Here is a 72,089-nt window from a genome sequence, read left to right as displayed (position 1 = left end):
TAGATATAATAGACCTCTGGAGAAAGTTAAATAGAGACAGAAGGGAATAAGCTTTTTCTCAGCAGTTCATGACATCTACACAAAAATTGGTCATGTATTGAGACATAAAAACCTTACCATCAAATGAAGAAAGGAAAAAATAGTAAGTGCTTCCTTTTCAGATCATCATGCAATAAAAATTATGTTTAATAAAGGGCCAATGAAAGACCAAAAACCAATTAGAAATTAAATATTCTAATTCTAAAAAATGAGTGGGTCAAACAACAAATCACAGAAAAATTTTTCATCCAAGAGAATGACAATAATGAGACAAGATACAAAAATCTAAGGGACATAGCCAATGCAATTCTTAGGGGAAATTTTATTTCTCTAAATAGCTACATGAATAAAATAGAGAAAGAGGAGATCAATTAATTGAACATGCAACTAAAAAAGCTACAAAAATAATAAATTAAAAAACCCCAATTAAATACCAAACTAGAAATTCTGAAACTCAAAGAAGAGTTAATAAAATTGAAACTAAGAAAACTATTGAACTAGTCAAAAAAACCTAAAAGTTGGTTTTATGAAAAAAACAATAAAATGGACAAACCTTTGGTTAATTTGATTAGAAAAAGGAAAGAAAAAACAAAAAACAAATCACCAGCCTCAAAAATGAAAAAGATGAACTTAACACTAATGAAATAGAAATTAAAGTAATAATTAGGATATATTTTGTCCAACTGTATGGCAGGAAACCAACAATCTAACCAAAGTGGATGAATGTTTACCGAAATATAAATTGCCCAGATTAACAGAAAAGGAAATAAATTACTTAAAGATTCCCATTTTAGAAAAAAAAATTAAACGTCATCAATGAACTTCTAAAAAAATATCTCCATGGCCAGCTGGATTCACAAATGAATTCTACCAAACATATGAAGAACCTAAATAATAAGAGGAACATAAGATCTATAGAAGAACCATATTAATAGCAAATATAGGAAAACATTAATAGCAAAAGTATGAAATCACATTCTTATATCAACAAATGAGAAATATATTAGAGGCTTTTCTAATGAAATCTGATTATGTAAATGAATGAAAAAAGTATTAAATACCTTTTCAATTTTAAAAAATGAAACACTGAAAATACCAAAACAAAGTAAATCAATCCTCATCTCAAGTATCTCACCTCCTAATAAGGAGAGACAAAACATAGAGGAGGTTTCTGCTGTGAATCAGTTGGAAAGATCCAATGGCTGTTAGGCTACAGTGACATTGGAAATATTAATGCCTCTACTTTAATGCCATTTCTATTGATTAAATCATATCTATTACTAATGTTGAGTTATTTGCCAGTATAAAAGAACGTTACTAGGGTTGAAAAATGTCATTTCTAGTTCTTCCATAGCTAGAAGAAATAGAGACCTGAGAACCTGCAAAAATATTGGTTGTCTGGTCGTATCTCCACAAAAAAGGATTCCTCTCATTTGGTATCAATATAATAAAAATAATAACATAGAGGTTTAATGTTTGCAATGTTATAAATCTCATTTGATTTGTACTACATCTCCAGTAGGTAGGTGCTATTATATTTAAATTCCTAAAGGCCAGTATGGAAAGGGTTGGAGTTGGTAATATAAGGAGTCTAAAGGTCTAATGAAGATCTAAGAGACCTTGATATACAAAGAGAAAGCAAGGGTGTGTTGACTTTTTAATTTTCTATATAAGAACCTGTGTTTTCATTGATTTCCCAAAATGATAGAGATTGTCAGGTTTATAATTTAGCATCTTAGAGAGCAATCTGATAATGTGACTCACCCACATTGAAAGAGCTAATTTTTGTCAGGACATAGGACTCAAACTCAGGTCTTTTCTCTATTCACTCTGCCACACTGTATCATGCCTATTGATTAGCAGTAAGGGATGGAACTGTGATTTCTTTGGTTTAATAGAATTACTATAAGGAAAATTCCTTTTATCAATTCAGTTCAGTATATTTGCTGCAATTGATAGTTTCAAAAAATTGCTCAGAACACAAAGTGACCAGGATCACTCAGTTTATATATGTCAGAGCTAAGACTTGAACCAAGATTCTACTGGCCTTGAGACAGTCTGTCTACCCACTGAACAGCGTATCCTCTTATCTACTGATTATTAATTTTTTTAAATGTCAAGCAGGGAAAAATGATTGTACCAAAAACCTCACCTCATTTGTAAAAGCTACTACAGAGAGGTTGTAGGCTATCTTCCAGGTTCTCCATTTAGCTGCTCCCTGTACACTCCATTGGTCATATTCTCCAGTCCAATAGCTTCTACTCTGGTGCTAAACCCACACCTATAATAGTCCTGCATTGGACAAGGAAACACCCTTGACAATACAAGGATGGAAAATGGTGACTTTGATCCTTTGACATTTCAAACAGTCTGCCTGGTGGGTGATTCCCCCAACCTTGGATGTAGAGGTAAAGTGGAAATTAGTCTTCATGAAAAGGATTTCTGAATCTGAGACAAATCAGGAAAGTTGAAAAAAAAAAAAACCCTCAGGGAGTGGGCAAAGAAATCACTAGCAGGATGTAGCAAAATGTTTACCTTTCAAGCCACCAAGTGTACAAATCAGCCAGTCCTAGTAGGGGCTGGCGCTATGCATTTCCCCCCTTGTGCCTCTGCCAAGCCACCTTAATCCTGACCTGCAGCATGCTTACTCCTTTTGAATGAGGCCCCTCTGGGGCTTGGGTTGTTAGTCAGTTATGCTTTCTTTCCAAGCCAGGCTGTTCAAGCAATGTCCATCTGGGCTCCTGTCAAGTCTGTCAGGCTCCTTCCCACTCTAAGTCAACAGGGTTCAGAGTAACGTATGAAAAAACATCAGTAGCTGCTTGGTTTTCCTGCAAATATGAGTCTAGGGGAGGGGAGAAAGGAGACTGGAGGAAGAAGGCCTTAGGCTAAATTATTTTTAGCTTGAGAAGCAATGTGGCCTAATGGAAAGAACACAGTGCTAGAAATCAGGAGATTTAGCTTCTATTTCTAGCTCTCCTTTTGAATCTGAGGCCTTCAATAAGTAAATGAAATTAATAATATAATGAAATGTTTTAGAAATTAAAAATAATGTGTTTCTTACATTTATATCACAGTCATTTATGGACCTCTACCATCTACCATTATAAGTCCTTCTTTGTATCAAGGAAATAAATTAAGTATAAACACTCAATAAAGTAATTGCATCTGTAATACAATTTGTTCACCTAAAACCCTCATTATATTTCATTATTTGTTCTGTTTAGGACCTTCATCCTGTTTTGGTTGTGCAGAATTCAACTTTTTTTAAAACTATATTTTCATTAATATTGTCATTTGACATATTGTTCTTGTGGTTCTTTATATTTCAGTCTTTATCAGTTCATACAAATCATCCCATGTTTTTCCATGTTCCTTAAAATCTATCATTTCTTATCTTAAAATAATTTTTCAGTGCATTCATGTACCATGGTCTTTTTCATTAACCATATGCCAATCCATTGTTTCTACCTCTTTAATACCACAGAGTTGCTAGTAATGTTTCAAAGTTTTGTTGGGGTTATATACTCGAATGTGGGAACACAGGCTCAAAGAGTATGGAAAATTTAATCAGTTTTCTTGTGAAACTCAAAGTTGATAGCCAGAAACTTTGAATTGACTCAGAGCTTTATCAATCATGTATTAGTGTTCCTGTCGTCACACAACTCTTCCAATATTGATTATTCTCATGCTTATCTTTTTTGAAAATATTCAAGTTTTGATGTATAACTTTAGCTGTTTTGATTTCCACTTCTTTCACTATTGATATTGTAGAATATATTTTCCTTTGGTTATTTGTAAATTGTAATCCTTTTGAAAACTGCTCATATCTTTCAGTCACTTATCTAAGAAGCATTGGTGTCTATTTTATGTCTATTTCTTACATAGCTTAGATATGACTTTTTAAAATGATATTTGGTATGACTTTTCTCACTCTCTGTCTTTTTATCCTATCTTCATTGATTTATTCATGAAAAACTTTTACTTGTACATAAATGGTCTAATTTTGAATCAAAAGAGTTTCTTCTCTCTTGAATTTTTTCTCTGTTTGGCTTTTTGAACCTTTCTGCAATTAATCTAGAAAAAAATCTTCAAAATAAAGTCCCAAAATTAGTTTCTGCATATATGAGTAATAGGGTCCCCATCTTTTATCAAGAAAAAATATTGGGTATGGGATAATTTTTGTTCATTCTTCATAGAAAATATTTAATGATTAACTGCAGAAAAGTTCAAAAAGCCAAAGAGAGAAGAAACTCTTTTGATTCAAAATTAGACCCCCAGTACTGTGCTTAGTCTATGAGATCTCTGTGCCTTAGAGGACCCTGAATCATGTTTTTTATATGGGGAAGATAGTGTGGAACAGTCACTAAAAATTACACTTGGAGGTTTGTTTGTTTTTAACATATGTGTCTTGAAACATTATAGCAATCTGGTGAAGCATATAGACCTCTTCGAGGAATGATGTCTTTTTAAATGATCAAGGGGAAATAATTATGTTTAAATGTAGTCATCAAAATATTTTCTAAGGTAAGAATCCATACTTTAAAGTATAATAATTTTGTACATACTTCACTGATACTTTTCTGATTATTTCCTTTAAGATCCAAGATCTTTTGTTTCTCCCTCCCCCCCAAAAATAATTGCTATTACTTTATCTACAGCTATAAAGTTTTCCATTGATGATTTGTTTAGTATAGCACTCAATCTGTATATTAATTTAAGTAATTTCACTTTTATTATGCTTCTACTACCCTTCCATGAACCATCAGGCTCCATAGTAAAATATTTAACTCTAGCTCTTCCAATTCATAAGTTGTCAAAAAAAAAAAAAAAAGGCAAGGGCAATAAAGAGGTACCGAGGGTACAGAACCAGGCATCTCACATTTAAAGACACATTTCAGAGCAAAAAACAGCTTTTTAAATACAAATAAGATATACTATGCTTGATTTGAATACTAGTTTTAGTATTTTTAATTCCTCTAGTTAAATTAAATTTAACCCACAAACATTTGTTAAAAGTATAACAATAAGTTTGCAAGGTACTTGGGATTTAAAAAATGCCAAAAACAAAAACACTCATTTAGGGGAATATAGTGTGTACATAAAAAAATAATTTAAATGTTCAACAGTATGAGAGGGAAAAGTACTTAGAGAATCAGAATGTACAAATTGAATTTTGAAAAAAGTTAGGAATTCCAAAAAAAAAAAAAAAAAAAAAAAAAAAACAGAGATAAAGGAGAACATTCCAATCACAAGGTGTGGGGAATGGGGAAGGAAGTAGGAGGGTGGAAAATTTGCTCAAAATCTTGATTGAAGAGATGAAGTATAATGTATAGATAACATGACGTGTGGCTTATAGGCTATAAAGAAGTTAACGAACCACCATTGAATACTATTTTTCAATTTGATGTACATACAAGAGGAAAGAAAAATAAGTATTTATATAATAGCATCTTCTTCCATGATTTCAGGCATCGTGAAAGGGGTTTTGTGTTTGTTCCTTTTTGTTTGTTTATTTGATTGTTTTGAATTAACAAGTATCTCATTTGCTGCTTAGAATCCTGGGATTTGGGAGTATTATTATCAGTAGTTTACAATTTGAACACTAAGGTTTTAGTATTATTAATCAACACATGTTAAGTGACTTTTCCAGGGTCTTACAGTTAATCTGTAGTTTGATTTGAATTCAGGACTTCCTGACTAGCACTCTCTCTATTACTCTATCAGCTGCTTCTAAAGATATGGAGAAAGATCTAATCTCCAATATAGTATATTTGGAAGTTGTACCAGCTTCAGCCTCAACCCATACTTTCCATAAAGTCATTCCATTCTTTCCACTACTGTCTATTCACTATCATATGTATCCTTCTTTTATCCAGATAACACCAGTTCATTTCTCACACTTTGGTTTCATTGAATATCTTATTTTACTCAGTACAAATGGCTGCCTTTCCATGTGTTGTGGAAGAAAGAGCCATCCCCATTTTGAGTCAGAAGTCTCAAAAAAAATTCATATCATGGCTTTTCTATATATTTTGCACCCTTGGGTGAAACATTTTAATTATCTTTGATTTAGTTTCCACAATTATAAAATGGAGGAATTGAACTATGTAGTTTTTATTGCTATTTTATTACTAGAACTATTCTTCTTTTTTGTTAGTTTTCAAACGATATACAAAGATAGTTTTCAGCATTTACCCTTGCAAAACCTTGTGTTCCAAATTTTTCTCCCTATCTCCCTCCCTTCCCTCTCCCCTAGACAGCAAATAATTCAATATAAGTTAAACATGTGCAGTTCTTCTAACCATATTTCCACATTTATCATGGTGCACAAGAAAAATCACATCAAAAAGGAAAAAAAAAACAACAGCAACAAAAAAAGGTGAAAATACTGTGTTGTAACCCATATTTAGTCCCCACAATCCTCTTTCTGGATGCAGATGGCTCTCTATATCACAAGTCTATTGGAATGGGGTAGCTAGATGGTGTAGTGGATACAGCACCAGCCCTGAAGTGAGAAGGACCTGAGTTCAAATCTGGCCTCAGACATTTAACACTTCCTAGCTGTGTGACCCTGGACAAGTCACTTAATCCAAATCGTCTCAGCAAAAAAATAAAAAGCAAGTCTATTGGAATTGGTGTGAACCAAAAGAGCCACTTCCATCAGAACAGATTGTCATGATCTTGTTGTTGCTGTATACAATGTTCTTTTGGTTCTATTCACTTTATTAAGCATCAGTCCATGTAAGTCTCTCTGGGCCTTTCTGAAATCATCCTGCTGATTTTTTCTTATAGAAAAATGAGACTCCATAACATTCATATACCATAACTTATTCAGCCATTCTCCAACTAATGGGCATCCACTCAGTTTCCAGATTGTTGCCACTACAAAAAGGGCTGCTACAAAAATTTTTGCACACATTGGTCCTTTCCCCTTTTTTATGATCTCTTTGAGATTCAGGCCCAGGAAAGACACTACTGGATCAAAAGGTACATACAGTTTGATAACCCTTTGGACATAGTTGAAAATTTCTCTTCAGAATGGTTGGATCAGTTCACAACTCTAGGAACAATGTATTAGTAGGACAATGTAATTTTTAAAGTCCTTTCCAACTCAGAACATATGATGATGTCTTTAGAATTATTGAAGGAGAAGGCAAAATAGGAACAGATTTGATTGTGTAACCTTTCAAAATTAATTTTTGTTTACATTGTGTTATTCATGTAAGTTGTTCTTACTGGTTGTACTAAATCATTGGCATCTTTTAGTTGTAATTTTCTAAGTTACAAAAGGAAGTATACTAATGTTCTTAATTATTATAGTTTCACTATCTATTTCTCTTATCAGTTCAGTTATTTTATTCCTTTCAATTATTTTTATGACATGCTATTTGATGTATATATGGACATTATTTTATTTATATTGATGCCTTTATGGATAAGCACATTTCCCTCTTCAGTTATGCCTTTTTAACTTTTGACTTTTCTTAGATCATTCTCCAATTGATGGTCTTTGCCTTAATACCCAAAATTCTTTTATCATGAAAAGGGCTGCTCTAAATATTTTTTGCACACATAGGTCCTTTTCCCTTACTTTGTGATCTCATTGGGAAATAGACCTAGTAGTGGTATTGCTGGATCAAAGAGTAGGCACAATTTTATAGATTTTGAGCCATAATTCCAAATTGCTTTCCAAAATCGCTGGATCAGTTCACAACTTGAATAGCAGTGTATTAGTTATCATAATTTTCCTACATTCTCTCCAGCATGTATCACTTTCATTTTGTGTCATATTGGCTAATCTAATAAGTATAAAGATGTATCTCAGAATTGTTCTATGTTGCATTTTTCTAATCAAAAGAGAATTTCTGATAGCTTTGATTTCTTCACCTGAAGATTGCCTATTTATATCCTTTGACTATTGATCTATTGGAGAATGGCTTATATTCTTATAAATTTGGCTCGTTTCTGTATATATTTGAGAAATGATACCTTAATCAGAGATATTTGCTATAAAGATTGTTTCCAGTTTTCTATATCCCTTCTAATCTTTTCCCCTTTTTAATAAATGTTTTAAGACCCAGTCTTCAAAGTTGAAGTTTGTTTTGCTTATGATTATTCCTCTTCCAAACCTTTGCTCCCTCTTAAAATTTTTATTGCCTTTGTTATTTCATTTATTTCATTATTATTTCAATTGTTTAATGTGCTTCTATTAAAAACAATAGCCACCTGTTTTTCTGTGTGTTTATATATGTGTTCAACCTTCCTTTAAGTAGTTCAACCTGATAAAAATAAGTCACATTATTACTCCACCTTCTACCCCTTTCTCCATATTTTTCATTTTTCTTATGCACTCCTATTATGAGTAAACTCATTCTGTTCTTCATTTCTTCCCATTGCATCCTTTTTTCTTCTTCTCTTTCATTTATAGAAATATGAACCAAAACATTTTTTAAAAATTCCTTTGAATCCTTGATAATATCTGTATATAGTCCATAGCATTTATCTCCTTAAATTGTTCAAATAATCCTTACTTTTCTAGGTTTCTCTTGACTATACTGTTTGCATTTCAAAGTGCCTATTCATCTTTGGTTTTATTATAATGAATGCTTTAAAATCCCTCATTTCACTAAAAAATAATTTTCATATTATAATATATAACAGCGCAGGAGGATGGCATAAATGATAAAGTACTGTAAGGAAGACTCATCTTTGAAGGTTCAAATCTAGCCTTAAATAGTTGACTCTGGGCAAGTAATTTACTCTGTTTGCCTCAGTTTCCTCACCTGTAAAAATGATCTGAAGAAGGAAATTGCAAACCATTATGATTTGGAGAAAACTTTAAAGAGAACATGAAGAGTTAGACATAACTGAAAAATAAAAAATTATTTTCAGATTTACAGGGTAAGTTATTCTGTGAGCCTTTATTCTTTGTTGGTTTAAATATAATATTCCAAGATTTTTCTCCTTCAAAGATTTACTGCTTCCCTCATACATGAACTCTTTCTTTTAGAATACCAGTTATATTCTTTGATTGGAAACTCTGGATTTTGTATATTTTGTTTCTGAGAATTTTAATTTTGGAGTCTTGAAATTGATGAATAGTGAGTTCTCATTGTTTTCACTTTGCTTTTTTGGTTCTAATAATAAGTTTGAGCAGTTATAAATGATTTTATAACATTATACCTAGATTATTTTTTGTTCATGATTTCTAATAAGACTGATAGTCCTAAAGTTTTTGCCTGTTTTCCAGGCAAGTTTTTTTTTTTTAAATAGTAGATATGCTCTCTTATTTTTTTCAGTTTTTAACATTTTTTTGAATACTTCTTGTTTTCCTTTGCAGTCTTTGAAATAAATGCCTTAGTTGGTTTCTTAATGGATTTAGAGGTTATATTTTTAATTTCAAAGTCTGTTACTAAAGTTTATTACTTTTTGAATTTATTCTTTTATTTTTTTTCCTTCAGAAAACTTATTACACTTATAATTTCATTATACAAAACTCTTGCTTTATTTCACTCAGGTATTCATATATATTTAAGATTTTTTTTCCCATTGAAAATATACTCTTAGGGACAGTTACGTGGCACAGTGGATAAAGCACCAGCTCTGAAGTCAGATCAACCTGAGTTCAAATCTGGTCTCAGACACTTAATACTTCCCAGCTGTGTGACCCTGGGAAAGTCATTTAATTTCAATTGCCTCAGGAAAAAAAAAAAGAAATAAAGAAAATATGCTCTAAAGTTGTGGAGTTTCTTTCTTCTTCTAGGTTAATATTTGTTTGACTTGGCGCATAATGTTTATTTATAATGCTCAGAATCTTATTTTATCTACTCACACTTCAATCTTCAATTCATAATTTTGGATTTTGTTCCAGGGTTTTTTTCTTTTTCTCACACTGTTGGATGATATTGCTGGGTCATGTTTAGTCTTAACAAAGTTAGAACTTTGATTTCCTAGGCTTCAGACTGCAGCTTCCACTTAATGAGATATGTCTACATTTAGAGCTCTCAGATGTTTTAGCAGGTCCCTTCCTCCCATGCATCATCCAGAATCCTAGAATTGTGCTCTCCAGGATACTCTGGATAATCTCTAGTCAAATTGCTATGAAGTCCCAGCTTGCAGGGGTCAGGATGGGTCCAGAATCCTGATCAGTGGCCTTCTGTCTTCTGGTTCTATATCTATTGCCAGAGCAGTAAGAGTATTGAGGTTTTTTGAGGTTTTTTTTTTTAACTTTTGTAAGAATTCCCCTTTTGAGCATCCCAGTCTCCCAATTCTTTATTTACACAACAGATGATCCCTTGCCCTATAGAAAACCATAAGTCAGATTGATGGGGATTTTCAACTTCCTTAGATGTTGCTGTCACAACCATGCTGGCTCCATCTCTCTACATATATGGACAAAGGGGTCATAGGACTATAGATTTTCAAGATCCCTGGAGCACTGTGAACTCTGGACTTTTTGACCTCTATACCCAGATACCGACCTTTGAAGTTGATGGGCACTCCAGGGCATCTCTTATCCAGCTGCTAATAGGCTTCAACTTATTTATCTGTTTACTCTTGCTTTTCTAATGGGCCCCCTCTTCCTATGATTGATATTTTCTGTTTGGGGTGGGAGAAGGCTCCAATTGCAGCTAATCTTTAAATTTCTTAAATGGTGTCTGGTTAGGAGTCGATTTTAGATGTTTGTTAGGGTCTATGTGGTAAAGCATGACTTTTCTGTGGCCTTTTACCTCACCATATTAATCAGAAGTCTAGCTAATCTAGATATTGGTACAAGAAAACATGTTGGTACCATCCTGACTGTTTCAGTTTGGTTTATAATTTCCCTTTTTCCTTAGCAGAGACCTAACTGGCAACCACGTGAGGACTATAGAAATGATTGAAAGTATTACCACTTTCATCCTGGACCCAGAGGTCTTTGTTGAATAAACAATAAATGTTGCCATATAAGATAACTGTGTTTTTCAAGAGTTAGCATGTAGCCTGTGCCCTGCCCGCAAACCTTTGTTTTCATGTTACATGATCACGATGGCCTTGTAACATGTTACATCATTGACACATTGAAAGTGTCATAGGGCCAACCTTAAAAGCATGGCTACAACTGGTACTCAGCCAATTTAGCCTTTCCCCAATATCCAAAGAACATTGTATTTGTAAATGTTTTCATGTTTAAAATTTACATTTAGAAGGAAAAGAAAGAAATGGGTAACATTTTGTCCCAAATGCCTACAATATGTAAGTAGATGTCAGCTTATAGGGTCACTTGAATGATGTTTTATAACTGCAGACAAATGATTCAGTTTGTTGAAGACTGAATGAACACATGTCAGTGCCATTATTCTTTGCCATTGGACATATGGCATTATGTCATTAGTCCAGGAGATCTACAGGAGTACAAAAGTGGAACCATATGTGTCATAATAAGAGTAAATATATATTTTCTAATCCTATCATATGGTAAATGTAGAGGTGTTTGCTCTCCACCAATGGTTATTTTATGGGTTGCATATTGTATTCTTCTGTTATAAAATACATCCTTTGAATGCAGGGGTGTTCAGTGGAGTGCTCTTTGGCTAGAGATTAGAGATTTCAGAAATGAATCTTTGGGAGAGAAGGACAAAAAAAGCCATGCATCTTTATTTCATCATCATGTTGAATTAAAGAATATATGGCTGTGAAAGAAAAACAGTTGATTTTTTTCATTATAGCAGTCCTTTATACTAGAACATTGATACAATTAAGAATTAACTACCAAAGAGTATTGGATGTTTCCTTGGCTATATATATATATATATATATATATATATATATATATAATATATATATATATATATATATATATATTTTTTTTTTTTTTTTGGCTGAGGCAATTGGGGTTAAGTGACTTACCCAGGGCCATAGAGGAAGTGTTAAGTGTCTGAGGCCAGATTTGAACTCAGGTCCTCCTGACTTCAGGGTTGGTATTCTATCCACTGCACCACCTAGCTGTCCCTCCTTGGCAGTATTTAGGGGTGCCAGAAGCTGCTTCTCTGACTTCCTCCTAACCTAAATGAATTCACTTGTCCCAGTGCTGGTGATATGGCAAAAATGACCTGAATGAAACTAACAAAGTGCTTTATAGTCTTTAAAGGAAAAAAAAATCTACTATTTAGGAAAAGACAATGGGAAACTTTGAAAAAACTAGCAGTATATTTCACTGACTGCATAACGGCATAGCTCCGTAGTCCATACTTGTTGTCCATGTTTTCTCCTGATTTCCTAAAAGTATGTCAATTGAACTCTTATGATGTAAAAATAAATATGTGAAGATACTAGTTATTTTTCATTGTATTCAGAGATAAGAAGTCATAACAGCTTTGTCCAAACAGCTTTGTTTGTAGTCTCTGACAACATAAATTTTCATTGGAAATTTTCTTCATGTACTTTTAAAATATTGGGTTCAAATCTCATCTCTGACATTAATTGAGTGACATTAGCTAAGTTATTTAACAGCTCTTCATCCCAATTTCACTGTCTTTAAGATAATAGTCAGATAGATAAATAGATGCATAATAGATAAAAAATAGTAGATAAAATATATATTGAATAATAATAATAATAGGGACAGCTAGGTAGTGCAGTAGATAGAGCATCAGCCCTGAAGTTAGGAGGACCTCGGTTCAAATTTGGCCTCAGATACTTAACACTTCCTAACTGTGTGAACCTGAGCAAGTCACTTAAGCCCAATTGCCTCAGCAATAATAATAATAATAATAATAATAATACCTCTATGATGTGTGTATATCTTTATTCATTATACCCTCCTGTTATGTGCCTCTTCTTTATTCTTGATACCAAAAAAGAACCGATAATTATATTTATAATTGTCTTCAAAGAAGTCATGATAAACAAGTGAGGGCAAAGTGATTTTGTTCTGCTCTGCTTATGTTATCTTCTGCAAGCCACTTCTCTCCCATAATAGAGCCGGACCTCTATCTTAATATTCTTTGATTTCTTTGAACTTTTTGTTGTTGTTGTTGCACATCAAATGCCAGACAGTCCAGCGAATTTTGGGGCTGAATCACATCCTTTGAATCTTTTTTTTTTTTAATTTATTTATTTAAATAGTTCCCTAGTTTGTAAATAAGCCAGGAGAAGATAAGAATATTATCTTCCCAATGACCTCTAAAATGCATATCTTCTCTCTTCTTTGTAAAAAGACAAACCATCTACATTATCTTTATGGTCCTTTACTTCCTAAACTTAAAATTCATTGCTGTACCTGAAGTCCATTAATGACATTGTAAAAAGTAATTTAATTGATAATTTTGGTTTTATATTTGTTTTTTTCCAGAAATATCCCTTCAACATATATAGCTACTCAGTCTCACTTTGAAGTCAAGCATTCCTTTGTTAAAGAAGAAGAAGAAGAAGAAGAAGAAGAAGAAGAAGAAGAAGAAGAAGAAGAAGAAGAAGAAGAAGAAGAAGAAGAAGAAGAAGAAGAAGAAGAAGAAGAAGAAGAAGAAGAAGAAGAAGAAAGAAAGAAAGAAAGAAAAAGTTAAACAGGATTATAAATGCAATAATATCTGATAATTTATGCATTTTGCTATAGTAATTCCTTCATTCTCTGCTGAGAGCAGAGTATGGTTTCATTATTTGTTCTATAGGAGCATTGATGCTGTTATTGTTTTTCTAATTACTCATTGGCTGCCTTCTTTTTAGTGTCATTTTTTCCCATTTACTCCAAAAGGTGTCAAATTTGTTACCTACAGAATTCTAGCTGTACTCAAAACTTGAGACTCACTCAAACCAGATTAAAACATTTTATTTAATTATAATTAAGTAACTAATTGTAATTAATTGACTGATTATTGATGATTGTTATTAATAATTAAATTTTAAGTAATGATGTAGCATAGTCGATGTTAGTTTGTGTTTTTTTAAGTCAATAAGCAGCCTGGAGGGATCCATTTCTATTCAAGGTCTGTACAACAGATTTAACCTCTTGTAGTCATTCTGCATATTTTCTTATTTCTGCTCATTTCACTTTGCATCTGTTCGTACTATACTTCCCATGTGTCACTGAATTGTGGAGACTTTAGTTTAAAGTTCCTTTTGAAAGCCTTGTTTAGAAACAGGTGATTTGTTTAGGTTGTTCTCATACCCATTATCTTTTCTCTAGTCCCACTGCTAACATTTTCAGCAGTATATTCTATACTCTCCATACTCCATACTCTACTCATATTTTGCTGCCTATGTACTCTCACACCTCCAATCCATTCTGCATACAAACATCTAACCAACCTTCCATGTCATTAATCTTCAAATCAGTGTCTGGGGTAGTTGATAAAGAGCTGAATTTGGAGCTGGAAACATCTGGGTTCAGATTTGACCTCTGGCGTTTGCAAGTTACCTGAACTTGGCCAAATCATTGACTTTTCTCCTTCTGTATACAAATACAAATTGAGTAAATGCATAGCTATACTATTTACTTCACAGAGCTATGATGGGTTTCAAGTTAGACAATATAAATGTAATGTAAAAGACTTTATAAATCTTAAGCTTTCATATGCATGTAAATGATTATGTTTATTCCTTACTTATTGTCCTGGTCATGTCACTACTATGCTTAAAAGCCTTCAGAAGTTTCCCTATTTAAAATGTTTGAACTCTTTTTGCCTGCTATTCAATATTACATCCTACATTTTAGTCAAAGAATTTCTCAAACTTCTACTTGGCATTTTGTATTCATATGTGAACCGTTGGACAATCCCATAGTACTCTTGATTCTTTATGGCAAAGAATAATGATGTTCTCTGAGGGTTTTTTTTTTTAACTTAGAACTGCAGGTTCTCAAAAGTTACCCTTAGGATAAGAAAATATTATGATCAATTACTATCTCTGACACATTGGACAATAGGTTTGTCTTTAAAGTTCTTTGTGACTCCAGAAAATTCTCTAAAGCTATACATTGCAGACAAGTGTCTAGTCTACAATGGTGGAGATGTTTCTTACATCAGGAGTTTCCAACACTGATAAAATCAGAGTTTGGTATCAAAAAGTGAAGCAAAAGTCATTTGGGGAATATGTCACATTCAGGGTTATTCCAGAATCAACTCATGTTGGCTGAAGCTAATCGTTAATTTTTCAGTGTGAATATTTAAAATTTGAAAATCACAAATGTTACATATCAGGGTTATATGTATTATTTTATTGATTGTCTAAATTTAAGAAAGTGATAGAGAAAATGTCAATAATTCTGATTAAACATAAATAGCTGCAGGTGTTTTGTTTGTTTACAGAGTACTAGTTGTTAAATATTTACCCAGCACACTTCTGATCAAATCCCTTGCTTAGACTGTGATTTTTATAGTAACATTCTATTCATCTTTTTATTCCTAGCACTGAGTTTCCCATACCTAATGGGAGCAAAATAAACAAAAAATAATCTGAATGGATAAAACACAGTAAATTCAAATCTGGTCTCAGTTATTTACTAGCTATGTGATCCTGAGCAAGTCACTTTAACTTGTTTGCCTTAGTTTCTTCATCTGTAAAGTGAGCTGAGAAGGAAATGACAAACCATTCCAGGATCTTTGCCAAGAAAATCCCCAAAAAAGTGTTACAAAGAGCTTGGATGATGGAAATGACTGAACAACAACAAAATGAGGATAATTATATCCACTCCCTTCTCAAAATTGTTATGAGATTCAAATAATATGTTATTTGTCAGATGTTTTACAAATCTTAAAGTGCTATATATGATGATGGTGATGATGATTGTGATGGTAATGATGTTGATGATAAAAAAAGAGTAGAATGAGAATGATCATTTCTGTCCCAAGAGACTACTATTTCCTGCTTATTCATACTCTGTCACTCACCAGGATTTATTGTTTCTATATATATTCTTGTAGGTTTTCAAGATACAGGAAATTTTAGTCCAAATGTTATTGATAGTCTGTTTCATGTTGGTGGGGATAATGCAGAAAGAGGCTACAAGATAAGGTTGCAAATATAATTTTTTTTTCTCTATCCTCTGTCATGTGTTTTGTTGGTGGTGGTAATCTTTCGTTTGTTTCATGTTCCCCCCTCCCCAACCCACCCCATTCATAATAAAGCTGAAGATGTGTAGGGATAGAGATTTGGGCAATTGGTTTGTGAAGCAAATTGTTAGTGATATGGATTAAGTCATTGTCCTGGAATCTTAATTTGATTGAAATCACATGCTCCTAGCTACCCAGCAGTTGCTAAGGAAGCTAATCTGCTGCTCAATATATAACTTAGTTGAGACCAAAATGAAAAAAAAAAAAAAAAAAAAAAAAAGAAGAAGAATCGCAACTATTTTCAATGCTTCTCTGACGGTGTGTTGCAAGTAATTTGTAAGTCAATCTGTCTATTTATGGGTCACTTAGACTTGCTCAAAAGAAAAAAATATATTTGAAGCCATGTAAAATAAATAAAATTATTGATATGTTAGCAGGATAAACAAAATCCTTTCCAAGTGGAACCTAGATTTGCTATCTCTTTGTCTGCTATTCTATTTATAAAATCATATATTTAGAAGTAGAAAAGGCTCTCAGAAACCATCTAGTCCAAAATTCTTTTTAATAGATGAGAAAACTCAAACCTATTTTTTGGATAATGGAGTTTAAGTGACTTGTTCAAGGTCACAGAAGTAGTATATATCAGAAGAAATCAATCAATCAATAAAAAAATTAAATATCACCCATACGTCAGGCACTATCATAAAGCACTAGGGATACCACTAAAAACAAAAATTGTCCCTGTCTTCAAATAAGCTACATTGGAGGAAGAGAACACATGAATATAATTTTAAAAGATACGCAAAAGTCACATAAAGAGAAGGAAGGAAACCTTTGCAGGGGTCCTCAAACTACAGCCCGCAGGCCAGATGCAGCAACTGAGGTCGTTTATCCCCCTCATTCATCACAGGGCGATGAAGTTTCTTTATTTAAAGACCCACAAAACAAAATTTTTGTTTTTACTATAGTCCTGCCCTCCAACAGTCTGAGGGACAGTGAACTGGCCCCCTATTTAAAAAGTGTGAGGACTCAGGCATTGACTCATAAAGGTTTATTATAGAAGATAACATTTTCATTTAGATTTAAAGGAAGCTAAGAATCTAGGAGATAGAAATCAGAAGGTAGGGCATTCAAGAAATGGTTGCCAATATAAAGGGACAGAGATAAGAGATGGAGCATTGTGTGTGAGAAGCAGCAATTAGACCTGGTTAAATTATACATACACATGTGTATATGTATGTATAATCCAAATATATATATATATATATATATATATATATATATATATATATATATAATGTCTGTGTGTGTCTGTGTGTGTATATACACAAATGTGTGTATATATATACATATGTGTCCATGTGTTTCAGGTGCAATCTTCTTTTTTCTATTCCACTTTGCTATGAAAATACTTTATTTCTTAAGTTCAGAGTTTTAAATAAGGGAAAAAAAGAAGAAACAGAACCTTAGAGTATGACAGGTCAAATATCAATCTTTATGGAATCTTTGAGGATATGAGTTTAAATATAATTTTGAAGAAAATCTAAATTATAATGACAAAAATAATTGTAGTGGAATTATTTTATATCAATCTGATATAGATAGACTAGATGGCTACTGAGGTCTTTTGCCAATCTAAAATTAACTGATTTTGTGATTTTTTAAATTGGAAAAACTGTGAAGTCTATAGGTAAGAGAAAGTAGAAGGTAGCAAGTATTTATTAAGCTCCTATTATCAGCCAGACACTGTGCTAAGTACTTTATAGATACCTCAGTTGATCTCACAACAATCCTGTGAGGTAAATGCTGTTATTACTTCCATTTTACAATAGAGGAAATGGAGGCAATCTTGAATTCAGGCTTTTTTGACTTCAAGACCAGTACTCTATGGAGGTGCCACCTAGCTGCTTAGATCAAAAAGTCACATAAGTAAAAAAGTCTATGTTCCCTGCCTTCCCATTATGGTTGAAAGAGCAAAGGGATAGAGAGTCCAGACAGAGCTAGACATGCCATCCCCACAAGGCACTGTCCCCATAAAACACCCCATGTCTCTGACACTTGCATTGGGAATAGATTTTAGGGGGTTAGATTGATTGAGGTGACTGATAAAATTATAAAATTATAGCACCTTTCTTGAATTCTTGGTCCAGAGGGTAATGGGAAAATGAATCATAGCTACATTCCATTTTAAAGACAGTTAACTTAGAAATGTGCAAGATATTGAATAGGCACAGAACCAAATCAAATATTTGACATTTCTGAAATTTCCATAAGCTGTACACTGTAGAAAATGTTATTTGCTTGCATCACTATTTAATAGGGGGCAGTTCTACAAATAAATCTAATGCTTCCATGACAGATTCCCTCTTCCACACCTATTCTGGCACTAGTTTCTTCTAATGGTAATGTTGTTGGCCATACACGTTGTACCCTAATAGTCCCCAGACACCAAGTCTCCAGTGCTTGTATTCAGTTTAAAAAAGCATAAAAGAACAAACAGTTCCTCCACTGTTGAGGGACCAGTGGAATAGGAAGTATCAATGTATCAGTCAACTAATCAAGATTTTATTAATTGACAACTATGTGCCAAGTTCATGTGTCATGACACAAAGAATTGGCATAATACCTTTAAAATTACATTTTATTCAGGGAGATAATAGATATGTACAGGAAAATATACAAAATACATATAAAATAAATAAATACTGATTTCTCTGAGAGATGGAACTAGCAGTTAGGGGAATAAGGAAAGGCTTCCTTTAAGAGATGGAAATTAAATTGAACTCAACAAAAGCTAAGGAGTCTTTGAGGAGGCAAAAAGGAATATATAGGACAACCTGTATAGGATATATAGGATACAAATATAGGATCCTATCTGTATGTATATACATACATACATATACATATGTGTGTGTGTGTGTGTGTGTGTGTGTGTGTGTGTATAATAGCATAATGGCTAGATGTATTTGGATGGAGATGGAAGTTGGAATGTTCTGCATGAGGAACAGCAAGAAGTTCAATTTGGCTTGGCCATAGAATGAATGAAAGGGAAATTTATATATAATAAACCCACAATAATGAACTAAAGCCGGGCTGTAATGGGTTTTAAATACTATACAAAAGAGTTTTTGTTTGATCCTTAATGTAATAGGGAGCCATTGTAGTTTATTGAACAAGCAATTGACTCTGTCAGCCATGTGCTTTAGGAATATCTTTGGCAACTATGCAGCCTGAACTGAAGAATGGAGAGACTTTATGGCGACCAATAAACACTTCCTTCCACAGAGGAGCTATTTATTTTACAATTGTTCAATCAAGGAAACCATTTGGATCCTTGGAATCAGTGATACAGGAACTTTAATTGGGTGCTTCAATGAAATCTTGGGGCAGGAGGTGAGCCAAGATGGCAGAGTAAAGGCAGGAACTCGCCCAACCTCTCCTCTAAATTACTCTAAATTCCTTTAAGTAATGACTTTAAATAAATTTTAGAGAATCAGAACATCCACAAAGAAGGAGTAGGACATTTTCCAACTGAAGACAACTTAGAAGATCAGCAGAAAAAAGTATGTGACACCAAGATGGGAAACCAGCATGCAGAACTGGTGCAGGATAGATCAGCATAGCCCCAGACTCACGCTGACCTCTGAATCAGTGGCAGTACTGGTGTCTTCTAGACCTCTCATCCCAGAGACACCAAAAAGGGTCTGGAAGGTCAGCAGAAAAGGTCTGTGAAACCAGCGTGGGACTCCATCACACAATCCCAATACAAGCCATAACCAGCACAACACTGATCCAGTCCCAGCCCTAACCCTGGCCCAGACCTCAGCATCAATGAGATGGAACCTTTGAATCAGCAGCAGTGTAAAAGATTTCTGGATCCCTCTGCCTGGGGATACCAGAGATAACTTGGAAGGTCAGTGGAGAAGGTCTATGGCAAAGGGATGGGAGTCCAGTGTAAAGTAATAGAACAGGTTGAACCAGCACAGCCCCAGCCCCAGCAACTTTAGTACACTTTATCTTGCAGCTACAATGAGTTTGGGAGACTCCTAATAACTCCAGGGCAGAAAAGAGTGCTTATCTTCAAGGTTCCTAAAAGGATCTCTGAAAATGGCAGCATAAAACCTCTGAAGCTTGGGACAGGGCGTCCTCCACAGAGCTGCTTTAAGAAAGAGTTAAAAGCCAAGTAATAGCCTAAGAAAATAAGCAGATAACAACAACAACCAAAAAAAAAAAAAAAAGGTTTCTAATCATTAAAAGTTATTATGGTGACAAGAAAGATCAAAACACACACTTAGATAAAGATGAATACAAAGTCAAAACTCTTACATGCAAGCCTCTAAGAAAAATAAGAATTAGGCTAAGAAGATCTCAAAAGGGACTCTGAAAATCAAGTAAGAGAAATAGATAAAAAAAAATAGGAAAAGAATTGAAAGAGGTACAAAAGGAAATACAGAAAGCTAATGAGGAGAAGAAAGCCTTTAAAAAGCAAAATTGGTCACTTGGGAAAGGAGATATAAAAGCTCACTAAAGGAAATAATTCCATAAAAAATAGAACTGAACAAATGTGGGCTAATGTCTTTATGAGAAATCAAGATACAATAAAGCAAAACCAAAAAGAAGAAAAAATAGGAAAATGTGAAATATCTCATTGGAAAAACAACTAACCTGGAAGATAGATCCAAGAGAGATAATTTTAAAATTATTAGTCTATCTAAAAGTCATGGTAAGAAAAAAAAAAAAAAAGGCCTGGACATCATCTTTCAAGAAATTGTCAAGAAAAACTATCCTGATAATAATTACCAATCCCTTCCTGAAAGAAATCCCAACATAAAACCTCCCAGGGATATTATAGCCAAATTTCAGAACTTCCAGGTCAAGGAGAAAATACTGCAAGCATCAAGAAAGAAACAATTCAAGTATAGTGGAGCCATAGACAGAATAACATTAGATTAAGTAGTATCTATATAAAAGGACCAGAAGGCTTGGAATATGTTATTCTGGGAAGCAATGAACCTAGGATTACAATCAAGTGTCAACTATTTAGCAAAACTGAGTATAACCCTTCAGAGAAAAAAAGTGGTCATTCAATGAAATAGAAGATTTTCAAACATTTATGATGAAAACATCAGACCTGAAATTTTGATTTTCAAATACAGGACTCTATAATAGCATAAGGAGATAATCAGGGAATCTTGATATCATAAAGAACTTAATAAAATGTGTCTGTTTACATTCCTACATGGGAAGATGATACTTGTAACTCATTAGAACTTTCTTATTATTATGGCAGTTAGAAAATATATATATATATATATGCATATATATATATATATATATATATATTTAGACAGACAGAGATGAAGAGAGACAGAGAGACAGAGATAGAGACAGAGACAGAGACAAAGGGTACAAGTATGAGTTTAATATGAAGGGATCATATCTTTTAAAAAAATGATGAAATTAAGGGGTGAGAGAGGAATGTACTAGGAGAAAGAAAAAGGGAGAAATGCAATGGTGCAAATTATCTACCATAAAAAAAGACAAGAAATAGCATTTACAGTGGTGTAGGCAATAGAGGGGGAATGAGTGGATCTCACTCTGATCAGAAATGGCTCAAAGAGGAAATAATATACACACTCAATAGGGATATATAAATATATCTTACTCTGCAGGAAAATAAGAGGGGAATGAGATAAGGGAAGGAAGAGTAGGGTGATAAAAGGGAGGAATTTTGGGGGTGGGAGTAGTCAGAACCAAACACTCTTGAGGAGGGACAGGATGAAAGAAGAAAAAGAATAAATCAAGAGTGGGGGTTGGAAGGGGAATACACATAGCAATAGTAATTTTTAAAATTTTTTCAAAACAACTTTCTCTGATAAGGCCTCATCTCTTAGACATAGAGGGAATTGATTCAAATGTATAAAAATAATAGCCATGCCTCAATTGATGAATGATCAAAAAATATGATCTATTGCCAAAGAATGTATAAATTCATGCATATCCTTTGATCTAACAACACCATTAATAGGCATGCATACCAAAAGAAATTTGGGGGGAAAAAAGAAAATGACCTATATGTACAAAAAATATTTATAGCAGTTATCTTCTCAGGGCAAAAAGTTGGAAATTGAGAGGATATCCATCAATTGAGAAATGCCACAATAAACTGTGATGAAATAATGAACAGGATGCTCTCAGAAAAAAAAACAAAACAAAATAATACAAAACTTGGAAGTCCTCCATGAACTCCAGCTGTACTATATAGAAAATAATAACAATGTTCTGAGATGACCAATTGTAAATGACTTTGCTATTCTCAGTAGTACATTCATCCACAACTGCTCTGAAGAACTTATGATGAAAAATCCTATACATATCCCAGAAAAGGAACTGATTGTGCTGAATGACAACTGAAGCATTCCCTCTTTCTCACTCTTTCTTTTTAGCTTAATTTTTCTTGAGGGTTTTTATTTTGAGGATGGGAAATCTATGTTTTCTTTTATATCTTGTCTTTTATGGCAATCTTTTGCATAATTTCACATGTGATTTCTTAATTTTGGGTGGCAATAAGGAAGAGAACATAATACTCAAAAATAAAAAAAAAATATTGGGGCAGCTAGGTAGTATAGTGGTGCCACTAGTAAGTGGTACAGGAGCAGTGTACCAGTACCAGTAGTGCAGCACTAAACCTGGAGTAAGGAAGACCTGCATTAAAATGTGCCATGAGATATTTACTAACTGTATAATCCTGGACAAGTCACTTAACTTTGCCTCCATTTCTTCAGCTGTAAAATGAGCTGGAAAAAGAATTAGCAAACTACTCCAATATCTTTGCCAAGAAAAATCCAAATAGACCATGAAGAATTGGATAGGACTAAAAATAGCAACAATAAATAGTCTGTCCCCTTATGATCCCTGTCATTGCTCTATCTCCTTGTCCTTTTATTGACTTGACAGAAATAATTTTTGATGCCAATTTAGCCAACAAATGAAACTCTTCCCACCCCTCTACTACACACTTTTATCCCTAACTGCCTTGACTTCTATTTCTGCTCAAAAGTTCCAGGGTTTGAAGTCCAGGTTCCACAAATAGGGCCGTCCTAAGCAACATGATTTATCTTTATTTTAATAGTTCCCTTCTTTTATGATCCCCTCTTCTCTGACTTCTTGCACATTTGTGATCTTGCCTCCTAGACTCTGAACCATTGTGTTACCTACCAATGGATACTCAAATACTCAATAAGCTTTAATTAATATTATGTATCCAACATCATAAGATAAGAGTTCTCAGAAGGAATCCTATGCTTCTTCAGGTGCCTCTAGACAATCAAGACAGCTTTATATGTTTTCACTTTCCTTTTTTTCCTTCTCCTCTGTCACCCCACTTCCTTCTCTTCTGAGTTAAATTCTTTTTGGCTTCCAAGTTCAAAGCAGTAGGGATCATCAAAAATTTCATCCTAGATGGATTTATTACATATGTGACTGGGTAAGTTATTTGACCTTCCTGGGCCTATTGTCTGTTCAGTAAATTAAAATTGAGAATAAACAATTTTTAATACTTACTATACTTGATCTGGCACTTCAGAATATACTTTTACAATCATTTATTTCCATCAATGTGTCAGACACAAGACTTCAACTCAAATATTCCTGACTGAATCCAGGTCACTATTGACTATATGAAAGCTATTTTTGCAATTTGCTTCTATTCTGGTAAATTAATCCAGCTAACATAAGAAGAGGAGGGGAATAAATCTACAAGTCTTTTTACTGATTATCTCGATGGAATATGTACATTACAAGGATGGCCTAAATTATGCATAATCTTGGATTTAGCAATTCTTTTTAGTTATATACCTCAAATAGATCAATAAAGAATGAAAAAGAGAAATGTGTACAAACAATTCATAACCGCATTTTTGTTGTAGCGAATTGCTAGAAACAAAAGGGAATACTCATCAGTTGGGGAATGGCTGAACAAATCATGGCATATGGATGTAATGAAATATTGTGCTTTAAGAGATGATGAAAGAGATTGTTTCAGAGAAATCTGAGAAGATTTGTATGAATTAGTGTAGAGTAAAGTGAGCAAAAACCAATGGAACAATCATATAATAAAAACATTGTTTTTTTAAGTGTTAAAAGACTTTTAGAACTCTAATCAATGCAGTTGCTACAGAAGATGCTGATGAAGGATGCCATCCATCTCCTGAGATGGGGGATAGACATACAATACCGAATGGGTATTTTTGGACATAGCAAATATGTAGAAGTAGCAATTATATAAGTACAAAGAGAACCAGGAGAGAGTAATTCAGTAGGGAGTAATCAAAATTCAAACGATAAAATGCTAAAAGTTCAAGGAAAATGAGAACTGAGAAAATACACTTTGATTTAGTGATTAAAATGTTATTAATAAATTGAGGAGAGAAAAATTTCTAGAAATATTGGAATCCAAAAACAAAATGCATGGAGTTGATAAGTAAGTATGTTAACAGAATAGAGGCAACAAAGATCAATTTTTATTTCAAATAACTTTATTAGTAGAGAACTAGAGATAGAAAAAAATTAATTGAGGGGGAAATAGAATCAAAATTGTTGTTCCTGCCTTGAAACTGAAGATTGGTCTCAAGCATTTGTCCTCAGTGCTTTCTCTCTATATATATTTTTGCTTGTGGAGCTCTCTTTTGTTTAAATAGCTTCAATTATAGCTCTATGAATATGAATCCCAAAGCTAAAATCTGAGATCTAGACAAACCATTCCAACTTTTCTTTACTTGAATTTAATTGAAATTTTCTCTTATATATTCCATTAACACCAAAAACTTAATATATACAAAACTGAACTCATCATCTCCCCCTTCCTTTTCCTCCTTCCACCTTGCAAATTTCTTTTGATGAAAGTACTATCACATTAGTTAATCAATCTCAAGATTGAAGAAGAAAAGAAAATGAAAATTAGAAAAAGAAAATGAAAGGAAGGAAAAAGGAAAGGAAAAGATAGAGAAAGGGAAGGGAAGGAAGGGAAGGGAGAAGGGGAAGATAAAGTGAAAAAGAAAAGAAGAGAATTAGGAGAAAGGAAGGAAAAAGAAAGAAAAAGAAAGAGAAAGGAAGAGAAGGAAACAGAAGAAAAGGGAAGGGAAGAGAAGAAAAGGCAACGGAAGGGAAGGGAAGGGAAAGGGGAAAGGGGAAAATTTTTTCTTTTAGAAAATTGCTTTACAGTCTGGAAGAATCTGGTTTATTTAAGTTTTTTTTTTTCATGCATTAGTTATGACTATGGAAAACTTTCAGTCATCCTTAATATTCTTCCTGGGGAAAAGACTTTTTTTTTTCCCTTTGGATGCTAACTTGTTTTCTCTAAATCCAGACATGCCATTGAATTTCAACCGCAACAACACACCTCTTACAAAATATGACCTTGTAATTATAGAAGTAGGGACAAATTAGATCCTATAAAAGTACCCTGTCATTTTGTCCCATTATCTCAATAATGTCTGCATTCAGTAGATGCTAAATGAAAATTTGTTGCTATTTTTCTGTTGTTGTTTTCTGGAACAGGAATCATAGTGTGAAAGTTTTGGGGGGTTTTCTGGACCTATGAGAAGTGAAGCATGCCAAAAAAAAAAAAAAAAAAAAGTAGTGATTCCAAAGAATCAAGTGCCAGTCTCTTCAAGACAACAACAGTAATAGAAGTTGGAACTGTGTTATAGTATACTATTTTGGAATGTCACTTATCTCACATACCAAGATACAAAAAGGCAATTGGTACTACTCAATGCATTTAGCTTTATGGCCATGAAAGTTTTTTCAAGACAATTTTATATACACTAGGCAATAATATATGTGTCAAGAAAAGATTTTTAGAGCTAGCAAGAAATATTTTAATAGATTGACATAACTTCAGATACCTCTGAGACAATTAAGATTTGTGCTCATGGTGTATTAAAAAAAAAGCATCATAAACTCATGCTGTTTATTTGGATAATATGAATATCAACACATTTTGGAAATACTAGAAGAAGATATTAAGGATATAAGCAGTATATTAATAATAAGAAATAATTAACCACTTTACAAGGTATGGACAAGCATACCTAACCAGAAATACAATCTTTCCAGGTCTCTTTTCCTTATAGTAACTTCTCCATAGAATAAGAATTAAATCTTCTTTTCTCAAAATATCTCTAAATTTTTTTCAAAATTCCTTTGTAAGCAATTTACATTCTTTTTTGAAGCCTCTTGGCACATAGTAAGTCCTTAATAAATGCTTGTTGATGGACAGACTGCAGTCTTATTCACAAAATGACAACTAATTCTATCAGTCCTCAAGAATCCATTCTTTCTGTCTTAAAGGAACAATAACTATATCCAGACTTCATGAGAAGGGTTATTTCAACTGGAGCTATATTATATATTCTTTAGATGCTAGATAGCTTGCAAATTATGATCTTGTGAAACATAATCTCTATTATTTCCTTCTGTAATATACATTAATCACTAATTCAAGGTTTCTTAAGAATAAATTATATATAATTTCTATAATTCCCTGAAGGCCAAAGCAACTGTCCATTTCTTTTTATGTTTTGATGAAAAAAATTTTTTTTAATCTCACAAACTTTAAATCAAATATTATTTCATCTTCATGGCATCATTTCAAATCATTTTTGTGCAAGATGTATATTATTTATAATTATTCATATAGTTGAACATAATAATTGTATATTTATATGTGTGTATATATATAAACATATATAATTAAATTTACATGTATTGGTACCATATTTAAAATACTTGATGATAGGAATATAATTTTTTTTTAAATTGAGACTTTACACATCTCATAAGTTTCCCTACATCTGTTCTTGGAATGTGCTTTTTGCTGGTGTGTACATATATTTGCATATGCATATTTTGGACTGCCTTTTTCTGAAATACATGAGTTCTGTATTACTGGAATGAAAAAGTTATAAAATATATGTGGGAATTGAGAAGCCACTACCCCCTTACATACTTTCATATACTTACCTGTAGTTTCTGTTTCTAATACCTGGCATATATACTAGTTGATACTTAAAAAGTTCTTGTTGATTGATTTCTAATATCAATTGTCTATCAGATTATAAAATGAAGTCAAATAAAATCATTGCGTTCTGCCTTTTTATTATTATTGTTATTATTCTGAATCTGAATGGATTATTCACAGAATGAATGTTCTTCTGAGAGTAATCTAAGTGTTATATTTACATTTGACTTGGAATTATTTTCAGGAAGGAATTTCAAATGCAAATATTTTAGTAGCTTAACATGAAGGGAGAGAAAGAAACACTGTGGACACTTCTGTTTTCCTTTTAAAAAATAGTTTTCTTTATTTTTTTATTGGAATCTTAATGAGGTCTTAATTATGACAGCAAAAGGGGAAATTTTAGATGTTAAAGATTTGCTGTTACTGTATGTATGATAGGCTCTGAACTAATATTATACATATACATATACACATATATATCACATTCACATTTGTATATGCATGCATGTAATTTATGAGTGACCAGTATATTTGCATGTATCTCTACAAGTGTTCATACATTCAGATAATTTTATCATATATACATACATATGCCATGTATTATATCTAAAATATATATATATATATATATTCATAATATATATTATATGTGCATACACACAAATAGATGTGTGTGTATGAATTTTCCCCTAAAAGTGGTGTGAGAGTGGAGAGAAGCAGAGTTGATTTGACTAAGTTATAGTGGGAAGAACTGAACTTTCTTTTTTTTTTTTTTACTTCACTTTTCTCTCCTCTCCTTTTCTCACCTTTTCTTTCCTTGCTTTCCATTTCTTTTCTTTTTTTTTCCCTTTCCTTTCTTTTCTTTTCTTCTTTTCCTCCTTTTCACTATATCCACAAAGATATCATACACTTACCTGCAGGTGCTCTACCCACAAGAAAGTGAATTTTGATCACTGAAATATTGAAAGATATCTTGTGGTTTATGAGCTAGCACCTTGCCTTAAACCCAAATCACTCAAACTCTCATTGATTGACTTATAGGAGATCCTAGGCCAAGCCCTCTTTGGTCATTATTTGGTCCTTGGTTGACCTGAGTAAATGTAAATAGCAGTTGTTTCTGTTTTAGCCAGAAACCCTAAGAGTCTTCCCTCCTAGATTGATTTTTTTTTTTTTTTTAGATAGAAGAGGCCATTCTCTACTTCATTTCTATTCTAGTCCTCCTCAGTGATTGGGTTTTCTCAGCAAACCAAGACCTATTCAGGCTTAAAACGGCCAAGGTCTCCTACTGTAATCAGGACCATCTGTAGCCATTGTAATCTATAACTTGCTACTGGATCCAGAAGGCTCCAGAACAGGAAGTGAGGCTGGTGACATTGCACAGCACTCCCTTATTCCAATTCACTTACATGTCATGGTATAACCTCCCTGATGATATATGGTCCTCGAATCAAAAAAATGACTCTTTGTGATCCCATTGGAGGGTTTTTTTGGGGGGAGGGGGGAGCACAAAGATTTTGGACTGATTTACCATTTCTTCAACTCATTTTACAGATGAGGAAACTGAGGCAAACAGGGTTAAGTGACTTGCCCCAGATCATATGCTAAGTATCTAAAGCCACATTTGAACTCAGGTTTTCCTGACTCTAGGTCTGGTACTCTATCTACTGCACCACCCAGCTGCCCTAGTTAGATAACAGGGTTGAATAGATTAGAGGTTTAAACTTGTGTCCAGAATTTTAAATTTTCCCAAAACTGGGAACCTTCTCAACAAAAAAAAAAAAAAAAAAGAAAAAAAGATCCTCAATGTTTTCTTTTTCATTGAAATTAACTATTATAAGCGTGATAAAAAAGAAATAGATGAACCACATGAATCTCAAAAGAGTTGTTTGTAAAGCAAAGTTGCTTCTGAGACTCTGTCTTTTGAAGTGAGACATAAATCAAGAAAAGGTCAAACCTCCTGGAATGCTCAAAGAGAGCAAGATATGTCTTATAAAGAATCTCTTCTGTTAGCACTTCTTTGTAGAAAAGGAGCTAAAAGAGACTATGTTTCTACATTTTCTTCTCTCTACACTTCCAAACTTTCCCAATAGCAGTATTTGTTGATTACATATGTAGCTATAAATAGGGATTCAGAGATATGGACATAAATATAGACATAGAGCTAGAAATAGAAAATTGTCAGTAATAGAAATTTATTGTAGCACTAACTGATTTTCAAACTTGAGTTCACTCTCTGCGAGTAAGATATACAGAGAGTAGCTACTACTAATCATACTCCCAGAGTTCTAGGAACAACCTCCTAATCCTCTACCAATATGTAAAAGTAACCAACCAAGTAGTTAACTTCATTAGTTTCTAGCCAAGACATTTATTAAGGTAGGGAAAACATTGCCTCAATAACTAAGAATATAATATATTTAAAAAATAACTATGGTTTGGTGGAACAAATAGATTCAAACTTAGAAAAGTATTTTGGTGACACACATATGTAGGATACAAGTATAACAAAGGGTTAATACATAGACCTCAGTACCTTATAGATTCAAGTCCCTCTTTGCATTCATAATCATCTTTCTTTTCCAGGACAAGAGATTATGCTCCATCACATAATGCTGTCCTTGAGGGATTATCATTTTGTGTCCATTTGTTCTTAGTTTGACTCAATTGCCTCTTAAAAAAAAATCCCATCAATGATGGCAATAATAACTTTGTTGTCACTACTCCTTTCACCATTCACCTACAAACATTGATAGAATCTTCAATAAAACTTTGGGATTTTCTAAATTCATAAGGCTGCCTCTAGATAGATCTACCCCAAAGTTGATTCTGGATAATCAATTTAAAACATAAAAACTAGGAGACAGTTTATTTCAGGCATAAACTTGCCCAGTTCAGGGCACATATTTGAGACAAACTTGGATCCACATGAGACATCAAAAAAAAAATTTGTTCCTATACCTTGCTCTCCATAGTCACGGCAAAGAGGAAGATAAACCCAATCTCTTCAAATTCAGGAGGGGATGGCTGGAGCTAATGAAGAAGAAAAAATAATGGTATACAAAAAGACACAGAGATTAAATGACAAGGTGATCAACACAGAAAATTGGGCTATTATTATATACACCCTTGTTTTATTAATAACTTGGATTAAGGGACAGAGAGCAGGCTCACCAAATTTGTAGATCACAACAAACTCAGAAGGATAACAAACAATGGCTAGATGGTACAGTGAACACAGTGCCAGGATTGGTTGACAATATTCCTGAATTCAAATCTAACCTCAGACACTTATTACCTATATGATCCTTGGCAAATAAGTTAACCCTGTTTTCCTTTATTTCCTCATCTATAAAAGGAGCTGAAGAAGGAAATAGCAAGCAACTCCAGAATCTTTGTCAAGAAAACTCCAAATGGGGTCATGAAGAGTCAGACATGACTGAAAACAACTGAACCATACTAACAAACACTGAAGAGTGCAAAGTCAAAAATAAATTTCTAGATTCACAGAACTGACTTTCATTTTCCTTTTATAAAGCATATCAGATGTATCTTACTTTTCTGAATTCTATGAACATGAATAAAATAAATTTGAAGTTCCCAGAATGCTACTCCTAATTGTCACACAGGGAAATAATTCTGAGAAGGGTTAAGAGGATGATTGTCACATACAATTTTGCACTTTAAAAAAAAAATAATGGATTTAACTAAAGTCAGGAGCTCTAGGTCTGGGACTGCATTCTGCATATGATCTTGCATCAAATTGCTTCTTATCTCCACACCTAAGAACCCTTAACAATAAAATATTATATCACAGGATCAGTATGAGAAAATTGGCTAAATTAAAAGCAATAAGAGAAGAATAATTTTTGCAGTGATCACAATGATATAAAGGAAAACAACATTGGAAAAAATTAACATGAATATAGTGATCAGTTCAAACTTCACATTTTTGGTGATCAAGCATGATCTCAGGTCTGTTAGAACAATTATGGGATATTACAGGTGTGATTAAGATAGGCATATTGAAAGATTTGATCAATATATTGGCTTTGTTAAACTATACTAATTTTTTTAGAAAGAAGAGTAAGTATTTTAGTGTGGTTAATCATTGGGAAATAAGAGCAAAATAAAGCATAAATAAAATATGCATTGTTTTTAAGTCATTAAATAAATGAACCTTTAGTAATTGGTTGATGAATCCAATGCTGATCAAATGTGATCCTAAACCAAAATGCAAATAAGATAACTAACCCCCTACTAACCTCTAACTTAGTTTATACACTGCCCCTTCCAAATAAGGGATCCTGAAACAAAATAAAAAAAGATATTAATGCATGGTATTTCAGGCACAGTTGCAGATCAATGAAGTGAAAGGATGGGGAGATTATTTGGGAGAAAGAGGTTTTCATCACCCTTCACATCACACCTCAAAGGCAATTGCTTTCTCTGCCTGCTGCTGATGGTCCAAATGATAATCAGTATTGATTCCTGGGCTTTTGATTCCCCCTTTCCACCAACTGTTCACAGCCTTTGCTTTTTATATGAAATTTATGCACTGAGTAGTTTGATTTATAGGGTTACATTATGTGTAAAACATATGTGAGAAGGGCCCTTGTCCAGGTTGGTGTTACCAAACTTCACTTAAGAATTTATCTGGGTGTCTCTGCCCTGGTGCCAGATTTCATGAACACAGAAATTCATATACAAAAAGGTATATTGTCAACACTTTTTAAAAAAATTATATTTTCCATCTTTCCACTGGTCCACATTCTTGGCTACAAGGCCAAGGTAGGGTGGGAAACAGAAAGTATTAGAGTGAGTACAAAGTGCAATGGATTTTTCCAATGCCTTTTCCTCACTCCTTATCCTTTTTGACACATGAGACTTTATCTCTGAACTCCAGGCATTTTTACTGGCTATCCCTCATGCCACCTGGTTTCTCTAGCTTCCTTGAAGTCTCAATTAGAAGCTTTTCAATTTCTTTTCCCTCCTTAATATTAGTGCCTTCACTCATAATTATCTCTAACTTATTCTGTATATTATTTGTTTGTACATGATTGTTCATATGCTGTGCTCTGTGATCTCCTTGAAACCCAGGCCTTTTTTCCTTTGAGTTCCAAGCAAAAAAATTAATACAATTAATACAAGATATATGCTAAGCATTCAAAAAGTACTTGTTGATTTGACTTGATGTTTCTGAAGCATTTGGCAATGGATTCTGGGAACTCTCTCACGTCTGCTTGTTCATTGTCAATTCTATTTTGTTAAATTATCATTGATATCTGAATATTCCTCAAGGCCCTTTCATGAGTCCTATCATTTTTTGGCCTCAGACTCTCAGTAACCTCATCAGCACTCTAAAATTCAATGATCATCTCCATGCAAATGGTTCCCTGATTTATATATCCAGGCTCATGTCGCCAAATGCCTATTGAACATGTTGACCAGAGTTTCCTTTAAACATCTCAAAACCAACAGATCCAAAATATAGTTCAATATCTTTCAATCCCAGACCCACTCTTCCTCTGAACTTCCATATTTTGATCAAGAACATCACTTTCCTTCCAGTTGCCCAGATTCATAAACACAGAGTCATCTCACCTCCTCACATAATCTCATTCTTAATATGTTTATTCCACCTTCACAATAATTTAATCTTTGTGCATGTTGTTTTTTTCTGGCTCTGACTATAAGGTTTTAAACTTTCAATGACAAAAAAGAATGATAATGATAATGATGATGATGAGAGAATTTAACAAAAAATCAGATTCTATTCATATTGGTGAGATGATTTGAATTGCTTCCTATGTAACATGAACTAATGCTTGTCCGTTGCATAAATTCTCAAAAGATGGAGGAAAAGTTCCTCTAAACATTTCTAGAGAATTTTCATACTATTTGATTGGTTTTGCTCTTAAGCCACTCCATTCTCCTGTATTTTAACCTTCTTCTGTGTTGAAGCCTTTAGGAAATTATAAATGACAAAAATTCTAATACTCTCTTTCTGTCTCATTGTACCTTAAGGGGAGAGGGAATACCTATTATCTCTAATGTGAGACATGTGTGGCTCAAATCTCTTTGCTGTCATCTCCCTCCCCACAGTATAACTGAACAATCCTTTCCTGCTTCGTAGTAATTTCAGTTGAAATTGCAGAGAGAGACAGCTCTTGAGGAGTAAATAATTGCTTTTATTTCCCAAATTTACAAAATCTTGTAAAATGATATGTGCCCTTGGTATAGCATCTATTTTAGCCTCAATTAAGGACTGAAATACATGTAAAATGATTTATATGGACAGTTAGTTATAGGGTCACAATTAATATAAGAGAAATATCTTATAAATTAACTGATGTTATGACAACTAGAGGAAAAGAGGACTGAATGTTTAGAATAAGGCTTTTTCCCTTTTATGTGTTACTAATTGCAGGCTAGCTTCTATCTGTACTCCCTTTCTAACCTTTTCAAGTTACTTAGTGGGTTTTATAGTTATTATTATTATTTTAATAGATAATTATCTTTCCCCCCTTCTCTGCTTATTTCCAAAATGTAATTTGAGTGAATCCATATGATTATATGCTTTTTCATTAAGGAATGCTGCTTTTTATATGACAGAATAAAATTATTGTGAAGAAGTACTGAGTATCATTGTAAAAATAATAATAATAAAATAAACAACCTTTTCCCCTAATTCTTCTTCATTTTCTTATGACTTGATGAAAATAAGTCACAGCATGAAGGAGGGGAGTGATTAACACCACATTCTACTCCCTCCCCACTCTTGCCAAACCTAATCTTGCAAATGTGAGAAAACATAACTCACGATATTTTCATAGAGTTGCTGAAAATGATTTTTTTAATTATCTGTGATATCATTAGTCTACCTCAGTCTTAGAGAGCTGACTGAGAGACTGAGAGACTTGACCATAAGAAACAAGATTTGAACCTTGGCTTTTTTCCTTTAAGGAACTATACTGTCTATCATGTTCCAACTTAAAATCTCATCAAAAATCCTTCTACCTTTGACCTATTCAAACTCTGTTATCTCAGACCAGACTCACCATGAGTTAGGCAACACACATGAATATACATACATACATACATATATATATGCATATATATATGCTTACATACATGTTAATACCTATTATTATAATTCCACCTTACTCATAATTCTTCCCCCTTCATCATCCCCATCCACCCAAGATTCTAAAATAGCAGTAACTTACAGAAGTTTGTATAACAAAATGAAAATAATATACCTATTTTTGTGTTTTGTTTTATTTTCTTCACTCTGAGGAAGATATAAAAGTATAGTTATGATTCAGATTGTTGATTCCAAATCAAGCACAAAATATCTTACTGAGAAAATTTTAGTCTTGCCCTCAAACGCATACATATACATATACAAGGAAAGAAAATAAACAATAAATACTATATTTCCCTTACCTATTCATAATATACAGAGAAAAAAAATAAATCTGTAGTTCATAATAAGCACTATATCAGACACTGACTTGTGTCATATGTTTAATGCACATAAGATTATATGTTAGTTGTATAGTCTTACATGAAAGCATGATATTGGCTAAAAGGAGCACCCTAAAGTTATTATATGGAAGAGAATGTCAGTTTCTTCTATTTATCACCAACTAATTTTCAGAAACTTTGTGTATACCTATTGGTATATTTAGGTGTATACCTACCTAACAATTTAGTGAGGGTGATGAAATCATTTTTTTGAGATAATACTCTTTTTGGTATGAGATTTTATATTTATACTTATTACTAGCTAACTCTTAGCAACTAAAATCTTTCTGTATTCCCATTTATTTGAAGAATTTCTTTATAGTCCACTGATTTTTTTCTATGTATAGTTAACATTTGTAGGCCCTGGGAAGGTCTTTATCTGGCAGCTAATATAAAACAAAAGAGAGAACAAATTACTGCTGTTTCCTTTCTCTAAACTCCACCCTAATATCAGAACTTAGCCTATTGCCTAGAATTGTTTTCGTGTTCTTTATCTTGTCTTTCTATCTAGATTTCTGACACCTTCCTCTGAAAACTCTATTCTTTAGCAGTGTTTAGAATATGGAGTAGAGCTATTATTTGCTTAGATATTCACTTACTATAATCCCAGTTCTGACTTCTATTAGTTGAAACATATATGTGTGTGTGTCTATGTCTGTGCCTATGCATATATGTATATATATATGTATGTATTTCTGTCAATTTTTAGTTTTTTCAAGACTCTACTCTCCAAATTCAGATACTACTTTTTATTGTAGAAACTGTTACCAAATATTAGTCAACAAATAGTAGCAAATTTTAACCAATTTTTTATGGACATAAACACTTTGAAATAAAAAATCAGCACTGTCAATCAAGTTCTCATTTCTGAGAGTTTCATGAATATTTATTTTACAAATGCTTATTGTCTCTAGACATATTATTTAACTACTTATTGGCTCATATAACAAAAAGGCAATGATGATAAATTATTAACAATTATTGATATTAAAGGCCATAATTCCATAGACTTCTGGCTCACTCTACAATGTGCTATGAACTCTGAGAGAACCATATAGACTCTATGGTTGCTATATAGTATAGTGGGGTAAAATAGTATTTGGAGTCCGAAGATTTGAGTTTTAATCGTGAGTCTTCTACTTACGACCTGGCTAACATTGGGAAAGCCACTTAATTAGTTTGTTCTTATATAAAATGAGGGAATTAGAGTAGAGGACTTCAAAAATACTTCTCCTGACTGTCTATAAATTGATTTTCTTTGATTTTTCATACTCCTTCCTCCTATTCTTAAGATATGTCATATAACAAGGAACTAGAATGGATGCTCCTCATTTGGCGAAGGGCTGAATAAGTTATGGTACATGAATGTGATAGAATATCATCGCACTATCACAAATGACAAACAGGCTGATCTCAGAAAAGCCTGGAAAGACTTAAAGGAACTGATGCTTAATGAAGTGAACAGAACCAAGAGAACATTGTACATACTAATAAGATTATGTGATAATCAATTGTGATGGACTTGGCTCTTTTCAAAAATGCAGTGATTCAAGGCAATTCCAATGGATTTAGGATAGAAAGTACCATCTACACTAGAGAAAGAGCTATAAAGAATGAATGTGGATCAAAACATAGTATTTTCACCTTTTGTTACTGTTGTTGTGTGATTGCTTGTGTTTTTTTTTTCTTTCTCATCTTTTTTTTCCTCTTTTGATCTATATAATTTTTTGGTGCAGCATAATGAATATGGAAAATCTTCATAAGAATCGCATATGTTTAACCTTTATCAAATTGCTTATTGTTTTAGGAATGAGGTGGGGGAAGAAAAGGAAAAAAATTGTAATGCAAACTTTGGCAAAGGTGAAAACTATCTTTTCAAGTATTGTGGAAATCAAAATACTATTAAGATGGAAAGATAAAAATAAAATTTTAAAAGGATATGCCATATCAAATTGCTTACGTTTATGAGGGAGAAACAACTTTTACCCCACTAAGTAAATGCAAATTATAGTCAAGGTGATTTGGAGGTAGGAGGAAGAAAGAATTAAAATTGGGTTCCATAAGTGATTTGTTATAAAAGTTAAGAAGATTCACTGAAGCTCAGTCACATGAAACAAGTGGTAGTGCTGCTTTTTTTTTTTCCATAGGTCCCTAAACCAAGTAATTAACTATGTCCCACCCACAGTTGCCCCCATTAGACCACCACAGTAGCCTATTATAAGCCATTATGGAGAATATAATATCTCAGTGGTATTTCTGTAGGCCAAAAAAAAAAAAAGTATATGCTTATATAATGAATGTGAGAATTGATTTACATTTCCATAAAGTAGGCTCTAAAGTACAACAATCTATTAGAAATATTCATTAGTCCAGAAGGATGCCATAAACAATTAAGTTGATCTAACCCTGCCAGGTGGTAAAAAAAAAAAAAAAGCTGAACAGAGATGAGACAATACATTTGGCCAAGTTCACATCCATTTTCATTTTGAGAGCATTTAAAGGTTCAAGTTCCATTTATGCTTGGCCAAATGTTATTTCCTGATTTGGGAATGGGGGTGGGGGAGCAAAAGGCATATGGGACATATTCATAGAGTACTCTGGGTATCAAATAGCTACTCATAAAGCCAGATTTTGGCAAGCTAAATAAAAATTCATCAGAATACAGATTGTATTTGCCACTTAATACTGTTTTATAATTTCAGAAGAAGAATGTTTTAAAGATTGGTATTTTTTCAGGTCCAAAACTATATTCAAATAATTCAACAATTATTACATGGAATAATTGTTATTATTATAATCACCAGAATTTTTTTAAGCCTTCACATGTGAAACTTTGAGAAATGGTCAATTAACATATATAAGTGGTTTCAAAATTACCTATGGGAAATGATTTGAGAAGACCTATCTGACCAGAAAATCTCCCCCACTGGTATATTGGAAGAGATGAAATTACACAATTGGAATTAATGCTTGATCTTAAAAGCTGAGATGGTTTGCAACCTAGACCTGGGATCAAATCCAACCAGGAAATAGTAAGAAGAAAGTGAATTATGGAGAAACATAAGGGGGAAAAGCTGAAATACTAAATACAAGATGAAGAAAATACAATAAAAACTCTGAATACATGCAGACAAAATAATAGATAGCATCTTAAAGCTAAAAAGAAGGATGGGTATAGTTATCTATTCTATATTGTGCCTTTCTACATTGAGGGTTTGATATGTTATGAACTGGCATAAGAAATTAAAGGGGAATTTGGAGGGAGTTTTGTAGAAGCTGCAGATAACATGCAACAGTCAGCACATGACACAGAAAAAGTTTACAAAGTCATAAATACATAAAATACATGTATAGTGTTGTACAATATTAACATATTTTCTCTTTTAATGTCATAATGATTAGGTTTCTCCGTTGGCCATAAAAAGATAAAAAAACAGTATGTCAATTTTCCAGATCAAGGAATAATGTGCTCCTAACTCCCATATATGAAAAGTACAACTATATTAAGTCCTCAAAGAATTTACAAAGTAATCTTACTGAATATTGCATGGCAAATGGAAAATCAATTCCAGTAAAACATAGAATCATATGGAATATCAAGAGTGCATGTTGGACTTCCGGTTAAGATGGCGGAGAGGAGGCTCACAGCTGCATAAGCTCCATGCTTTCTCTCACTATCCATTTCATTACAAGCCTCTGAATTAATGCTTGACTGAAAAAAAACCCACACATAGTTACCAAGAGAAGCCATCCTTGAGATTCGCCAAGAAAGGTCTGTCTTTACTGGAGGGCTGGGACGGTTTTAGATCGGACGCAGGCAGCGGGCAGCGGCAGTGAGCAGCGGCAGTGAGAGCACAGGAGCAGACTGGAGAGGGGGTGGGAAGTGATCGCAGCCGTCTCTGCGGGGAGAGCTTCGCTATAGGACTGGATACTTTGCTCCGGCAGCAAGTCAGCAGCCCAGCAGAGAAGCTAAAAACACCGGGGGTGAAGAATACAATCCCAAACAGCTGGAGTCTCTCGGGACCTGGCCGCCCCCCCCCCCCTTCCCCTCCCCCCCACAGTGACTCAGCATGCTCTGGGATCTCAGAGCGCACGCGCAACACAGTCGGGCTAGTGCCTCACTGCTCCCCCCCCTCTCCCCCCCCCCCCGCAGTCTGTAGAGAAAGCTCAATAACACCACCCAGCCCCTCCCCCAAAGAAAGACTCCAGTTTTTTCTGTTTTTCTTTGGTAGTTTGTCTTTGATTATTACACAGAATGAGCAAGAAGCTGAAGAGGACTTTAACCCTTGACAGCTTCTATACAGATAGAGAGCAGACTCTAAATCCTGAGGAGACTAAAAACAGACAGTCCCCAGGTGAATCCCCAAAGGAGGAGATCATCTGTTCCTCAGCACAGATGAACCTCATAGAAGTGATTAAAAAGGCTCTCACAAGGGAGCTAGAAGAAAAATGGGGAAAGCAGAGTGAGGCTTGGCAAAAGGAGAGGGAAGCTTGGAAAAAGGAGAGGGAGGCTTGGCAAAAGAGCCTGGAGAAAGTTAAAGAGAGAGTGGATAAAGAAGTAAAATCCTTGAAAAATAGGATTAGTGAACTGGAAACAGAAAAAAGCTCTCTAAAAAACAAAATTGGCGAAATGGAAAAAAATTCCACAGAACAAAAGAACTCAATTGGACAATTAGAAAAAGATTTTAAAAAAGTGAGTGAAGAAAATACTTCACTGAAAATCAGAATTGAACAAGTGGAATTGAATGACTCGAGGAGACAAGAAGAATCAGTCAAGCAAATCCAAAAAAATCAAACAATGGAGAAAAATGTGAAGTACCTTCTGAGGAAGACAACAGACCTGGAAAACAGATCCAGGAGAGACAATCTGAGAATCATGCAGGTTAAAGGTAAAAGGTTGGAGCAAAATCTACTATGCTTCAGGTGAAGTCATAAAAGCAGGGGTAGCCATCCTGATCTCAGATCAAGCTAAAGCAAAAATTGATCTAATTAAAAGAGATAAGGAAGGGCACTATATCTTGCTAAAGGGTAGCATGGATAATGAAGCACTATCTATATTAAACATATATGCACCAAGTGGTGTAGCATCTAAATTCTTAAAAGAGAAATTAAGAGAGCTGCAAGAAAAAATAGACAGTAAAACTATAATAGTGGGAGATCTTAACCTTGCACTCTCAGAATTAGATAAATCAAACCACAAAATAAATAAGAAAGAAGTCAAAGAGGTGAATAGAATACTAGAAAAGTTAGATATGATAGATCTCTGGAGAAAATGTAATGGAGACAGAAAGGAATACACTTTCTTTTCAGCAGTTCATGGAACCTATACAAAAATTGACCATATATTAGGACATAAAAACCTCAAACTCAAATGCAGTAAGGCAGAAATAGTAAATGCATCCTTTTCAGACCATGATGCAGTGAAAATTACATTCAACAAAAAACCAGGGGGAAGTAGACCAAAAAATAATTGGAAACTAAATAATCTCATACTAAAGAATGATTGGGTGAAACAGCAAATCATAGACATAATTAATAACTTCACCCAAGAAAACGATAATAATGAGACATCATACCAAAATGTATGGGATGCAGCCAAAGCGGTAATAAGGGGAAATTTCATATCTCTAGAGGCCTATTTGTATAAAATAGAGAAAGAGAAGGTCAATGAATTGGGTTTGCAACTAAAAATGCTAGAAAAGGAACAAATTAAAAACCCCCAGTCAAACACTAAACTTGAAATTCTAAAAATAAAAGGTGAGATCAATAAAATTGAAAGTAAAAAACTATTGAATTGATTAGTAAAACTAAGAGTTGGTTCTATGAAAAAACCAACAAAATAGACAAACCCTTAGTAAATCTGATTAAAAAAAGGAAAGAGGAAAATCAAATTGTTAGTCTTAAAAATGAAAAGGGAGAACTCACCACTAACGAAGAGGAAATTAGAGCAATAATTAGGAGTTACTTTGCCCAACTTTATGCCAATAAATTCGACAACTTAAATGAAATAGAAAAATACCTCCAAAAATATAGCTTGCCTAAACTAACAGAGGAAGAAGTAAATATCCTAAACAGTCCCATCTCAGAAAAAGAAATAGAACAAACTATGAATCAACTCCCTAAGAAAAAATCCCCAGGACCAGATGGATTTACATGTGAATTCTACCAAACATTTAAAGAACAATTAACTCCAATGTTATATAAATTATTTGAAAAAATAGGGATTAAAGGAGTCCTACCAAACTCCTTTTATGACACAGACATGGTACTGATACCTAAACCAGGTAGGCTGAAAACAGAGAAAGAAAATTATAGACCAATCTCCCTAATGAATATTGATGCTAAAATCTTAAATAAAATATTAGCAAAAAGATTACAGAAAATTGTCACCAGGATAATACACTATGACCAAGTAGGATTTATACCAGGAATGCAGGGCTGGTTCAATATTAGGAAAACTATTAGCATAATTGACTATATCAATAACCAACCAAACAAAAACCATATGATCATCTCAATAGATGCAGAAAAAGCATTTGATAAAATCCAACATCCATTCCTAATAAAAACACTTGAGAGCATAGGAATAAATGGACTTTTCCTTAAAATAGTCAGGAGCATATATTTAAGACCATCAGTAAGCATCATATGCAATGGGGAAAAACTGGAACCTTTCCCAGTAAGATCTGGAGTGAAGCAAGGTTGCCCACTATCACCATTATTATTTAATATCGTATTAGAAACACTAGCCTCAGCAATAAGAGTCGAGAAAGATATTAAAGGAATTAGAGTAGGCAATGAGGAAACCAAACTATCACTCTTTGCAGATGATATGATGGTATACCTAGAGAACCCCAGAGATTCTACTAAAAAGCTATTGGAAATAATTCATAATTTTAGCAAAGTAGCTGGCTACAAAATAAATCCCCATAAATCCTCAGCATTTTTATACATCACCAACAAAACCCAACAGCAAGAGATACAAAGAGAAATTCCATTCAGAATAACTGTTGATACCATAAAATATTTGGGAATCTATCTACCAAAGGAAAGGCAGGAATTATATGAGCAAAATTATAAAAAAGTCTCCACACAAATAAAGTCAGACTTAAATAATTGGAAAAAATATTAACTGCTCTTGGATTGGCCGAGCGAACATAATAAAGATGACAATACTCCCTAAACTAATGTATTTATTTAGTGCTATACCAATCAGACTTCCAAGAAAATATTTTATTGATCTAGAAAAAATAACAACAAAATTCATATGGAACAATAAAAAGTCGAGAATCTCAAGGGAACTAATGAAAAAAAAAAATCAAATGAAGGTGGCCTAGCTGTACCTGATCTAAAATTATATTATAAAGCAGCAGTCACCAAAACCATTTGGTATTGGCTAAGAAATAGATTAGTGGATCAGTGGAAAAGGCTAGGTTCACAAGACAGAATAGTCAACTATAGCAATCTAGTGTTTGACAAATCCAAAGCCCCTAACTTCTGGGAAAAGAATTCATTATTTGATAAAAACTGCTGCGATAATTGGAAATTAGTATGGCAGAAATTAGGCATGGACCCACACTTAACACCATATACCAAGATAAGATCAAAATGGGTCTATGACCTAGGCATAAAGAACGAGATTATAAATAAATTAGAGGAACATAGAATAGTTTATCTCTCAGACTTGTGGAGGAGAAAGAAATTTGTGACCAAAGATGAACTAGAGACCATTACTGATCACAAAATAGAAAATTTTGATTACATCAAATTAAAAAGCCTTTGTACAAATAAAACTAATGCAAACAAGATTAGAAGGGAAGCAACAAACTGGGAAAACATTTTCACAGTTAAAGGTTCTGATAAAGGCCTCATTTCCAAAATATATAGAGAACTGACTCAAATTTATAAGAAATCAAGCCATTCTCCAATTGATAAATGGTCAAAGGATATGAACAGACAATTTTCAGAGGATGAAATTGAAACTATTACCACTCATATGAAAGAGTGTTCCAAATCATTATTGATCAGAGAAATGCAAATTAAGACAACTCTGAGATACCACTACACACCTGTCAGATTGGCTAAGATGACAGGAAAAAATAATGATGAATGTTGGAGGGGATGCGGGAAAACTGGGACACTAATGCATTGTTGGTGGAGTTGTGAACGAATCCAACCATTCTGGAGAGCAATCTGGAATTATGCCCAAAAAATTATCAAATTGTGCATACCCTTTGATCCAGCAGTGTTTCTATTGGGCTTATATCCCAAAGAAATACTAAAGAAGGGAAAGGGACCTGTATGTGCCAAAATGTTTGTAGCAGCCCTGTTTGTAGTGGCTAGAAACTGGAAAATGAATGGATGCCCATCAATTGGAGAATGGCTGGGTAAATTGTGGTATATGAATATTATGGAATATTATTGTTCTGTAAGAAATGACCAGCAGGATGAATACAGAGAGGACTGGCGAGACTTACATGAACTGATGCTAAGTGAAATGAGCAGAACCAGGAGATCATTATACACTTCGACAACGATATTGTATGAGGACATATTTTGATGGAAGTGGATTTCTTTGACAAAGAGACCTGAGTTTCAATTGATAAATGACGGACAAAAGCAGCTACACCCAAAGAAAGAACACTGGGAAACGAATGTGAACTATCTGCATTTTTGTTTTTCTTCCCGGGTTATTTATACCTTCTGAATCCAATTCTCCCTATGCAACAAGAGAACTGTTCGGTTCTGCAAACATATATTGTATCTAGAATATACTGCAACATATCCAACATATAAAGGACTGCTTGCCATCTAGGGGAGGGGGTGGAGGGAGGGAGGGAAAAAAATTGGAACAGAAACGAGTGTCAATATAAAGTCATTATTAAATAAAAATTTTAAAAAAAAAGAGTGCATGTTATCATAATAAGAATTTCAGGATGATTCAAAGGATAAACAAAAAAGAGGGGAAAAAACTTAGGGATACATATATGTCAGAGTTATACTACTCAATGCAGCAAAAATAATAGATTGGAAAAATAAATCTATAACCTTTTTTTAAAGAAAAAAAGAGATCAGCAAATTTGAAAAAAAAAAAAACTATGTTAAAAAATATGATCTGCATATAAGCTAAAACCATCAATGTCAAAAAGCAATGCTAAAGAAAAATTAAGTATTATAGGTCTCAGAGAAAACAAGAAAATAATTTAAAATAAGTACTGAACATCATAATGTAGGAAATGACATAAGAAAGTTGCCCAGGATGCCTAAATATTTCAAACCAAGAACTAAGTGAAAGAATTTTCAGATTGCCTTTGGGAACTTTATGTTTCAACTCTGCGACACAGAATGGTTAAATTTAATAATTCTGAAGACAAAAATTGGGAAGAGAAGACAAGCACAATAATTCATGTTGCTATAGCAAGTATGACGAATTGGCCCAACCATTCTACAAAACAATTTTAACATATATGCATGTTCATCTATACCAACATATGGCCATATACATATACAAGTATTTAGGTATGTATGTATTCCACAATAATTAACATTTATATAGAGCTTACTGCGTTCCAGTCATTGAGCTTTACAATTTATACTTTACATTACAAATTACACTTTACAATTATCTCATCTGATCCTCACAAGAAACCTTAGAAGTAGTTTCAATCATTATTTTCTTTATTTTACAGATGAGTAAATTGGGGCAAACAGGTTAATTGACTTGCCCAGAATTATACAGCTAATAAATGTCTGAAATAATGTTTGAATTCAAATTTTCTTGACTCCAAGCTGTACCATCCATCCATCCATCCAACTGTCTATCTGTCTATCTATTTGTCTATCTGTCTATTTATCTATCTGTCTTCCTGTCACATTAATGCAAAAAAATGGAAAGACTTCAAATCTCAGTTCTAGTAACTAATCATAGTTTCAGAGTTTTGAAGTTGGAAGCATTCCTCTATCTTTTGTCAGAGAACTCAAAATAAAAAATAATATTTTAAAAGCAAAAATAAATTTTAAAATACTCAAGTAGATTTGTGATTTCATCGATTTGAGACTTTCCCTCCAACAACTCATATCACAACTTATTTATGACTGTCGATCTTATGTGACCAGACTCCACTATGGGGCACACACCCAATAAGCTAGCATTCTCAATTTCTCCTGATGTCATAAGGATGCTAGTGATGAAATCTAGTTGTGCATTTGTCATCTCTTGCTCTTGCCATCTGACCAGCAACTTTCTTCTTCCCTCCATGTAAGTCCTTGATAAAACCTTTGTTTCTATTTCTCTTTGAAAGTTCTTCTTGGTTATATGTTATAGCTTTGATATATCCACAATATATCTCTTGTTTGTCTTCTATGCCATGCTCATCTTTAGTTTTTTGGTGGCATTCTGTATGTAGCAGCACCAGTAAAATGTTAGCATTGAACAACTGGTTCTTCCTTTCTTTGAAAATTTGTAGTGAAAAACTAAACAAAACAAACACTTTGAAATATCCTGTTAGCATTCTGTCCACATTTCTTCTTTTTAAGTTCTGCCTCTGGTGTACCTCTGACTGAATTAGTTATAAACACTGTAAATAGATACATAAAGACATTGAGATAGAGTATTTATTAAGTGGTAATTTTATTTCAAGAACATTTTAAAAATGCATAGACGAGTACTAAAGGATATCCAACCAACAGAGGGAAGATCCTAAGGATTTCTGGTCAAAGCAGAAGTGATTGCTGTTTATATTCAATCAGAGTCAATCCAGATGGCAATCCTGAAATGTATCAACAAAAAAACTATTTTTAAAAGCCCTCTCAATTCTGTATTGAAAACTCTCATAAAATTTTTACATAGATGGAAGGGTAGCCACTTAAGCTGTTGTTGTTGTTTCATTCCTAGGCTTCAAGTTTTGAAAATACCTGTAAAATTATAAATAATATACTTGACAGAAGTAACACATTAGCCTGTTATCACAAAACCCAGCAGTGTATTTGTTTATTGGTGCCTAGGAATTGCAACAGAGGATAAGTAAATTTTGCTTAAGTGAATGGAATGGTATCCATGAAAGCAGACTCAAGTATGGGAATCCTGAGTAACCAGGATAAAGTCTTGTAAAGAGGTGCAACTAGGTGGTGCAGTTGACATTCACCAGGATATTTCAGTCCTGAAGTTCAGGAGGACCTCAGTTCAAATGTGGCCTCAGGCACTTAACACTTCCTAGCTGTGTGAGCCTGAGCAAGTCACTTAACCCCAATTACCTCAGCAAAATAAACAAATAAATAAAGTCTTGAAGAGAAGCATATGACATTGGAGGAGGGTACTTTGGGGGGATTTTAGGGTTTGTTTTTTTTTTCTTCTTGTTTTAGGAGAGAGGGTCTTGAAAGGAATGTCAGAAAGTACCAGAGGAAAATTACTTAAATAATAAATCTAAATTTAGATTTTATCTAAATTTATAGATAAATAAATGCTTAGGACAAGCTTGCCCCACAGCTTCTGACTCTATTTCTTGGTGCTTATTTCTTGGTGCTTACCCTCTAGATTTTAATCTCCTTCATCATGTAGATTTTAATTAAGTTCAAGCAATAGTATAATAACAATGATATAATAATGGGTCCATTTTTGCATTTTAATTTTCAAAGAGATTCACCTGTTCATCTTAATAGCCCTAGTAAGTACTTTTTAAAATTTTATAATAGATTTTTATTTTTTGAAATACATGCAAAAATAATTTTCAATATTCACCCTTGCAAAACTTTGTGTTCTGGAATATTTTCAATCCCTCCCTACCTCTCATATCCTCTAGACAGCAAGTAATACAATATAGGTTAAACATGTGCAATTCTTCTAAATGTATTTCCATATTTATCATGCTGCATAAGAAAAAACATATCAAAGGGGGAAAAAGGAAAAAAATGCAAACAGCAACAAAGGAGAAAATAGTATTCTGTGATCTACAGTCAGTGCCTATCATTCTCTCTCCAGATGCTGATGATTCTTTCCATCACAAGTTTATTGGAATTGCCTTGAATCACCTCATTGTTAGAAACAGCCAAGTGCATCACAGTTGATCATCACTTAATTTTGTTGTTGCTTTGTACAATGCTCTCTAGGTTCTACTCACTTCACTTAGCATCAGTTCATATCTTTCCAGGATTTTCTGAAATAGGACTGCTAATCACTTCTTATAGAATAATAATATTCTATTTCATTCATTTACCACAACTTACTCAACCATTCCCCAAATGATGGGTATCCAATCATTTTCTAGTTCTTTGCCATTACAAAAAGGGCTGTTACGCCCTCTTGGTAGTGGCCAGAAATTAGAAACAGAGTGGATGCCCATCAATTGGAGAATGGCAGAATAAATTGTGGTATATGAATATTATGGAATATTATTGTTCTGTAAGAAATGACCAACAGGATAATTTCAGAAAGGCCTGGAGAGACTTACATGAACTGATGCTGAGTGAAATGAGCAGGACCAGGAGATTATTATTATACTTCAACAACAATACTATATGATGATCAATTCTGATGGACCTGGCCATCTTCAGCAATGAGATGAACTAAATCAGTTCTAATGGAGCAATAATGAACTGAACCAGCTATACCCAGTGAAAGAACTCTGGGAGATGACTAAGAACCATTACATTGAATTCCCAATCCCTATATTTTTGCCCGCCTTCATTTTTTGATTTCCTTCATAGACTAATTGTATAGTATTCCAGGGTCCGATTCTTTTTGTACAGCAAAATAACAGTTTAGTCATGTATACTTATTTTGTATTTAATTTATACTTCAATATATTTAGCATGTATTGGTCATCCTGCCACCTGGGGAGGAGATGAGGGGAAAGAGGAAAAAATTGGAACAAAAGGTTGACAATTGTAAATGTTATAAAATTACCCATGCATATAACTTGTAAATAAAAAGCTATTAAATTTTTTTTTAAAAAGGAAAAAAAAAAGGGCTGTTACAAACATTTTTGCACATGTGGGTCTTTTCCCCTCCTTTATGATTTCCTTGGGATACAGACCCAGTAGTGACAACTGTTGGGTCAAAGAATATGCACAATGTTATAGCCTTTTGGGCGTAATTCCAAATTGCTTTCCAGAGTGGTTGGAATATTTCACAACTTCACTAAAAATGTGTTGATATTCTAGTTTTCCCACATCCCCTCTAATATTTATCATTATCTTTTCCTGTCAACTTAGCAGATCTAAGAAGTGTGATTTGTACTTCTTTAATCAATAGTGATTTAGAACATTTTTTTCATATGACTGGAAATGGCTTTCATTTCTTCTTTTGAAAATTACCTGTTCATATCCTTTGATCATTTATCAATTAAAAAATGTCTTGTATTCTTATATATTTGAGTCAGTTCTCTCTATATTTTAGAAATGAGAAACATTGAATGTAAATTCTCCCCAGTTTTTCTTCACTTCTAATCTTGACTGCAGTAATTTCTTTGCTTTAGTTTAATATAATCAAAATTATCCACTTTGCATTTTATAATGTTCTCTACTTCTTTGATCATAAATACCTTCCTTCTCCACAGATCTGAAAAATAAACTATGTTTTGTTCTCCTAATTTGCTTATAGTTTCACCTTTTATATCTAAATCATGAATCTATTTCAACTTTATCTTGGTAGAAGGTACTAAATGTTGATCAATGCCAATTTTTTTTCCAGTTTTCCCAGCAATTTTTGTCAAATAGTGAGTTTTTCTCACAGATGCTGGAGCCTTTTGATTTATCAAATAGCAGACTATCTTTTATAACATATGATTTTTATTATATAATAATCTGGAAAGGACATTTTTACTATTTCTGCCTTTTTGCACTTGATTGTGATGTTTTTATGCCTTCATGGTCAAATTTTGTGTAAGTTCCATATACCACTGAGGAAAAAAAAAAGTTTATTTCTTTCTATTCCCATTCAATTTTTTCCAAGATCTATCGAACCTAACTTTTCTAAAATTCCATTCACTTCCTTAACTTCTTCCTTGTTTGTTTTGTGGTTAGATTTATCTAGTTCTGATTGATAGAGGGAGGCTGAAATCCCCCACTTGTATAGTTTTGCTGTCTACTTCTTGCAACTTGATTAACTTCTCCAAGAATTTGGATGCTATACCACTTTGCACATATATATTTAATATTGTTATTACTTCATTATCTTTCATAATTGATATTACTTCATTATCTATGATATTATTACCCTTTAGCAAGATGTAGTTTCCTTCCTTGTCTCTTTTAATTAGATCATTTTTTTTTTCTATTTGCTTGATCTGAGATCAGGATCACTACACCTGCTTTTTTTACCTTTAGCTGAAACATTATAGATTCTGTTCCAGACTTTTATTTTTACTCTGTATGTATCTCTCTGCTTCAGATGTGTTTCTTACAAAAACATACTGTAGGATTCTGGCTTTTAACCCATTGTGCTGTCCACTTCTATTTTATGGGCAAGTTCATCCCAGTCACATTCACAGTCAAAATTACTAATTCTATATTTCCTGTCATCCTATTTCCCCCAAGTTATATTTTTCTCTCTTCTTTCACCTTTTCCCTCCTCATCAGTGTTTTGCTTCTGACCACCACCTCCTTCAATCTTCCCTCTCTTTTTTCAGCCCTTCCCCCTTTTTGTATTTCTTTCCCTTCTACTTCTTCATTACTTTCTATTAGCCTTCCCCTTTCTTTCAATCTTCTACTTTCATATAGAGTGAGACAAGTTTCTATACCAAACTAAATATGTAGTCAAATTTGATGAGATTAAGGCTCAAAAATTACCCCTCCCTCTTCCCCTCAATTGTTATAGGTCTTTTGTGCCTCTTTATAAAATGTAGTTTGGGGGGTGGAGCCAAGATGGCAGAGAGGACACATGCTTCATTTGGAGCTTCCTACTACCCCCAAACTATTTACGAAATTCAGCCTCTGAATTAGTGCTGACCTGTCAAAACCCACAAATATTGGGAGTACAAGACATTACCAACAAAAGATAATCTCAAAAATCACCAGAAAAGATCTGTTTTGATCAGGGGCAGGCACAGTTAGGCAAGCAGGCAGAGCACAAAGGACAGCTAAAGCTGAGCAGACTAGGGGTGGGGGGTGGTCTCTGTAGGCAAAAAATCTTTGGGGGGAGGACTCTACCACAGTGTTGGCTACTTTGTCCTGGCAGCAAGTCAGTAGTTCAGCAGAGAAGTTATAAAACTTCCAACAAAAACAAAGAGAGAAAAGAGGATACGCCAAAGCACCAGAGTCTCACAGGACCTGGCCACACCCACCCAACACCGAGAATGAATCAGACTGATCCTAGCACAAGCACTGATCACAGTTCAACTGCTGCCTTTCTGCTACCACTTTGCTGCCACTTCCTGTTGTCTGTTGAGGAAGCTTGGAAGCATTGCCCAAAAAGCAGACCACAGCCTTTTTTTTCTTTCTTTTTCTTCTTCTTCTTTTTTTTTTTTTTTTTGTTAAAATGATTATAAAAGCAAAGTAGATTCTAATCATAGATAGCTTCTATAGTGAAAGAAATCAGATTTCAAACCCTGAGGAGACGAAAAACAGATTGTTTCTAGATGAAACCCCAAAGGGGGATATGACCTGATTCCCACCACACAAGGCTGTCATAGAAGAAATTAAAAAGAATCTTTAAAAAGAGTTAGAAGAAGAATGGGGAAAAGAAAGGAAAACCTTGCAAGAGGGTCTGGATAAGGCATATAACTCATTAAAAGATAGAATGGATAAAGAAAAAAAAAAACTCCCTGAAGAAGAGAATTTATGAATTGGAAAAAAGTAAACAACTCCCAGGAAAATAGAATTTATGAATTGGAAAAAGAAAATAACTCCTTAAAAAAATTGTGAAATGAAAAAAAATTCCATGGAGCAAAAACAACTCATTTAAAAACTCAATTGGACAAATACTACAAGAAATTTAAAAAGTAAATAAAGCAAATAATTCATTAAAAATCAGAACTGAACAAATGGAAATGAATGACTCAAGGAGACATCAAAAATCAAGCAAGCAAAACCAAAAAAAGAAAAAAAAAAAAAAGAAAAGAAAAAAAAAGAAAAAATAGAAACAAATGTTAAATATTTACTTGGGAAAACAAGAAACCTGGAAAATAAATCTAGGAGAGATAATCTAAGGATTATTGGATTCCCTGAAAATCATGGTGAAAAAAAGAACCTACATATTATTTTTCAGGAAATCATCAAAGAGAACTGCCCAGGTAGTAAAATAGCTATTGAAAGAATTCATTAATTACCTAGTAAAAGAGACTCCAAAATTAAAACTCCAAGGAATATTGTGACTAAATTCCAAAACTATTGGATCAAGGATAAAAATACTACAAGCAGCCAAAAGCAAAAATAATTCAAATACCAAGGAGCCACAATAAGGATTACTTAGAATCTAGCAGTGTCCACCTTAAAGAATCAAAGAGCCTGGAATCTAATATTCCAAAAGGCAAAGGAACTTGGAATAAACTACCCAGCTAAATTGAGCATTCTCTTCCAGGGAAAAAGATGGACATTCAATGAAACAGATGAATTCCATTTATTTCTGATGAAAAAAAAAAGAGCTAAACAAAAAATTTGACCTCGAAATATAGGACTCAAAAGAAGTATAAAAAGATAAAAAGAACTCTTGAGAACTGCATTTCTGGTATGACTATACATACAGAGTACATGCTTAATTTGATTTTACTGTTATAAAAAAGGAATGAGAAGTAGAAAAGAGATTACCAGAAAAAGGGAAAAGTGGAATAAAAAGAGGGAAACTACATCTCATGAAGAGGCAAAGGAAACCTATTATATCTGAGGCAAGAAGGGAGGTGGATGAACTTTGTGTGATTTTTACTCTCATTAGATTTTGCTCAAAGAGAAAATATTAGACGTATTTGGTTTACAGAGAAACTACTCCCGCCTCATTGAAAAGTGAAGGGGAAAGTAAAAAGGAAAGGCTTAGGCTAAATAGAATGGAATAAAATAGAATGGAAAAAAATAGAATAAAATACTATTTCTGTATAGTATATATCTGTATAGTATATATCTGTATAGTAGGGGAAAGGTTTAAGAAAGGGGAAAGAACTATAAGAGGGAAGGAGGGATTCTAAAGAGGGAGGGATGAGTGAGGCAAGTGGTGCTCATAAGTTTAATACTGGGGAGTGAGATAATGGGGGAAGGAAAGATAAAAGCATAATCTTGGGCTAATAAAATGGCAGGAAATGCAGAATTAGTATTGCATAATATGCAATATGCATAAATGTGAATGGGTTGAACTCTCCAACATAGTGGAAAAGGATAGCAGATTGGATTAAAAGCCAGAATCCTACAATATGTTGTTTACAGGAAACACACTTGAAGCAGGGTGATACATACACAGTAAAGGTAAAAGGCTGGAGCAGAATCTACTATGCTTCAGGTGAAGTCGAAAGAATAGAGGAAGCCATCTTGATCTCAGATCAAGCAAACACAAAAATTGAGCTAATTAAAAGAGATAAGGAAGGAAACTACATCTTGTTAAAGGATAGCATAGATAATGAAACAATATCAATGCTAAACATATATGCACCAAATGGTATAGCATCTTTTTTAGAAAAAGAAATAGAACAATTAACTTTAGAAAAGAAATAGAATAATTAAATAGAACTATTAATCAACTAATTAATGCAGAAATAAATCAATTAATTGAAGCAGAAAAAGCATATGATAAAATTCAACACCCATTCCTATTAAAAAGATTAGAGCGTATAGGAATAAATGGATTTTTCCTTAATATAGTCAATAGTATCTATTTAAAACCATCAGTAAGCATCATATGTAATGGGAATAAACTGGAACCATTTCCAATAAGATCAGGAGTGAAAAAAGGTTGCTTACTATCACCATTACTATTCAATATTGTATTAGAAATGATAACTTCAGCAATAAGAGGTGAAAAAGAGATTAAAGCAATTAGAGTAGGTAATGAGGAAACCAAATTATCACTCTTTGCAGATGGCATGATGGTATACTTAGAAAACCCTAGAGATTCTACTAAAAAGCTATTAGAAATAATCCATAACTTTAGCAAAGTCATAGGATAAAAAATAAATCCACATAAATCATCAGCATTTATATCTCACTAACAAAATCCAACAGCAAGAGATACAAAGAGAAGTTTCATTTAAAATACCTGTCAATAGTATAAAATATTTAGGAATCTATCTGCCAAGGGAAAGTCATGAACTATATGAGCAAAACTACAAAACGTTTTCCACACAAATAAAGTCAGATTTAAACAACTGGAAAAATATTAAGTGCTCTTGGAATAGTTAAGCAAATATAACAAAAATGACAATGCTATCTAAACTAATCTATTTATTTAGTGCTATACCAATCAGACTCCCAATAAACTATTTTAATGACCTAGAAAAAAATAACAACAAAATTCATCTGGAAGAACAAAAACTCAAGAATTTCAAAGGAACTAATTGGAAAAAAAATCAAATGAAGGTGGCCTAGCTGTACCAGATCTAAAACTATATTAAAAACCAGAGGTCATCAAAACCATTTGGTATTGGCTAAGAAACAGACTAGTTGATCAGTGGAATAGGTTAGATTCACAGGACAAAATAGTCAATAACTATGGCAATCTAGTTTTTGACACACTCAAAGACCCCAGCTTTTGGGATAAGAATTCACTGTTTGACAAAAACTGCTGGGAAAATTGGAAATTAGTATGGCAGAAACTAGGCATTGACCCACACTTAACACCATATACCAAGATAAGGTCAAAATGGGTTCATGATCTAGACATAAAGAATGAGATTATAAATAAATTAGAAGAACATAGGATAGTTTACCTTTCAGACCTATGGAGGAGGAAGGAATTTGTGACCAACAAATGGAGATCATTATTCATCATTAAATAGATAATTTTGATTATATCAAGTTAAAAAGGTTTTGTACAAACAAAACAAATGTAGACAAGATTAGAAGGAAAGCAACAAATTGGGAACATATTTTTTCAGTCAAAGATTCTGATAAAGGCCTCATTTCCAAAATGTATAGAGAACTGACTGTAATTTATAAGAAATCAAGCCATTCTCCAATTGATAAATGATCAAAGGGTATGAACAGACAATTTTCAGGTGAAGAAACTGAAACTACTTCTAGTCATATGAAAAAATGCTCCAAGTCATTGTTGATCAGAGAAATGCAGATTAAGATAACTCTGAGATACCACTACACACCTGTCAGATTGGCTAAGATGACAGGAAAAGATAATGACAAATGTTGGAGGGGATGTGGGAAAACTGGGACATTGATGCATTGTTAGTGGAGTTGTGAATGAATCCAACCATTCTGGAGAGCAATTTGAAACTATGCTCAAAAAGTTATCAAACTGTGCATACCCTTTGATCCATCAGTGTTATTAGTGAGCTTATATCCCAAAGAGATCTTAATGGAGGGAAAGAGACCCATATGTGCAAAAATGTTTGTAGCATCCCTTTATGTAGTATCTAGAAACTGGAAATTGAATTGATGCCCATCAATTGGAGAATGGTTGAATAAATTGTGGTATATGAATGTTATGGAATATTATTGTTCTGTAAGAAATGACCATCAGGATGATTTCAGAGAAACCTGGAGAGACTTACATGAACTAAGTGAAATGAGCAGAACCAGGAGATCATTATACGCTTCAACAGCAATACCATATAATGATCAATTCTAATGCACGTGACTCTTCACCAATGAAATGATCCAAATCAGTTCCAACTGTTCAGTAATGAAGAAAACCATCTACACCGAGTGAAAGAACTATGGGAAATGAGTGTGGACCACAACATAGCATTTCCACTCTTTCTGTTATTGTCTGCTTGCATTCTTGTTTTCCTTCTCAGATTATTTTTACCTTCTTTCTAAATCCGATTTTTCTTGTGCAGCAAGATAACTGTATAAATATGTATACATACATCATATTTAATGTAAACTTTAACAGATTTAGCATGTATCGGACTACCTGCCATCTAGGGCAGGGGGTGGAAGGAAGGAGAGGAAAAGTTGGAACACAAGGTTTTGTAAGGGTCAATGTTAAAAAATTAAATTTAAAAATTGGCACAAAAATTAGTAAGCGCCAGTGGGGCCAGTGGTACTGCAGGCTTTCTCACTGCATAGGGTGTGCCTGGCCAAGTCCTGTTTGATTCTCCATGGGGCCTCTCTTCCCTGGGTATCCCAGCACTTAGCCTGTTTTGAGACATGTTTCCTCCTGCCCAATTGAGACAGACCTTTCCTGAAATCTTTTCAAGATATGTTATGTTGGAAAATTGTTCCACTCTAAGTATTTGTGGATTTTGTCATTCCAAAATCTATTCAGAGGCTTGATCTAGTGTTGATTCTGAGGGAAATCAGAAAGAGCTCAGAAAAGTCTTGTCTGCTCTCTACCATCTCAGCTGTACTCCATAGTAAGTGTTTAAGCAAGCTTCAACCTCAGATTTTCTTGACTCCAGGTCTCATTCCAACCATTGTGCCACGTACATTGTAGTGGGGTAAATGCATGTGATGAAAATTACACCTGAAAATTAATCTTAATGTTTTTCTCTTGAAAACAAATATCAAATTTAATGGCCTTGTAAATAGCCTTCAAATTATAGAACTTTCCCTATTTTTTATCCTATTTCCATATAGAGACCATTTCTTGCTATCTGTAAATTATTTCTAATACCTCCACCCACTCTACGAGGAGGTTAAGGGCTCAGTTGAAGTCTATTGCTTATTGTCTTCTTTGATGCAGGCATGCCATACTGGGCAGTCCTGTGCCAGTGTCTAAAATAGAACATGTGCACATTTATGGATATAATTTATGGATACAAATGTGCACATATTCCATGTAATCACTGGCACAGAAATCTCAAAAGAAATGTGAGATGTGCAAAATTTAAGTCATTACTGCTCTAAGTTTTCATAGGGACTATTTGTGCCTAACTTATGAGCTTTCCAAGCTCATATTGGTTTGATCAGCCACAGATGAACACACTGTACCTTGACCCCAACCGAGTGATATCATTTTTTGTCTTCTTCAAGAAAAAAGAATAGCAATCATCAACTATTGTGTGTTGACACATAATTGAAGAGAAGAGAGGAAATTTGGTGTACTTACAAGACTGCAACAGAAGAAAAAAATTGTTGAGTAGATCCTATAACACACATCCATGGATCCTCTTGTACTGCCCTACCAAAGAGTAGGGATTGTTTAAAGGAATATTGTGTGTAGTGAGCATGTTAAAAATTAAGAATCAGGATTCTCTAATGTTAATTCATCAGGCTACTCCCTCTTAATATTTCTTTGAGTCCTGACTTATGGGGACAGCTGTAATTATTTCATCTCCTCTTTATAATTTTTGTGTTTGGGAATTTTGACAGTTTATGAGAACGAGAGACTAAGTGGCTACTTGGGGGAAAGGAGATTGTAGTGAGATGACACTGTAGTGCATGGAGTAGTTGGAATTGAAGTCAGGAAGACTCACCTCATTGAATATAAATTTAATCTATGTACTAGTTTTATGACACTAAGCTAGTCACCCAACCCTGTTTTCCAGTTTCTTGGAAAACAGTTTCTTCTTCTGTAAAATGAACTGGAGAAGGAAATGCCAAAACATTTAAGTATCTTTGTAAAGAAAACCCCAAATATCAGCAATAAAGAGAAAATAACTACTCTTCTTTCTTGGTGGTCTCATTCCTGATTGTTTTTCAATGATCATTCCTATCTCTAAGGTGATTGGTCACGTTTCAAGAAGAATGGATTCTTGTTAGAGAAACTAATTGTCTTCCTAGGGATTGTACAATTAGAACTGAAAGTTGCCTTAGAGGTACATTGAGTTCAATCCCCTCATTTTTTTGGCAAAGCAAGTGATTTGCCCAGGGTCACACAGCTAAGAAGTGTTAAGTGTCTGAGGTCATATTTGAACTTTTATCCATCTCCAGGGCCAGTGCTCTATCCACTGCACTATTTAGTAACCCATACCTCCTCATTTTAAAATAAGTAAACTGAAGTTCATAAAATTTTAATAATTTGGTTATGGTCACACAGCTACTAAATGTTTGAGATTAAAATCAAATTAAGTCCTTCTGACTGCAGATTTAGCATTCTATCCACAATATCATGCTGACTCCCAAAATAAATGTAACACTACTTGTAGCAATATGTAAAATACTTTGGTGGCTGTTAAATAATTGTCTTTTAGTTCAGTGTTGAATTATCTGAATAGATCTCTGTATTAGTAGAGAATGGCAAATTTAATGCTTTTGTTCTTAAATCCATCTTTCCCATCAGTTGACATGATTTTGCTTTCTTTGGAGACAAATTCCAGAATGGTTTGCTTAATCAATTTCTTCAAGAAGCAGTACTACTCATGAAATACTTCTTTTTGTGACAGCCCTCTTTGTAGTGGCAAGAAACTGGAAACTGCGTGGATATCCATCAGTTGGAGAATGGCTGAATAAATTATGATATATGAATACTATGGAATACTATTGTTTTGTAATAAACAACCAGCAGGATGATTTCAGAGAGGCTTGGAGAGAAGTACATGAACTGATGCTAAGTGAAATGAGCAGAACCAGGAGATCATTATACACGACAACAACAAGACTATATGATGATCAATTCTGATGGACGTGGCTCTCTTCACCATTGAGATGATTCAAATCATTTCCACTTAGAGAGCCATCTACACTCAGAGGGAGGATCATGAAAACTGAGTTTGGACCACAACATAGCATTCTCACTCTTTCTGTTGTTATTGCTTGCGTTTGTTTTCTTTCTCAGTTTTTTCTTTTTCTTCCTTCTTGCTCAGATTTTTTCTTGCGAAGCAAAATAATAATACATATATTGGATTTAACATGCATCTTAACATATTTAACAAGTATTAGACTACCTGCCAATTAGGGGAAGAAGTGAGGGGAAGGAGGGGAAAATTTGGAACAAAAGGTTTTGCAAGAGTCAATGTTGGAAAAATTACCCATGCATGTTTTGTAAATAAAAAGCTTTAATAAAAAAATGATACAATAAAAAAAATCTTGATTAGAAATGAGATATTGAAATGACTTTCATCAGAGCCAGATTTTAGGGTTCATTATTTCAGTAGCTAGAATGAAAAACTCCTCTGGGTACCTAGAAAACTGATCTTTCCCTCCCTCCTTCCCCTTCCGCAAATAACATGGTAATAGGCTTTGTTAGATTCAAAGACAGTAATGTCAGCAATTTGCAGCCTCTTGTGGGTTTTCCAGGTCTATAAAACACACATATTATACCCAAAAATTGGCATGAAAAATTAGTACACTCCAGGACTTTGTGTTGTTTTAGCCATGCTTTACTGGAGAGAAGGAAAACTGTGGATGCTAAGACCCTCACGCTAGTCTCTCTAAGTCATTTTATTACCTTCTTTACTTGTGAGCCCATTTTGACATATCCAATACAGATTTTTTGAATTTCTTAGCTGATGAGATTTAATCTTTCTGTTGCCCATTCTTTTCTTGTTCCTTCTTTGTGTTTTTTTACTAAGAATCAAAACAACTTTCACCTAAAAACTCAGAAAGACAAACAAAAACTCAAGCTTTCCCCACATATACTTTTTTTTAGAAGCTATAAGGAAGCAGAATCTATACTTCTTATAGTTTTTTGTGGGTTTTAAAATCCTGAAACTGCTATGGGTATGCCTGCTAGAATGCTAGGGATGGAGCAATAGGCTCTAGTAAGTATTCAAAATCCAAGGCCAAAGGTCTTTGTTTCTGTTAACTCCTAGAACCTACCATTACCTACAATCTAATTTACCTTTCTTTCTCACATTCCTAACTTTGAACTTTTGATCATTAGGACAATTTCCTTATCTGTTAAGCTAGGTGAAGACTAAGTAGGATATAGGTGCATAAAGAATTTTATTACATATATACACACATATATATATATATATATATCTTGCTTTTCTAAGATCTTTGCCCTTGGATTGTCTAGGATCTCACCACTTCTTCATTTTCAAGAACCAAGTTCATGATACTGAATAAAGAATCAATCAATTAGTAAACTTTTCCTAACAGACACTGTATTAGAAAAGAGAAAAATGAAACAGCATTTACATTCAAAAAATTTCCTTTCATTCTATCAGGTGAGGCATATTTACAAAATGCCAAGTTTTCCAAAAGTCTTAGTGGGACTTTAGTCTATGAATATAAATAGCAATCATTTCTTCTTTGAGTAGAAACTTTGAGGGTCTTCCCCTCCTAGATACATTTATTTATTTATTTATATTGTTTTGTATTAGATGAAAGAGGGGATTCTGTGCCTCAATTTCTACCTAACCTTTATCACTGAATGGATGTGACCTCAGTCAAACAGAATTGTTGAAGAACTTAGCTTAAAAAGGCCAAAGCTACTTATTTCATTCAGGGCCATCTATAGTCATCTTGATCTGTATCTGGACACTGAACTCAGATGGCTCTGGAAGGAAAGTGGGGAAGGTGATTTTTGCATGGCCTTCCCTCACTTAAATCCAATTCACTTGCATGTCATGGTATCACTTCTTTGATATGATAGTCCTCTTGGAGAAGGAAGGACAAACAATAATAAAATTATTAAAACTAAAGTAAGACTTTAGGGACACTATATATACTAACTGAATTGGAGAGAATCAAAAGTCTACATCTTTGTATAGAAAGTGCTTGAGCTTGTTTGAGCAGAAATATGAAGAAAACAATGGCTTCTAACAGAGAGACTTGAGGTGGAGATGCATTCAAGGCATAGAAAAGAACCAACATTCAGGTAGGGAAATGGGAGATGGCAGGTCATGGGTAAAGAATAGCTAAGTCAGCTTGGAAGTCTGTAGAGTGCTTAAAGCAGGAGTAATATACAAGTTTGTTGTGGTAGCTTGGGAAATGCTTTAAAATAGAAATAATGGAACTTAAAATTATGGCTAAAGACAATAGGGAGTCATAGTTGTTTATTGAGTAAGAGAGTGACACAGTTAAGATTTCAGTTTTTGATTTTGCCAAAGATTCATTTTTCCCCTTTACTCCCCTATATTCAGATGCACAGAGTAATTAAGTCCTCATTGTTTTTGTGTATACTTTAATATAATCATATTCTACTCTATATCCAATGGATCCACATAATTTTCTTATGATAGTTTTTTAACTCTACATTTTAGAACTTTTTGGTATGTAGATTTTTCTTGGTCATTGCTTTTAAGGGGTCTAATCATTATTTTACTTCTTTGGCTATTTTTTATTATTATTTTCACCATCACTTTTAACAAGAGATACCTTAAATTTTCTTCTATTTTTTTCCTCTTAATCATTTGATGTTGTTATAATATTGCTTAATATTGCTTTTTGTCCCATGAAGTCACTGAGTTTTGGTTGCCCTGTTGCATCCTATATTTCAGGGAGTTTAATATTTTTTTAAAATAATTATAACTTTTTATTGACAGAGCCCATGCTTGGGTAATTTCTTACAACATTATCTCTTGTACTCAATTCTGTTTCGACTTTTTCCCCTTCCTCCCTCCACCCCCTCCCCCAGATGGCAAACAGTCCTATACATGTTAAATATATCACAGTATATCCTAGATACAATATATGTGTGCAGAACTGAACAGGTCTCTTGTTGCACAGGAAGAATTGGATTCAGAAGGTAGAAATAACCCAGGAAGAAAAACCAAAGTGCAAACAGTTTACATTCATTCCCAGTGTTCTTTCTTTGGGTGTAGCTGCTTCTGTCCATTGTTGATCAATTGAAACTGAGTTAGATCTTCTCTTTGTCAAAGAAATCCACTTCCATCAGAATACATCCTCATACAGTATTGTTGTTAAAGTATATAATGATCTCCTGGTTCTGCTCATTTCACTTAGGATCAGTTCATGTAAGTCTCACCAGTCCTCTTTGTATTCATCCTGCTGGTCATTTCTTACAGAACAATAATATTCCATAACATTCATATACCACAATTTACTCAACATTCTCCAATTGATGGGCATCCATTCATTTTCCAGCTTCTAGCCACTACAAACAGGGCTGCCACAAACATTTTGGCACATACAGGTCCCTTTCCCTTCTTTAGTATCTCTTTGGGGTATAAGCCCAGTAGTAGCACTGCTGGATCAAAGGGTATGCACAGTTTGGTAACTTTTGGGGCATAATTCAGGGAGTTTAATAATTAAGGAAAGTCTTTTACATTTTCTATTCTACTATTTAATTTTTCAATTCTTCCCCATTATCTCAAAACCTCATTTCAATTCTAATTTAATTTTTCATCCCTTGTTTCATTTCTTCCACACTATTGTTCTTAAAGTTCTTAAAGCCAAGCCCCACCGCTGATCCACCCCTTTATTGTTCCCCATTTCAGTCTCTCCTACTTATTGTAGGTTGTTTTCTTCTTCCAGGTTTAACTATGGATTTTTTTTAATCCAATCCAGACACTGCTTGTATATTATTCTGGTCTTATTCCTTCATCACAACCGCCCTTGTTCTGGCTCTAAATCCAGAGTTGGTCTTATCTCTTGCTATGACTGTGGGTTATTATTGTTTGCCCTTTGGACCATGACATTAAGGAGGTGATGCCATGACATGCAAGTGAATTAAATTTAAATAAGAGAAGACTATGCAAAGTAACTTGCTTTAATTTCCTCTCCAGACTCGTCTGAGTCCAGTGACAAGATATATGTCAAGATGACAGGAGATAGTCCTGCATGAAATGGGAGATCTTGGACTTTTTAACCTAAGGTTTTCAACAGGTCTCAGTTTGACTGAGGTCACATCCATTCAGTGATTAAGGCTAAGTAGCAATTGAGGCAGAGAATCTCTTCTTTCACTCAGTCCAAAAACAAACAAATAAACTATGTAAGTTTATGTAAAATAAATAAATAAATCTGGGAGAGTAAGATCTTCAAGGTTTCTGGTCAAAGCAGAAATGATTGCTATTTACATTTAATCTGAGTCAATCAGGATCCAAGCTATGACCAATGGGTCTTGGCTTAGGACCAGTTGGTGGTCAATGAGAATCAGACTGGTTTTGGTTTAAGGCATGGTCCTTAAGGAAAAAAAAAAATGTGTGCCAATAAATCCCAAGATATGTTGGGAGGATTGAGAAATGCAAAAGAAATGTTTTTGTTTTGTTTTGTTTTGTTTTGTTTCTTAAGAACATCTGTAGGTAAGGTTATGATACCCTATGTCGATAGGAGGAAAAGGAAGAAGGAAAGGAAAGAAGGAAAAAAGGAAGAAAGGAAAGAAGGAAGGAAGGAAGGAAGGAAGGAAGGAAGGAAAGAAGGAAGGAAAGAGGACAGGAAGGAAGGAAGGAAGGAAGGAAGGAAGGAAGGAAGGAAAGAAGGAGGAAGGAAGGAAGGAAGGAAGAAGGAAGGAGGAAGGAAGGAAGGAAGGAAGAAAGGAAGGAAGGAAGAAGGAAGAAAGGAAGGAAGGAAGGAAGGAAGGAAAGACAGAAGGAGGGGGAGAGGTGGGGAAAGAAGCAAATCTTCCAACTGACCAATTCCAGTTTGTGAGTCAGCTTTATTCACAGAGGTTGTTGTTTGTCCTTCATTTCCAAAGAGGACCATGACATCAGGAAGGGGATGCCAATGACATTCAAGTGAATTGGATTCCATAACTTGTGTGCTTTGTAGTTGCTGTTTGGGATCTAGCTTCAAATTCCCAATTATTTGAGCTTATAATTTCCCCCATCCCCAGAGCAGTAGATGGAAGATTTAAGTAGATATTTGCAGAAATTTGTGCTCGTTTTCCCAACCTGCCTTCTCTTCCCACCTTTCACAATTGGGTCATTTACTTGTGTTTATGATGGTTTCCTTGGTATTTTTCTTAGTAACTTTCTGATAATTATCTTTTGTGAAATGGCTAGTAAGAGAAATGATTATTAATAACCAATGATCTGGGGAGATCCAGAGTGGCAACTTTTTTCTAAAGTTCTAATTTTTAAAAGTTGAGTCTCTTGAAGGACATTTCTGATAATGAGATTGGGCTAACTTTCTTGTTCAAAACTCTACCCACGTGGAACAGCCTTTGTGTTCTGCTCAGGCATTTATGCATCATAAATTCTTTAAATAGTTTCCCCAGCCTGGGGGTGATATGGGTATAGAGATATTTTCTTTATCCAAGGGTGACATGATATCACTCTTGTTCCCCCATTGAACACCTATTCTTTGAAGGACATATAAAACTGTAAGCCCATTACTATGATTATCTTTAGTGTAAGAGAAACTGCTAAATGACCATCTTTTTATTAGTAAAATGATTAAATAATCTAGAAACTGTCTCTCAATTCTTTTTAATCACCACACTAGGCTTCTTTTCTATAATTTTTCAGGTTGACCTTTTAAATGGAAGTCTTCCTAAAGTATGTGTGATTCATGTAGAAAACTTATCTTTATTTAAAACATTCCTTCTAGGAAAACTAGTAGGAACAATTGGTATAAAATGTGGGATCTTGCAGGGAGACAGATTTAGTCTGATATGATTTTCCCTAGCACTAAATCCATTATCCTAAATCCTAAAAATGAATATAGCTTTTAAGTCAATGAGGGAATCATACCAAAACATCATATTAATCATTTGATACACATGAATGATGTCAAGTTATATGAATCCACTGAGAAACACTTTAAACAGTTATGTCATCTCATGGAAACATTTTCCAATATCAAACGATTGTTTGGACCCAATAACTTTTAAATACTTACTGCCCATCAAGAAAGACTAAAGGCTTTGAGCTTAATTCAAGACATAAAATTGAACCAACAGAGGAAGGCAATATTTAGATATAACCTGGTATTGTTTAGTCAAAAAACAAGCAAAAAGATAGAGACTGCCCTGTTTTTGGACTCCTTAGGAGAAAGCTGAAGCTAAACATGGTAAGGACACTGACTTGGTTCCTGAAGCCAATTACCTAGTAGAAAGAATAATTTTAGAGAAATTGACACCTACCCAATAACACTCTTTTTTGGATTTTGACATAGTAAAATAGAAAACAATACCAACCAAAAATCTATATGAAGTTAATAGAATACCAGGCTTTTCACTCTCCTCACTCCACAAAATCTATTGAAAGACTAAGACTTCCTCATCAAGAAGTAAGAAAAAGACTGATAAATATCATCAAAGCATGGCAATGGCAAAACTCCTTGATATCATCTTCTATTCTGAACTATTTTTTTCCTTCTCACCAGAGATCATTATCCAGCTCATTTCCTCCCATCTTCTCCAGCAGATTTTATCTTTAATTATTTATCTCTCCTGTTTTCTAATAAATCTCTAAACTCTCAATTGGCTTCTTCTTTCTTCAAACCCAATTCTCCTGTAACACTAAAAAACCTTGACTAGACAAAACCTTTCCTTCACATTATCATCTCATATTTTTATTTTCCTTTTTAGCCAAATTCCCTGGAAAAAATTTTCTGTACTTGCTGATTTCATGTCCTTTCTACTCACTCTCTCTTCATTCCTCTATCCTGCCTTCACTTATTATTGTCATAAGCTTCCAGGCTTACAATTATTCAACTATATTAATGATTTTCAAATCTCCTTATTCAATCCTACTTTCTCTTCTATCTTCTACACTAATTGACTGACTCACTGAACTTCTTTCCAAAGTTAGCAATGATCTCTTAACTGAAAAATCATTGGTTATTAATAATCATTTCTCTTACTAGGTATTTCACAAAAAATAAGTAATTATCAGAAAATTATTCTAGGAAGACCAATAATAAAGGAAGCTAAAAAATGGATCAGAAAGTTTTTCATCCAGACCAGAATAGCTCATGAAGATAATCAAAAGTCCAGAGAGGAGGGGAGAGGGATTTCATTAGGGACACCAAACAAAGAAATGGTAAATGTTTAAGCCAATGGAGGCAGGGAGATATATTGTGCCACCAAAACGTGGTGTTCTCTTCTTTAAAATATAATAGTTCTCTCTGAGCAGGTTTCTTGGGGAGGTTTTCTGGAGGCAGTCTTAGTTTCAGTTCAGAGATCACTCCAAATGCAGCCAGGTGTTAAAAATTCAGATCTTTTATTGCTTCCTCCAAAATAGCCCGGTTAGTTTTCTTAGAGACCTAGCTTTCTGCTCGATTCCAAGAGCTCTTGCTCTTAATCTTTTGCCTCTGCCAGCTTTGGCTTCTCTTCTTCCAAAGGTCTCCAGCCAGCACCAAGGTGAAAGTTGGAATGAATCTGTCTTGCCTCCGAGAGAAGCCAATGTGATCACAAATAGACTACCCAAAAGTCAGAAGGAAACCATCATAAACACAAGTAAATGACCCAGTAGAGTACCCTTTATTGCCCAGAGTAGAAAATGCAGTCTGGGAAAGCCAGCACAAATTTCTGCAAATATACCTTAAATCTTCCATCTACTATGCTGGGGATAGGGGGAAGTTATAAGCTCATAATTCTATTTGACCTATATCCTTATAATTGAGGCTATTCACTACCCTCTCCTCCTGGTAACTATCTGTTCTGAGTTTTCAAGCTTCTTTCTTACTTACCTGATCTCTTCTTAGTTAACTTTTCTTGCTTAGTCATATCACTGTTTAATTTCCTACTAATCACTTCAAATTAGATGTCATGTAAACATCTTAAACTCAGCATGTTCAAAATTAAACTTATTACCTTCCCAATTAAGCCTTATCATTGTCGAGGGTACCACCATCGTACCAGTTTCCCAAGTACCCAATGTGTTATCCCCAATTCTTCACTTGCTGTCATTCCCCTACCTTCAATCTATTTCCAAAGCCTATTTTACCTTCACAATATTTCATTTATACCCCCCTATCTCTTCTGACTTTATAATCACCCTGGTTCAGGCACTCATCATTTTATACCTGGACTATTGTAATAACCTGTTGTTTGATCTTCCTGTCTCAAATTTTTCTCTATACTCAGATATCACATTAATCTTCCTATAGTAAATAGCTTCCCATGTCACCCATTTTCCCCAAAAATTCCAGAAAATTCCTAGCATCTTAGCATCAAATATTAAGTACTCTATTTGACATTTAAACCTCTTTACTCCCTGACTCTCATACCTTTGCAAGATTCTTGCATCTTACACTCAATCAGTACTTTGTAATCCAGGAACATTGGCCTCCTTGCCATTCCTTGAACCTGATGCTCTATTTCAGTCTCTAAATATTTTGATTGGTTGTTTTTGTTTGTTGTAGTCTTTTTTAAATTACAATAAATAAATGCTTATTGATAAAATGAATGAATGAGCTTCTCTTGAAAGTTAGCAATGATCTCTTAATTGACAAATCTCTTGGTTTTTCCTCACTCAATTTTTCTTGGCCTAAGTCCTTACAATTAATGCTATTTACTACCTGCTCCTCCTAATAACTACCTGTTCTGGGTTTTCCAGGTTCATTCCTACCGTTTTGTCCTTAGTCATACCAGTGTCTAACCATGATTATTCCCCCAGTTCTGTTCTGAGTCCTCTTCTTCCTCTTTGCTATCTCCTTTTGTAATCTCAGTAGCTCCCATGTTCTATAACTATTTATATATTTACTATTTTCTTTGTATAAATGACTCCTCCCTCCAATGTCACCCTAAACATAAGGTCCTGATATGCAATTGCTTATCCTATATTTCAAACTAGAAATCCTGGAGACATCTTCAACTCATGATGTATAAAACTGCATTCATTATATATCTTTTAACCTTATCCTCTTCCAAATCTCAATTATTTTGAAGGCATTATAATTCTTTTGTTGTCTCTAATATTTAAATTTATCATTATCTTTGACCCTTTACTCTGTTCGAGTAGTTTAATATCCATTCTTGCATGGCGGCATGGGGGGAAATGACACATTTTAAATTAATCTGCATTATTAGTGTTGTCTCCATCAGCTTTCTTAAGTCTATACCATCAATAACAAAACAAAACAAAATAACAAAAAATCAGTAACTTTTAGTATTTGATGAAATCCAAGATATATATGCTTACACTGAAAATTTAACAAATATATACAGTTTGTGCAAGTTAGCTCCAGCACATCCAATCAGTTGGAAATCTTTGCTGTTCATATTTCCACAACATCTTTCATATCCAACACTTCCTTTCCACCTACACAGATATTGCTCTCATCAGTTCTTGATTATGTATTGGTTTTACTGCATCAAGTATCTCTCAGCTCTCATCTAACTTACCCACTTCAGCCAAGTTAATTTTCCTTAAGCATAAGCTGACTCTGTGAGTCTTCTACTCAACCAGCTCTACTGGTTATTACCTCTAAGATAAAATATTATCTGCTTTGTATAGTTTTTTAAATTTTAGACAAGCCAATCTCTTTTTCCAGGCTCATTCATCATTACTCTCCTTCTGATTTCTATAATTAAGCCATACTGGCTTTCTTTCTATTTGCTTTAGACAACATTCTAGCTCTTATTTCTATACTTTTTAATTCATTATCTCCTTTTACTCAAATGTACTTCATTTAAACTTTACTTCACCTATTCTCTGTATTGCTTTAAGAGTCAACTCATATAACTTTTTTTGCTTTGTCTGTTCTTATCCCCTCATTGGTAATTCCTTCTCTCCCAAACTACTTTGTGTTTGCCTACTTTGTGTGTGTACATATGTAGGTGGACTTATTACATTCTATACTTATGGCATGTACAGTTTTACATGTAATATAATTGTACACAATTATATAAGATTTTATATGTGTATGTGTATCTATAAAGTGTGTTTAATGTGTGTATATATGTGTGTATAAATATATATATATATGTATGTGTTTGTGTGTATATACAAACATACAATTTTACATGCAGTATAATTTTATATGTAGAGATAACCCATTAGAATTTAAACTTCTTGCCAGAGAGATTTTTTGGGAGGAAGTATTTGTATTTGTTTCCTAGTAGATCTAATAACCTTTTTATACCTCTAGATTTGTCCAAAGGTGACCAAAAATGAATTATTTCAAAATGTAATCTCTGAAATATCTGAGGTACAAGAATTAATCAAAAGGTGCTTCAAACATGATAGTCATATGAACACAACTAACTATATTTTCAATGAATAAATGCTAAACCAATGACTGAGTTGTGCAGATTTATTTATAGAAATGAACAGTAGATGATAACAATTCATCATCAGGCCATTGTCACCATAAAGTACAGAAAGTTAGGGCAGTTAGATGGTATAGTGGATAGATTGTCGACCTGTAGTTAGGAATGCTTGAATTCAATTCCAGCCTCAGACACTAACTGGCTGTCTAACTCTCGGCAAGTTATTTAACTCCAATTGCTTGGCCAAAAAAACAAAGACAAATAAAATGAAGGGGTAGAACTCAATGTACCTCCAAAAAAGGGAAGAGGATTATAGAAAAGTTATCCTTAGGAAATTTGGGCTTCTTGTTAGGGGAAAAATATGTAAAGAAGTAGTGAAAACTGCAATATAAATCCCTGCAAATTGTGAAACTGCATCAGCTATTATTAATGAAGTACATAATTAGGTAGCTAAACACCAGAATGATACTATCCTTTATAAATCTAACAGATGGCAAATTCTACTACAAATGAGAGGATAGAGATTTAAAAAGGAGAGAAATCTATAATTTTTTTATTGATATAGGGAATTGCCAGATGAGGAAATTCTATCTACCATTAAAGGTTGGCACGCTAAAATTATACTCTTATTAGACAGTTGACTACTAAAAGAAAATATTGGAGGACAAATGGCTTTCCGAGGGTTTCTCAGCTGGTACATGCAACAGGCAGGATTTAAATCAAAGTCCTTTTAACTATGAGGTCATGTCTTTATCTACTATGCCATACAGTCTCTCTGACAAATGTAAAACCCAAAATATACTTCAGAATTTAACAGATTTTTGTTCTATTTGATAATGAGTCATTTTAGATTGTGCCTGAATTTTCATGATTCCATTTGGGGTTTTATTAACAAAGATACTAGAGTGGGTTTTTTTTCCCATTTCCTTCTTCAGCTCATTTTACAAATGAGGAAACTGAAACAAATGGGGTTAAACAACTATACTTCTTAATTGGCAGCCTCATTACAAACATTACCCATAGTCATTCTGATCCATAACAATTTAATTATTTTCTTGATTTTTAAAGCTTTTTATTTTCAAAACATATGCACAGATAATTTGTCAACACTAACCCTTACATAGTCTTGTGTTTCAGATTTTCCCCTCCTTCCCCCTCTCCCCATCCCTAGATGGCAAGCAATCTAATTATATGTTAAACATGTTAAAATATATGTTAAATCAAATATGTGTAAACATATTTATATAATTCTTTTGTTGAACAAGAAAAATCATATCAAAAAGGAAAGTGAATGAATAAGAAAACAGAATGCAAGTGAATAACAACAAAAAGAGTGAGAATGTTGTGTTCCCATATTCAATTCCCACAGTCCTCTCTCTTGGTGTAGATGGCTCTCTTCGTCACAAGATCGTTGCAACTGGCATTAATGATTTTTTTTTTAATAAATACCACCAAACCAAATAATCTTAATCTCCAAATTACATGGAGTGAAAAGTTTTCAAAATATAAAGGCCTAATGGAAGATGTCAATTTTGTGTGGAAACAGGATGAAACAAGAGTTTTGTAAAGTCACTGGTATGAATTGCTCATCCTATGAGTGTCAACTCCATTCCAGGTTTTGCAAACAGCACAGGATTTATACCTCAGGAATGAACTTCAGGATCCAGCCTAGCAAGAGTTGAGACAGAACTCATCCTTCAGGAAAGTTGTGTTTGGATGTGAATTTGATGGGAACATTGCTCAGTAGAAATTGTATTGTCTGAACCCATTCATCACAGAGATCAAGGTGTTATAGGAAAGGGTGTGCCACTAGATATAACAGGAAAATTTTTGCACTTCTATTTTTCCTTTAAATTTGAAATATAATTTTGTACAATTCTTTTTTTTTTTAACACCTGCTACAGTGATTGCCATAGATTAATCTGTTTTTGCTTACAAATAAAGCAGAAAAGACTTTGTTAAATGCTTTCCCCAATTCTAGGAAAATAGCCATATATTCTCTGGTCTATCAATTTAGGGACCTTGTTTAAAAAATAATAATAAATAAGACATGCTATTCTTGAAGTTGTGCTGGCTGGCTCTTTGTGATCAATACTTCGTTTTTCTAGATGTTCATTGATACCATTGATATTTTACATTTTTTTGAACTCCAATTCCAACTCATTGGTCTATAATTTCCAGATTCTATTCTCCTATTTTTTTTTAATTAGAACATCTTCCTTTTTTCCAGCATGATGGAACCTCACCTATTTTCTGCTATCTTAAAAAAAAAACAAAATGAGAAACATCACATTTAATAACAACACAAAAACAAATTTTATGTAACATTTATGTAAAATTTAAGGAATTTTAATGCATGAAATATGTGAAAAAACATTTATTAAATACCCACATACATTGTTCTAGGCACAAGGAATACAAATAAGATGAAAAAACAAGTAAGAAAGAAAAATAAAATGAGTCAGTCTCTGCTCTTAAGGGGCTCAAATTCAATTTGGGAAGCACACATATGAGTTCATCTGTAGAGTGACTTAAAAGATTTGGAAATTCTCCTCTCTCAGGCCCCATAAGGATTCCTTGTTCTTTCTTTCTCATTCAATTTTCCTCATATGATCGTATTTAGTACATTCTCTTTTCCTCTGATTCTATATTTTAATTTTCAATTTATTTAATAATTATTTATAATATCTAAGCAATCATAGCTGCCAATTATTTCAGAAAATTTGGGTGTGATTCATCAGGACCCAGTGGCATAAATTTACAATGAATTGCCACGTGGTCCCTTATTCTCTCCCTGTGTATCTCGAGTATCAACTTCCTGTTCAACACTTCTGTTCTGTGAACGTTTAGCTTAGGTAAATCACACATCATCGAAAATTATTAAATATGAGTTAATTGTAAAATACTGAAGACATAAGAAAGCATAGCTCTAGTAAGAGAACCTATTCTTATTCCTGGTTGAGTCAACATGTTAGGTGATTCTGTCCCACTGATCAATTCAGTGCTCTTACTCTGAATAAGTTTCACCTAAGCCCATTCATTAAGAAAAACATACCCACCCACAAAGTTAACATTCATCTGGAATGAATGCCAATACTGCCTATTGCCACAATTTTGGGGAACCCTTTGCTGTTGGCTACTTGAACAGGAAGGTAAATCTAAAAGTGAGAACTGATTCTGTCTAATCTGAGTAGGCAGTTCTGGCAAGAAATTGTGGGAAAGAAAAAGGAAAGTGCTTTTAGTCCTGGCGTGGTTGCCCTGCTGCATGCCCACATGCTTAATTACAACCATAATTCATAACCTCCCCATTTTTCATGTATACTCATAAATTTATAAGTATGAACTACTATTTTTTCAAGATTGCTTATGTAGGTCAAGAGGACTAGTAAAGTGATGTACATGTGTGAGTACAAGCATGCAGACATCAACTGAAAATGGATTTTTTTTTTTTGCTTTTTCTCAGTCAATTTTCACCCATCAATGGAAAAGACCCACAATTTCTCAAATAAAAGCTGAACTATCAAAGGTTGGAGAGATCCTGCTTGAACAACCATAACAAGAAAAAACATGCTACATCCCACTCCCCAAAGGTTCTATTTATTTATTGTCTCAAACTCAGAATCCATGGAGAATAATCTTCATACCAAGGTAGTATTTTAAAAGCAAGAAAACATTCCCCATGCTGAGGCAAATTAAAAGAAACCCGTTGTTTCTGGCTGGAGTGGCAACCTAAATATTCTGCAACACTAAAGATCCTGGTACTCACCATAAAGAAGAAGGCATTGGGTATGATTTAGGTTCCTAGGGTTTTGATGTTTTTAAAAGTTTTACCTTAGCTATTTAAGTTATTAAATCAAAATTTTGTTGTTGTTCTCTGAGTCAACCATTTTGGAGGAACAAAGGAATAAAAGAACAAAGTTAGATTATGCAGCAAATTAAGAATCATTCAACATGGCTTTAAGAAAAAATCCATCTGCAAGAGTTTTATATCTGTTTTCTTTATAAACATTAATATAAATATTTGTATTCATATTCATATAAATATTAGCTTCCCATTCTTCTGATTTTTGTTAGTGTGCTTCTGATAGAAACAATGTGAGAACAAGTCTTTATGCTGCTCTTTGTTATTATTGCTATTATTATTGTTATCATTAAATCATTTGAATCCTTATAGATGAGGTTTTGATAGAAATAATCCTGGATTAATAATCTACCTTTTTATTATTCTGTTATCATTAATATCATTATGATAACTTCATTTTCATCCTTACAGATAAAGTTAGGTAGAAATAGGCCTGAACAGATTGTTCTTCTATTATTGTATCTTTATGCTTGATGTTCTATGAACCATTATAAAAGTAGACAAAATAGCTTCTTATTGTAATTGAATAAAATACAATGCTTTTATTCAATTACAATAAGAAGCTATTTTGTC

This window comes from Antechinus flavipes, chromosome 4 (genome assembly GCF_016432865.1).
Source record: "Antechinus flavipes isolate AdamAnt ecotype Samford, QLD, Australia chromosome 4, AdamAnt_v2, whole genome shotgun sequence".
Taxonomy (NCBI): domain Eukaryota; kingdom Metazoa; phylum Chordata; class Mammalia; order Dasyuromorphia; family Dasyuridae; genus Antechinus; species Antechinus flavipes.
This window is presented reverse-complemented; position numbering follows the sequence as displayed.